Here is a 72,089-nt window from a genome sequence, read left to right as displayed (position 1 = left end):
ATTTAGTTGTGTTGATGGAAGCTACCTAATGGTTCGAATCCAGTTCCTATGTGTGGACCTAAAGTATTGTTTCCTTAATGGGAAGGAAACCCTAGTTTCTTTGCAGGGTTGGTCCCTATCCTCACCACTATAAATAGTTGTCATTAACCCATTAAGTGACTAACTTGAGAAAACTAAAGTCTTGTGGAAGAGGGTAGACCAGACCAACGCAGTTCATGTGCGACAGAGATTGTCAAATATTCGACTTCCTAACCATGGATCCAAGTACACCCATCACACCTCCATATTTATATTTGTATGCTCATTGATCTCCATAAATGTTCCGCATAGATTATTCTATCAATGGTATCAAAGAAAATCAGTCTTGCCTGTAGGAAAAACTGCACCAACCCAACAATTCAGATATTGCTCGACGAGGAACACAAAAATAAAAACGATTTCGTATCCAGTAAAAGAAGTAAAAGAACACTACTCGGTCACAGAAAAAATTCTCCTAGTAAGAGAACCTGATTTTTTCTTCTCACTGGCTCTTATCGCAAAATTCAAGAGCGGCCACAACATTGTGGCCACTGGCTTTAATGCAGAGGGTGATTCAAAGGGTAATAATATACTTTATTTTCAACTTTAAATTTGATGTAAGTTAAAACTTTACTAATTAACTATTTATTTTTTCATTCTAGAAATTCTGCACATGAAGTATGGCGCTGCACCAAAAAAAAATATTAAACAGTTAGAGTTTTGGGGTGCCAACGTACTGCATCATATTGACGCCACAAGACTGAAAAAATATGACGAGTTTAGAAACCAAATATTCGACAAAATAGTATTCAATTTTTCGTTAGTTGAAGGCAGAAGGACACCTCGAGAAGAATTTAAAAGGTCTGTTTATTTTCATGAATTATTTTTTGTTTAAATATTTTTATGAAAATTAATGGGGTCTTTTTTTTTAATGATGGTTTAAACAGTATAAACATCAATATGATGAAGGCGTTTTTTCAAAGCGCGAGGGGTTTCCTTTCGAAGGAGGGAGAGGTGCACATAACTTCGAAAGATGAACCATTTTACAACTGGCATTTGAAAAAACTGGCCAGTGACTGTGGGCTTCGCTTCATCGACGATGTATCATTCTATAAGCAAGATTATAAAGGTTATGTAAACAGACAGGCTTATGGAAGATACACAAGGGTACCATTCGCTCAAAAAAATGCACCACATTCAAGTTCGGACTGGGAGTAACAGCAAGTTGATGCAGGACAATTTCGATGGATTGACCCGAACCCGTTTGTGAACCCAAACCAAGATGAACCGGGTCGAGTTTGAGTGTTTGGATCTAGTAGGATTTTATTTTCGGTTTCTTTGTTAGTAAGTTTTCATATAGTTTGGATTTTACTTTGCTTGATCCAATGGCTGGCTGGTTGGTGTTGACAGTAAACGTCTTTCAAGATCCTTATCGTTTATTGTGATAAAGAGGGATATTTATAATTGTATTCTCATCTTTACAACAGCTAGTTTAGTTATACTAGATAGGAGTTTTCTCATATCCTTTCCTATCTTGTAGGAGAGATCAAATCTTAAGGAGTAGGTGTAAGATTTTCATAACGTGTGCTAGCATAGTCCCACTTTTATTTTAATAAAATCGATTTAGTTGTGTTGATGGAAGCTACCTTAATGGTATGAGTCATGTTCCTATGTGTGGACCTAAAGTATTGTTTCCTTTATGGGAAAGAAACTCTAGTTTCTTTACAAGGTTGGTCCCTATCCTCACCACTATAAATAGTTGTTACTGACCCATTAAGTGACTAACTTATGAAAACTAAAGTCTTGTGGAAGATGGTAGACCAAACCAAAGCAGTTCATGTGCGATAGAGATTGTCAAAATTTTGGCTTCCACAACCATGGATCCAGGTATGCCCATCACACATCCATATTCATGTTTGTATGTTCATTGATCTCCATAAATGTTCCACATAGATTATTCTATCAATGGTATCAGAGAAAGTCAATCTTGTCTGTAGGAAGAACTACACCAACCCAATAATTTAGATATTGCTCGACGAGGAGCACAAAAATAAAAATGACTTCGTATCCAGTAAAAGAACCCCTACTCGATCACAGAAAAAATTCTCCTAGTAGGAGAAGCTGATTTTCCTTCTCACTGGCTCTTACCGCAAAATTCAAGAGTGGCTACAACATTGTGGCGACTGGCTTTAAAGCAGAGGGTGATTCAAAGGGTAAAAGTATGCTTTATTTTCAACTGTAAATTTGATGTAAGTTAAAACTTTACTAATTAACTATTTCTTTTTTCATTCTAGAAATTCTGCACATGAAGTATGGCGCTGCATAACAAAAAAATATTAAACAGTTAGAGTTTTGGGATGCCACCGTACTGCATCATATTGATGCCACAAAACTGAAAAAGTATGAAGAGCTTAGAAACCAAGTATTCGACAAAATAGTATTCAATTTTTTGTTAGTTGAAGGTAAAAGGGCACCTCGAGAAGAATTTAAAAGGTCTATTTTTTTTCATAAATTATTTTTTGTTTAAATATTTTTATGAAAATTAATGGGATTTTTTTTTTTAAATGATGGTTTAAACAGTATGAACATCAACATGATAAAGGCGTTTTTTCAAAGCGCGAGGGGTTTTCTTTCGAAGAAGGGAGAGGTGTGTATAACTTTGAAAGATGAACCATTTTACAACTGGCATTTGAAAGAACTGGTCAGTGACTGTGGACTTCGCTTCATCGACGATGTATCATTCTATAAGTAAGATTATAAAGGTTATGTAAACAGACGGGCTTATGGAAGATACACAAGGGTATCGTTCGCTCAAAAAAATGCACCACATTCAAGTTCGGACTGGGAGTGACAACAGGTTGATGCAGGACAATTTCGATGGATTGACCTGAACCCATTTGTGAGCCCAAACCAAGATGAACCGGATCGAGTTTGAGTGTTTGGATCTAGTAGGATTTTATTTTCGGTTTCTTTGTTAGTAAGTTTCCATATAGTTAGGATTTTACTTTGCTTGATCCAATGGTTGGCTAGTTGGTTGTTGACAGTAAACGTCTTTCAAGATCCTTATCGTTTATTGTGATAAAGAGTGATATTTATAATTGTATTCTCATCTTTACAACAGCTAGTTTAGTTACAATAGATAGGAGTTTTCTCATATCCTTTCCTATCTTGTAGAAGAGATCAAATCCTGAGGAGTAGGTATAAGATTTTCATAAGGTAGGCTGGCATAGTCCCACTTTTATTTTAATAAAATTGATTTAGTTGTGTTGATGGAAGCTACCTTAATGGTATGAGTCCAGTTCTTATGTGTGGACCTAAAGTATTGTTTCCTTAATTGGAAGAAAACCCTAATTTCTTTACAGGGTTGGTCCCTACTTTCACCACTATAAATAGTTGTCACTGACCCATTAAGTGATTAACTTGAGAAAACTAAAGTCTTGTGGAAGAGGGTAGACCAGACCAACACAGTTCATGTGCGACAGAGATTGTCAAAAATTTGACTTCCATAACCATGGATCCAGGTACGCCCATCACACTTCCATATTCATGTTTGTATGTTCATTGATCTCCATGAATGTTTCGCATAGATTATTCTATCATTGGTATCAGAGAAAGTCAATCTTGCCTGTAGGAAGAACTGCACCAACCTAACAATTCAAATATTACTCGACGAGGAGCACAAAAATAAAAACGACTTCGTATCCAGTAAAATAACCCTTCTCGGTCACAGAAAAAATTCTCTTAGTAGGAGAAGCCGATTTTTCCTTCTCACTGACTCTTGCCGCAAACTTCAAGAGTGGCCACAACATTGTGGCAACTGGCTTTAATGCAGAGGGTGCTTTAAAGGATAATAGTATGTTTTATTTTCAACTGTAAATTTGATGTAAGTTAAAATTTACTAACTAACTATTTCTTTTTTTATTCTAAAAATTCTGCACATGAAGTATGGCGCTGCACCAAAAAAATTAATTAAACAGTTAAAATTTTGGGGTGCCACCGTACTACATCATATTGATGCCACAAGACTAAAAAAGTATGAAGAACTTAGAAACCAAGTATTCGACAAAATAGTATTCAATTTTTCGTTAGTTGATGGCAGAATGGCACCTCGAGAAGAATTTAAAAGGTTTGTTTTTTTTCATGAATTATTTTTTGTTTAAATATTTTTACGAAAATTAATGGGATTTTTTTTTTTAATAATGGTTTAAACAGTATGAACATCAACATGATGAAGGCGTTTTGTCAAAGGGCACAGAGTTTCCTTTCGAAGGAGGGAGAGGTGCACATAACTTTGAAAGATGAACCATTTTACAACTAGCATTTGAAAGAATTGGCCAGTGATTGTGGGCTTCGCTACATCGACGATGTATCATTCTATAAACAAGATTATAAAGGTTATGTAAACAGACGGGCTTATGGAAGATACATCGGATACCATTCGCTCAAAAAAATGCACCACATTCAAGTTCGGACTGGGAGTGGCAGTAAATTATTGCAGGACAATTTCGATGGATTGACCCAAACCCGTTTGTGTCCAAACCAAGATGAACCGGGTCGAGTTTGAGTGTTTGGATCTAGTAGGATTTTATTTTCGATTTCTTTGTTAGTAAGTTTTCATATAGTTAGGATTTTACTTCGCTTGATCCAATGGCTGGCTGATTGGTTGTTGATATTAAACATCTTTCAAGATCCTTATCATTTATTGTGATAAAGGGGGATATTTATAATTGTATTCTCATCTTTACAACAGCTAGTTTAGTTACAATAGATAGGAGTTTTCTCATATCCTTTCCTATCTTGTAGGAGAGATCAAATCCTGAGTAGGTATAAGATTTCCATAAGGTGGGCTGGCATAGTCCCACTTTTATTTTAATAAAATCGATTTAATTGTGTTGATGGAAGCTACCTTAATGGTATGAGTCCAGTTCCTATGTGTGGACCTAAAGTATTGTTTCTTTAATGGAAAGGAAACCCTAGTTTCTTTGCAGGGTTGGTCCCTACCCTCACCAATATAAATAGTTGTCACTGACCCATTAAGTGACTAACTTAAGAAAACTAAAGTCTTGTGGAAGAGGGTAGACCAGACCAACGCAGTTCATGTGCGACAGAGATTGTCAAAAATTCAGTTTCCACAACCATGGATCCAGGTACGCCCATCACACATCCATATCTATGTTTGTATGCTCATTGATCTCCATGAATGTTCCGCATAGATTATTCTATCAATGGTATCAGAGAAAACCAATCTTGCCTGTAGGAAGAACTGCACCAACCCAACAATTCAGATATTGCTCGATGAGGAGCATAAAAATAAAAACGACTTCGTATCCGGTAAAAGAAGTAAAAGAACCTTACTCAATCACAGAAAAAATTCTCCTAGGAGGAGAAGCTGATTTTTACTTCTCACTAGCTCTTGCCTCAAAATTCAGGAGCGGCCACAACATTGTGGCTACTGGCTTTAATGCAGATGGTGATTCAAAGGGTAATAGTATGTTTTATTTTCAACTGTAAATTTGATGTAAGCTAAAACTTTACTAATTAACTATTTCTTTTTTCATTCTAGAAATTCTGCACGTAAAGTATGGCGCTGCACCAAAAAAAAAATCTTAAACAGTTAGAGTTTTGGGGTGCCACCATACTGTATCATATTGATGCCACAAGACTGAAAAAGTATGAAGAGCTTAGAAACCAAGTATTCGACAAAATAGTATTCAATTTTTCGTTAGTTGAAGGCAGAAGGGCACCTCGAGAAGAATTTAAAAGGTCTGTTTCTTTTCATGAATTATTTTTTGTTTAAATATTTTTATGAAAATTAATGGGGGTTTTTTTTTTTTTTTAATGATGGTTTAAATAGTATGAACATCAACATGATGAAGGCGTTTTTTCAAAACGCGAGGGGTTTCCTTTCGAAGGAGGGAGAGGTGCACATAATTTTGAAAGATGAACCATTTTACAACTGGAATTTGAAAGAACTGGCCAGTGATTGTGGGCTTCGCTTCATCGACGATATATCATTCTATAAGCAAGATTATAAAGGTTATGTAAACAGACGGGCTTATGAAAGATACACAAAGGTACCGTTCGCTCTAAAAAAATGCACCACATTCAAGTCATCGATCAGGCTTCGAGATTACACCACATACTGTTCCACTCGGTTTCCTATACAGGATTATTTGGGATATGATAACATCTCATCCGGTTTTAGGGCATTCCTATCTGCCTTTGATACTCACAAAGAGCCCGCAAATTTCCTTGAAGCCAAGAAATCTCCTGTTTGGCAGAAAGCTATGAATCAGGAGCTAGAAGGACTCAGTAGAAACAACACTTGGAGTGTTACTACCTTACCTGAAGGGAAGCACGCAATAGGTTGCCGTTGGGTGTATAAAATCAAATATAAAAATGACGGGTCTATTGAGCGTCACAAAGCAAGATTAGTTGCGAAAGGATACACCCAAATGTTTGGGGAAGACTACAAAGAGACTTTCGCACCAGTTGCGAAGATGAATACAGTGAGAGTCTTGATGTCTATTGCTGTTAACAATGATTGGCCTATCTTCCAAATGGACGTCAAGAATGCATTCTTGCAAGGAGATTTGGAGGAAGTAGTTTATATGGATGTCCCTCCTGGGCATTTGATGTACGTGGAAGCTGAAATTGGACTCTGGTATATGGATTTAACAAATGAATCGATAAGCTTTCATCCGCCATTACCAACCAGCCTTTAGAAGATCCAACGCAACGCTTTGCATGAGCTTCGGGCAACTTTAACTCAAAAACATCTCTTCTAGATAAAATGTAGAAGCCACGGATTATGCTATTGTCTTCCCTCTCAGGAAGCACCAACCATGGATCCTAGAAAGTTAAATGGTGGTGCATGTTCACCATAGTGGAGGCCCATGGCCAGCAACATAGTGCACCAAATAATTAAATGGAACATAATCAAGGAAACAAGTAAGCCGCCCTGAAATAATCTCAAGGAGTTCCCCTAGAAGGTTATCCATTTATATTTTTCATTCATTCATGTGTTTTCATATATGGTCCCTAGATGTTTATTATCCTCTCCAATTCCTAAAATGTGGCAGTGCGGCAGTGCTAGGTGGAGATGATGACACCTAGCAGCTGTCACATCCAATGGTCTGAATTCATTGATATGGATAGTTGGATGCGACAGCTGCCAGGTGTCTACATCTCCACCTAGCACTACCGCACTGCCACACTTTAAGGAATTGGAGAGGATAATTTTCCGATGTTCAAAGCATTATTTTTTTCAAGTTGTCAAATTTTGTTAGGGCTGAAACTTGCCGTGTATGCACTAGGCAAAGGAGCTCAAGATCTACTTGTTTTGAGCCCCATTTGCCCCCCCCCCCCCCCCAAAAAAAAAAATAGAGAATCTATCAAACAAGTAACCTTCAGTTCCATAACCAAAAAGGCCAAAAACTCTGAATTAAAATCCGTAGTAAATATTTATGGACTTGCAACCAACCTTTCCTACTTCTGTTGTTCCACTACGACATTGTTTTTACCTAGCGGCTAGTTCTCATGGGTTTTAGAAATTGGTATCGGGATTGGTATTGGTCTCGGCCGATCCCTACGATATTGATCCGGGTTGGCCCGTATTGGATGGTTTTACCCCTAAATTTTAAGAACAAATAATTTTATTTATATTTTTACCCTTAATCAATACCCTTGGATTGTTATCCTATGGATCAGAAATCGATATCAGTATCGATATGAATTGGCTAATACGGCCGATCCGATACCGATTCCTTGAACCATGACTGTGACCGAAATTACACTCTATTAACTCCCATGAGTGCTAAACAGATTAAAGGCAATCCTCATCACAAGCCTAATGTAGTCCCAGTAACAGCAGAACCAGCGAGCTCAGGCCAAAATCAGGGAAACCAGATAGTGAAATCTAGGTCTTTGTTTAGAATGGTGATTTTCTATGAGAGCTCCTCTGGTACTGATTCCGACCGGAGAAATCAGGGAAGACACACACACACACAGAGAGAGAGAGAGAGAGAGAGAGAGGTGTAGATACCGGAGGAAGACCAGCCGACCGCTTTTGGGGAAGACCGAAGATGTGCTCCTTCTTCAATAGTGAGTCGGGGAAGAATCTGGCGGCTCTATCGATTAGAGAGAATCGTGTAGTTTGAAGAATTTATAGGCTGTGAGAGTCTTTTGGGCACCTTCAGCTGAGCCGGCTCAACCCAGCCCATCCCAGCCCAAGTTTCTTTGGGAATTGATATGAAACTCGGAGAAGTGTTACCATAACCAAAGTTGGGTTGGGTCCTAAAAATAGTCCATTATAGAACTTGGTCTTTTATTATTTTTATTAAGGTACTGGAGTTATTTATCACTAATAACGTTCTGCACATCCCAATTGAATCATAATTTCCTAATTATGATTCAAAGTTTATTTTGTTGACTGATGAAATTTGTATTCTATCAAATTTAAAGGTTTATTTTATTGTTATAGGCTAGAATTAGAGTGTTTATATTAAATTAAACTGAGAAACCATCCTGAACCCACCTGGGAATATCCATGCCGGGCTATGGGCTCCCAATCTACAATCCCAAACATGAGGTTGGGTTGAGGTCAGTCCACTCCTTCAAGCCTTCCTAACCCACCTGATGCTCACCCATAAAAATTAGATAAATACCCTAGCCCGACACAACCTGACCTTGAGTTTTCTCGCTAGCCCAAACAAACCTTGAGCTTGAGGCCCAAAAAACTAGCCCAACTTGGCAGATGATTGACACCTTCAGCTTGGCTTTCCAGGTTTTAGTTTGTTATTTACTTGATCTCTTAGAACCTTCAACATGCCTAAAACATGAGCAGAAGATCCCATTTATAGGCAAATTAGATGGGCCAGAAATTTTTTGAACAGGTAAATCTCAAACTTCCCTACTCACAAGTAAAATTTGGCAAAATAAAGCATTGTAAAATTTGGGACTACTAACAAGGTGCACGTACCATCGAGGGGTTGCCGGGATATATATATATATATATATATATATATGAATAAAAATAGGGATTTCTCGATTCCTTTCTTTATTTATGAATTCTCTTACGAATTTATCTATTCAACACATTTACATTTAACCATAACCACGAATACATTTAACTATGATAAAAATAACACAAGAAATTTCTTTCAAATTCTAAAATATATATATATATATATATATATATCGTCATTAAACAGAAACGAAAGAGAGGGATTCAACCCCTTGGTACAAAGTCCACTATGTGTGAGATATAAGTGGGTTGTGCTGCCAAGCTTTGAGACATGGTCTTCTCATAGGATTATTATCTTCTCCAATTCCTTAAAGTGTGGCAGTGCAGTAGTGCTAGGTGTAGATGGCGACACCTAGCAGCTACTGCATCCAACAGTCCACATCAATAATTGGACCGTTGGATGCAGTAGCTGCCAGATGTCGACATCTACACCTAGCAGTGCCACACCTTAAGGAATTGGAGAGGATAATTTTCCCTCATTTTGCTCACTCAACAACAAAATTTGTTAATTGTAGAGATAGAAAGGATGAAAGTTTGACCCTCTCATAAACCATGTTAATAAAGTTAAGCAGAGGGTTCCACACGATGCCACTTTGGGCCGAGGGGGAAATTTACATGCCACACTTATGATGATGCAAAGAATGGTATTATCCACATGATCAAAGCAAGAGAGAGAATGTCAGTGTAAACTCCATGGATAAATTTTCAATGTGTGTCATTCATCCTTTGCTTCTTAGTCATTTTAATTTTTATAATATTGAGTAGAGTATAAGTTAAATTATGAATGGGTGATTTTTTAACTTTGTGGTAACGGATGTCATGATTAAGATAAGGGTAACTTACACGTCACCCCCTGGTTTTCAATAGAAACTCAGATCACCCCCTGATTTCTGAAAAAACTCAAATCACATCCTCTACAATAATGATGTTAGTCTGCTGTTAATTATTAGTATGAAAGGACTATTTTACCTTTGTACTAAAATATTAGAATTAAATTTACAATACTATCCTTCATTCATCTTCAAAATTGGTCATTGGTAGTTTAGGGATTTACATTTATTTAGTTGGCTGACATCATCACTTAACAACATAAAACTAACAGTAGGGACTAATTTGTCATATTGGGGTCTAAACCAAGAGATGATTTGAGTTTTTAAAAAAACCAGGAGATAATCTGAGTTTCGTTTGAAATCAGGAAATGACGTGTAATTTACCCGTAAGATAACCATAGGCCTTAATGTCTGATACGAAGATAACCATAGGCCTTACATTAGGATCTAAATCATCTAATGATGACTAGTGTGTTTTGGTCCCAACATGTAAGAAGAAGGCAACATGGTTTAACCCCATCAAAAAAAAACAAAAAATTTGAATTCCAAACTCTAAAGTCAAAGGTCAAGGATCAAAGGAGGAATACTAAAATGGAATTGTTAGGGTTGTCGGGGTCAGGTGGTGTCCCCCTAACCCCCTCCTTCTCTTTTCTGTTCCAATTCCTTATTGGGAGAAGCCCAAGCAAGTGGCAGTCGAGCATTAGCGATTCAGAAGAGTATATAATTAGCATGGGATGCCCTTTTAAGACAATGCCCCCTACTTGGGTTAGGGCACTGCCCTACGTCTACACATGGCGTAGAGCACTTGCATAACCATAATCCAAAGCAGAGCAGACTAGAGATACGATATGATTGGTCGACCGAAAGATTATGATTGACTACTCGACTACACAAGAGGCGTATGTCCCAAGCAATCTCTCACAAAAACAAAACAATAAAAAAAACATCTCCCACCAAAATCAAATTGAAACCGATTTCAGAACTGAAACCAGATGAAAAAACTGAATCGAAATTGAAACCAAACCGATAAGAATCCGATATCTGTACATATATAAGTCAAATTGAATCAAAACGAACTGAAAATGAAACAGATCGACACCAAAGTTTCCCTTAATGGTTGGTTTTGAATTCACCACTATCAAACTGAAACAGATTTAGCCCGAACTGAAACCAGCGACCACTTTTATGTTTATTTATACTGATTGGGTTCCCTTTTTGGCTGCATAGTGTATACTAGCGCCTCCATGTGTCTCTCTCTCCTCTCTCACAATAAGAACAGATATCTTATTTCATAAGAGGGAGAAAAGAGATAGACACACAACCTAATATCCTATTTTCTTTTTCTTTTTTTTTTCAGGTAGCCCGTTTAAACCTTTTTATGACCCTTCTATAGCTCGAGTAATCGATTAATTTGCTTAAAGCCCGATTATAATTTGATTACCTTGAGCCTAATTATGGACCGATAATCAATCGACTAGTACAAAACCATGCCCTGACCTATAAGACCCAATTACCTAAATGAATGGAATTGATGCGATACCTTAAATTGGGGGTTACTGATTAGACCTAATCAAAACCGACCAATTGACACCCCTTATTCAAGATACCATTGAAAATATACACACCCTAAATATGACATAACACAACCCAATGCCAAACCCTTTTCTTTATTAATATTTTTGGCGTAGGAATGTCCAAAATAACTTCTCAAAGCTGGTGGGGTCACAAGATCTAAACTGTGCCTATTTATTGTCATCATGAAACTATGAAGAAACACTTGAATCTCTTCCCTATTTATTGCCATCATCAACCAAATAGACCTTAGTATCTCTTCCTCCACTCCACATCAATGAAGGGGGAGTAAGAAATAAATTCTTTTCAGGGGTTTGAGAGAAAAGATAGCAAAAGAGAGTCAGTCACTCACTGAGTTGGGCAATGAATGATGGATCCGATTCCTCTTCAAGCACTCAAGAAGTGCCCGAAAGACATCCAAGGGTTGGACTGTACCGCACATATCTCAGTGCATGCCTAGAAACTTAAGCCATGTTAACCACCACCACCTCCCATGGTTTAAGGTACTGGAATGTAAAAAGGTTAGTTCTGTAATTTAATTGGTTCTGACACAATCATTATATTCGTAATAATTACTTGATTCATTTTTCTCATCTCATCTCATGGAGTCATGTTCTGATGTTCCATTCATATTTGTCTCCTCCTATTCTGTCTCCTCTTTCTCACCATCATCATTCATTATTATTGTCTTATGCTTGTTTTTTTTATAGTTATTCTTATTTTGTATGAAATGAAACTAGTCATAAATTCATTATATTTAAATTTTTTTTTTATGATCTTATTTTTGAAAGAGGATTTTCCTGGAATATTCCAGCATAAGAAGAAATCTCCATGTCACACCAATGATGATGGAGATAATGATATTATTCACTTGCGTGATTTTAGGTATTAGGATCAATCGGTTGTGCAAGTCGATCCATGCCAATATTGAATCATGTTCGATATCGTAGCGGTGGTATCAATAAGGGAAATAGTAAAAAAAAAACACCTTTATTTTGTGGGGATAAAAGTGTTTGATTTGGTTGGATACGATTGATCTGTATCAGTATTAGTATCAATATCGACGGCAATTGATACTGATCTTGATACCGTGCACTAAAACACTACCCACATGAGTCACAACAAGAGATACAATGCGTCAATTATGTAAGACCAGCTATTGAAATCCAAAAATTAGGATTAGTCTGCATCAGCCTTGAAAACGGTATATTCTAGGCATTTAGGGTTTTTTCCGCATAAGATGAATTCGAACCAATTCAGGGGGAATCAGGTTACCCACTCACATGAGGTAGTGAAATGATCACCCCGCCCCTCATCTTGGATGCATCCCCGTGGTTGTGCAGCCCACGGAGCCCGGCAACAAATCTCTTCCTTAATTTTAATTTAAAAAAAATTGAAGGGAGTGAATGATGAGAAGGATGATGATAACAATGATGATGGGGTGCATGATAAATGCCTAATCATGGTGTCTTTTTGCCTTTGTTCTCATCTTTCTTTACAACTTTTGCAGTTTTGAATTGAATTATTGTGCATTGTATTCAATAATAATTGGGCTTTTATCCTTTTGTCTCTTTTACCAAAAAAATATATATTTTCCTTTTTTGTCTCCACTTTTCTATACTTTCCCTTATTTAAAATACTCATTTGCAATCATAAGAATGATAGGAAGGAAGAGGACTGTAGACGACAACAACCAGTGATAGTGAAATAGTTGATGATGATGATGATGTCAGCAAATTATAACACCTGTCAGTGCCTTGTTGGCAGTTATTATGGACCTCACATCTGGTCTGATCTTTATTTTTGGGTCTGGTCCTTAGTACTCTTATCCTCTTCGCTTGCACTAAACCTAACATAATGGACTCTTATCAGTCCCCACAAAAGCCCAAAAGAATAAAATAAAATAAATTCACCATCCAATGCTCCCACTTTTTTTGACTTTATTTTTAGGTACTTTCTGATAAAGTGAAAATTGAAGATCCCACCTTAACATTCTAAGTTTATGTTTGGTTCTATAATGGTGATATTTTTTTTTTTCGTTTTGGAAGAAAATTCTGCGGAGGAGTGTTAGTTGTGCATCCAAAGATAATGGGATTGAAATGACTGTCCCATCCCCATGAAAAACGATAATTACCACCTTATTGATACCAGCATGCCTACTATCATTTGCCCCCGCACATGCGCTGCGGTCACGCTCCCACATATAGAATTCTTGTCCTTTTTTATCTTTGATTAGGGGTGTAAATTTGGCCCTGTCGGCCCAAGCCCACCCTGAGCCCGAACATGGCCTAGGTTGACTTTTTCAACCATGAGGGCGGGTTAGGGTTGAGAATTTCATACCTTGTATTAGGTTCGGGCTTGGCCAGGGTTGAGGCCTCGAACTAAGCCCAACCCAATCCGAACCTATGTTAGGTTATGCTCTACAATTTATTGTTAATATTTTACAATTTTCATTTAATATCTAATTATCTATTGAAAGAAAATATGTATAATTTTAGGATTGGACTAAGTTTTTTAACCCATCGAAAGGTCTAATAATAAATTAAGTAAGAAATAAACCAATACCCAATTACATGTGTCTCATTTTTCTAACGATGTAAATAACAAAGGGCAAATGTGTCTTTTCATATAAGGAGGAGAAAGATAGAATCATGAGAGTATACTAGCATAAGCCACACCCCCAGACAAAGAGTTTTTTTTTCCCTATAAGTGTTATAAAGAGAATAGGGAAGAGGTTCTTTGATCCAACTAGGCAGCCAAAAAACAGCATAAGTAGATAGATGATTTCTATAACATGCTCTTTTCAAAAATTAAAATATGTTATTCAAAAACTAAAGGTTGATCATACATTTAAGCAATCTTAATTATGAGGTAATTTACCTAAAAGGATATCAAATGAGGTATATTCGTAAGCAGTTATGTCATCTCTCTCTAAACATTGGAGTCTCATACACATGAAATGATGTAACACCCATACTCTTATCGAAAGATATCATCCTCAGTTCATGGCATGGAGATATAAAAGCATTTAGAAAAAGAAATGATAATAAATATGAGATGGGCTTTATGGCACAATTATATGATACTTTTACTCCAAATTTAACCTTAAAAATATGAAAATTCCATGAGCCACAGCCGCCAAGGTGTGGAACATGAGTTGAAGTGGGTAGAGAACTTTAGGGCCTACTTGTATGATGAGGTCCACCTACCTACTTGCATCAAGATGACAAATATATTCTCTAATTATTTTAAAGATTCTTTGTTAGGTACTTGAGCGATACGTCAAAAGTTTCGAAACTGATTAAACGCGTTAAATCAAATCTTTTAACTTATTTTATACTAGGCTGGCCAAAACATGTCTATTGATTATAGTTGACTTGAAGAGTAAAGAAGATTTAAAAAATAAATAACATATTTTTTCTGAAATCATTTATATTATTTATGCCTTCTATTTTCATAACAATTTCTACCATGGCATATTTTTATTATTTTTAAGTGTCAACAAAATAAGATTTGATTAATTATCTAATATTGCTTACCCAAAAAAAAATTAATTATCTAATATTTAGCAAACCATTTTCAAAATAAACCATGCTGCTTTCAGATTCAACTATGGCAACAAAGTAATTGATCTGTTAAAAACCATCACAAATCAAATCATTGAGACCCTTAATCATTTGGCCACTCCACATATTATTAGATATAAAAAAATTGTCTATTTTAAAGGGAAAAAAATATATTGATTACTTTTGTGATATATTCACTCAAGTCAAGGGCTCTACAAACTTAGATACATAGTGACGGGAGCCACGTATGGCTCGATGAATGGTTTATCAACAAGTCCTACTCTTCATATCATTTTCTGTCCTCTAGAAGCCCATGAAAGTTTGTTATTGAGTCTTTATGTTAGGGGGAGGATACAAGGACAAAAATACAAGATGTTTATAGTATTGTGCAGATTTTCTTTTTGTAATTGATGCTTAATAGTTTATATGTAGAGGTTAAATTTTGATTTTCAATAAATAAATTGGTAGTAATAGTTAGATACACCACATAATATGAAAAATAAATGATGTTATAAAACTTAATACCCCATATAACAATTCTCTTGGATAAAAGCACAATCCAATACACCCTTTTTATAGAAAATTTTCATTTTCCGAGGGTTGAAAATAGACAAAAATGTACACAAATTGTAAAGTATGTATCATTTTCTCCAAATTTTTATGACAAAATCTATTGTTTTATTTTTGAAATTAGTAATGATAGTTAGATATACACAATATAGTATGAAAATAGATGATATCATACACGTCTGTTGATGTTTTATAGTACTTTTCTTAGGTAAAAGCAATCCTATACACTCCATTCTATAGATAATGACATTTTGAGGGGGTAGAATAACAATGTACACCAATTTTAGAATTATTTGTCATTTTTCCAAAATTAGTAGGACAAAATCTTTTGCAGTGCAATATAATATTGCTAATTTACCAAAAAAAAATTATATCATATTGCTAATCCACTAGTCTTTGTTTCATGTTGTTTATTTTTATTTATTTTGGATAAAGTTTTCCTTCATGCGGTGAAGGTTCAGCTATCATCCTAGGGTTCAATAAACCTCTATAGGGTTTTAGTATGTTACCAAAATACTATGCAATATAAATCTAATTTTTTTCTTTGGGCAATGTTCTTTGTAGGGAGCGTGGCCTTGTGCATCAACGGGCCAATGAGAGCACACTTGATGGAACCATGGGGACAAGGTGGTCATTTCACCCCTTGTGTCTGGACGTGGACGATACATTCCCTCACAAAAAACTTTCTTTTTTTTTTTCAAAATAATATGCCAAAAGTGTGGTGCCACATTACTTCCATTGTTTGAGGAATTAGAATCAAGTTGCCGATGTTGGTCGAATAAACTTGAAATGGGCTAGATCCAACTCTCAATTAAAAAATAATTGATTTCTACAGTTTAAGTCGATTCTATCTGAATAGGAATTGAAATTGGAATTTGTGGATTTTGATCCGGTTGTCGATTCCAGTTCTTCGAACCTAATGTACTTGAGGTTTGTTATGTGCCTAATGGGGTTCGATCTAGTGTATGATTGTTAGATTGGACTAGCCGAGTATGAAATAAATTAAAAGGGTTTGATTCAATGCGTTTCATCAGCTTTAGAGCTTTCAGAGTATCAATTAACTATCTACATTTGGTATCATAGTCAATAACCACGTCACAGGTTTGAGTCATAGGAAGGGTTATTTGGAATAAAATGAGAGTCATAAAAAAAGGGGTACCTATCACTAGATAAAAACCCTAGAGTAAAGTAGAATCATCTATCAAAGGCGATGGTTGCAGAAGTATGATAGTCTATTATATGCTTAATAAAACTTGATTTAGTGCATAAGTGCTACATTGAGTAAACCTGGTACGAGATAGGTCAGAAGAATTGATTTAACGCATTTCATTAACTCTGGACTTTCATCCAACGATTGATAAAATTTATCTGGCTGAGAGAGAGAGAAAGAGAGAACCACTCAATCAAAGCCACAATAATTGTGAAGCTTCTCTGCAGAGGAGGAGTGGGCCCACTGCCAAACAGTAATAAGTGGTGTATGTAAGGGGAGTAGGGGAAAAGCTCGGCCTACTAATGATTACTCCTGCTGTCAGGGCTGTGTTGTCCCCTTCTGCACGGGCATCTGTGCCTGCCCTCACTCCTCTACTAATCCAACCCCCTCCTTCCAATCTCCAATTATAACCCACACCACTTTACTTTCCCATACCTACCCATCCCCAAGTACTCAACCTTTCACACTCTCACACACACACACACCCACCTACACCTTTCTCTCTCCCCCCCCTACGCCGCAACCGCTATCATGATTTTGGGGCTTCCTCCCGCCCCTCGCCCCAATTATAACCCCATATTCAGTACCCGAGTTTACGGCCCCCACACCCACCTCGCTCTGTCACACTGTATATGGATCGTGCAGGGGCCCACCTAAATATCCTCTACACCTTACGGCTTATGCTCCGCCAATGGGAATAATACTCCGTCGGTCCGTCCCACGCTCTTATCACGTGACTACGTTTAATATCTGCACACTGCGCACCTGGCGCATGCCACCCCTCACCCCACAACACAAAACCAAAATAAAAAGGGAGAGAGAGCGACCCCAAAGGTACACTTGACTTTGACGCTTCTCTTCAGGGTTCAGACTCCGCCCTCTCATTTTACGTATACTTTCAGGTCTCTCTTCTTCTCTTCAGAAACCAAATCAAATCCGAATCCACCCCCCCCCCCCCGGCGAGATTCTGTCTCTGCCTCGCCTGTCCCGACTCTAAAAGGCATCCTCTCTTTTTATCTATTTAAGAGAGGGGTCTACACTCTACACTCTACACTCTACACCATGGTATTTAGTATCAGTTTCGTATCAAACGTATTAGTTAATATCGTATTAATGTGTCAGGTCGATACATGTCAAATGGACTTTTACCTAAAGTTGAGGGCTAAATGATTCAATCCGGTCCGTATTGGCTTTTTTTGTTATGGTGAAAAAAGAAAATATATTAATTAGATAAATTTTACATTGGAGTTTTTTTATATAAAATGATTCTTTTCCCAGGAGAGTGTATAATGCCAAGTACTCCATGACTAAAAGTACGGATTATTAGGATAATGTAACATATTTAACCGAAAAAAGTTAAGTAAGTATTGATTAACACCAATTGGTACAGTATTGATATTTGGCACATGTTTTATGTATCGTACCAGTTGACACCTTTATGCAAGCCCAACACCTAAGGAGTGTCATTGAGGCATCTAATGGCATTGGACTACTGCGTGTGTTAGAAAAACAAATCCACTACAGTGCCCTAATCTTACGATGCACTGTAATGCCTTATATCGAGCTCACACTTTTGAATGAAGTTTCTTCCAAGTGTCGAACTCTCCAACCCGCACTATAGTGCACCACATAATGTCTGCATTGTAGAGCATTTTAATTCATTAAAATACATGTTGGATCCCACACACACGCCATTGAATACCTCACTGGACATGGGCGCTGGGCTCCCTGGAGAGGGGCGGAATCAAAGGGGGTTTTTTGAAGAATGAAGTGGGGTGTTGGTCCAACCTTAGAATTCATGCTCCTCTCTCACTCACTTATGCTACGTTTCCAAAACTATCATTATTAATTCCATCAAAAAAAAAAAAAAACAAAAAAAACTATCATTATTAAAGTAGTTTCCCTAGATAAGTTCAATAATTGCAATGATCCTAAAAGCGTGACATCTGTGACGTCCTCACATTCCTGGTTCTCTCACTGGCTAACCCCAGCCACCACCATGCATCACCGCATATTCTCACTTGTAATGTAATTTTGAAAGCAAAAGTGAGGGTATTTCTGGGTCCAAAACGCGTGCCAATCCAAATCTCTCCCTAGACCATCCTTTTCCTCAAAATATAGAAAGGGAGGAAGTTTTCCTGTGGGGAGCGTGACTCCTATCCGCATGCAAGCCAATAGGATTGTACACAGAAGCATCAAGTGAAATAGTCATTTCATATTTTATGGGGGAGCAGGGTGGTCATTTTGCCTCCTCCTCTATGTCTGGGATATGCGCAAAACTCCCTCAAAGAAATCATTTCTCCTTATGAAAAAACATACTATTTGATAACGCTCTTGCTATTTCTGTGTTGAGAAGCAACAAAAACAATTTTTGAGGCGTTTGGTAAAATTGTTCTGAAAATGTTTCCAAGGGTTCATGACTCTGGTTGTCAAGATTGTGATTGACCTAGAAGAAAGCCCACACTGTAAACTTAATAACAGTCCTTCCAGCAATTGAAGTTTCAATTTAATCATAAATTCTTATTTATTTTCCAATAGACAACAGTAACAGAAATTTTCGGTATTTTCTCAATCCCTTTTTTCTTCTTGTTCTTCGATTACACCATGAAAGTGAGGAAAAAAAAAGAGAAGATTGGAAATTGTTACTTGATCTATCTTCCATAGAGAATCAGGGGATCTGCAGTTTGGGAGATTCACATGAATTGTATCTCTTAGCTTCTTCTCCAAGAAGTCTAGTTTAGGAGAATGTTACAAAAAATACCCTATCCTTGAAGTAACCTAGAGATGACAATCAACAGAATTTGAGCTCCTCGTACAAAATTTTATAGTTCTAGATATGTAATTTCAAATATTCAGAACGAATTAATTAAGAAAATAAGAATAAGATTAATTAAACAAATAGGAAGAAGTTATTAGCAGATTTCCATGCTATTCACTATCCTCTTTAGATTAATGTCCAACAGAATCAAAATCTGAAAAGCAAATCCCAACGACCTTCTGAAAATTTCTCTGGCTAAAAGTGGTCTTACCGCTCTCGCCAATCCCATGAACCCCAATGATCCTTAAGTCCTCTCTATCGATAATCATCTCCTTCACCCTCTTCTTCCCCATAGTCATTCCAATCCCCAAGTCTACACCAAGTAACCCAAATATTTCCTCCTCCTTCAACCTGTTTCTTGGTCTATAAATTTTGATTTCTATTTCAAGCAATGATAGAAACAAAACAAATTTATCAAAGATTTTTTGAAGTGTTTTTTCATTTCTCAGACTAGAAAAACACAAAAACATGTTTCTTGGAATGTTATCAAACGGTATCTTACTTTTCATTGCTTCCTTTTTTCTTTCTGCTGATAACAATTTTATTTATCTGTATTCATTTTAATATATTCGATTTATCTTTGTTTAAAAATAATGAGTAGAGTATGAAGTAATTATGAATATGTGATTTTTATTTTTATGGTAATGATTGAGATTAACTATAAAGCCTTACAATAGGATCTGAATCACCTGCTCTTAAGATGTAAGCAGGAGAAGTCACAGCTTAGGGGCGATATATGTATTTTTTTTGGCAAGGTCAAAGGTCAAGGGTGGCTACAGAGGAGGAGTACAGAATTGGAATTTGTGAGGGTTGATGGCGGGTCAGGTGGTGTCCGTCTCTCTCTCTCTCTCTCTCTCTCCCTCTCTCCCTCTCCACCTCTTTCTCTTTCCTGTCTCAATTTCCCTTTTATTAGGAGAAGCACATAGCACGGGATGCCCTTTAACACAACGCCCTACATGGCTTAGCCGCTTAGGGCATTGCCCTACATCTACACATGGCTTAGGGCACTTGTCCAGAGAGAGAGAGAGAAAAAGTTATCTGAATTCTGGTGCCTACAACGACTACATTATCTGAATCTCTCGCGACATGATTGCTCGACCCCAAAGTGTATGATTGACTGCACGAGAGGCGTATCTGCCAAGCCATTTCTAAACAAAAAATCCGAAACAAAACAAAACAAAAATCTTCTCTTTAACCAAAAAATCCAAAACAAAACAAAAATCTTCTCCTTAATAATCTTACCTCCCCCATATACCACCCCTTTTACCATTTTTTTGTTTTGGGGGAAGTACCGTTTCCTTTTTTTCGATTTTTAGAGTAGTTTTAATGGATGTTGATTCGTATAGAAAAAAATTTATTTCCATCGTCTCAAAGCATGGAATTGAAGATTGAGTGGGTCTCTAAATCAAATTGGAATCCGTTCTTAAGATCCGGAAATTGACACTTAATGGCTGATTTGAAAACTTAATGATTCTAGGATTTCTTGGCAGTAATCGATTGTAATAAATCAAGTAAAATTGGGATCAATCACGGATAATTTCGTTCCGAATTGATCAACTCCCGATTTTTTGAAACTGTGCTTATGTCTCTAAATGAGGAGAAAGGGTGCATTGTTGCATAGTCATCTTTCTCCCTTAAAATAAAGCTTATGAAGGTTTTTTTTTTTTTTTTTTGAACGTGCTTTTTTGTTTGGAAGTGTGGCCGGTGTGTTAGCATGAGGTCAATGGGAGTGTTCATGAAAACATCAATAAAGGTGAAATTTTCACCTTTCATTGGTGTGGAACGATCATTTCATACTATTTTGTGTCTGGACTCAAAATCCACACACCGAGACAGATTCTTTTCCCCCTTCTACAAGAAAAAGAAATTTTTTTTTATAAATTATCAAAACCCAATTGAAGAACTCCCCAATAGGAAAAAGGTACATCAATATAAATAAAAGGTGGAGAGTGGAGACATAGGCTATCAAACAAACACCGATAAACTAGAAAGAGCTCTAGTAGTTAAACTATCAGCCTCGCAATTAAGGCAATGTGGGAAAAGGAAAACTAGAAACTAAGCACAAATGTTTGCAACTAAAAGATGAGTAGTCGAATCAAGGGAAACCATACCACCATTAAGGTCTTGCAATTATCGCTTGGCAATCAAAAGAAATAACTGAGGGAGATTGTTCTCTTTGCAAGGGGCTGCGCCCAGGCACATGGGGGTGGATGCAATGACCACCCTGCCCCCTTGAGTGGTAGGCCCATGTATTTGGACGCAGCCTGCGCTGCGACACAGAGAACATGAGCCCAATAACTAAATACTGGAAGTTTAGGCACCTCACAAGGAGAAGCCTAGGAAGTGGGTGTACACCAAGAAATGAATGGCTAACTGATACAAGGATGCATAGACACAAATGGGGAGGTATCGTTATGAGATTAAATTTGACTTTAAAATTTTGAAACATGATCAATCGAGACCATTCCCTTGATATCCAACATGAAATTGTTAGATCACCCCTCCATATGATATGAATACTTAGAAAACCCCAACAAGTAAACTTAGAAAAACTTACTTCATAATGTAAAGATTTTTTGATCTCTCTTCACCACTACTCTATTTAATTATATTTTGAGTTAAATTATATGAAAATACAAGCCCTTTGACTAGAAAGATGGGTTTGTGGATTGCGTGAATCAAAATTAGTAAATATAAATAACCCAATTGACTCACTCTTTAGTCTCCACCAAAGTAAATTGTCAATCAAATTGGTGGTTTGATTTTTATGTCCATCATCTCAAAGCTTGGTGGTCAAATCTTCACTCTTCTTATTGACGGTTTGTAAAGAAATTTTATGTTAAATTTCACCAAACACAATACGGGATAACCTTGTAATTGGTCCAACTGGTCTTGGACTTCAACCAGTCACTAGTGCGTACCAATTTTTGATCAATTACTAAATGTGACTAGTTTAAGCACCAGTTGATTAATGATTGGGCATTTTCGGTGCAAAGTAGTGGCCCGATGGTCGATCGCCTGGATAGGATCAATCAAATTATTGTGATTGATAGATAACCAATCGTTTATAAACTGATTCAATTAATCAATTAACTTGTTTAAAACCCAATTATAACCTAATTGTTTACCTTGAGCTCAATTATGAACTGATCATCAATGGAACGAATAAAAACCAATACATTACCCTACGAGGCTTGATTACCTAAACAAACGAAATGGTGCGAAACTTTAATTGGAGGGGAATCGATTAAACCCGACCGAAACCAACCGGACATGCGATTGAAAACCCTAACACAAGATACGGTTTAAATTTTACACATCTGGAAAATGACATAACACTACGTACCCCTTCTCTTAATCTCTCTCACAGGAATGTCCAAAATAAGTTCTCAAATCTGGTGGGGTCACAAGATCTAAACTCAGCCTATTCATTGTCATCATGAACACAATGAAGAAACACTTGAATGTCTTCTCTATTTATTAGCATCATCAACCAAATAGACCTTACATCTCTTCCTCCACTCCACATTAATGGAGGGGGAGTGAGAAATAAATTCTTTTCAGGGATTTGAGAAAAGATAGCAAAACAGAGTCAGTCACTCACTGAGTTGGGCAATGAATGATGAACCATGATTCATGTTTGATAGCCTTGTCTTTGGATGATTTGGGCCCATGCTCAAATTATAAGGTTAAGAAAATAAAAATAAATAAACCAAAAAAAAGATTATATAATTATACAATCATGGTTTTAGTGCACGGTGTACAGTATCGGAATGGGTATCGATGAACTTGGATCGATACGATATTGGCACAGATCGATCGTATTGCACAAATATGCCCCTGATTCTCCTTTAAAAATGAATTTTTAAAACTATTTTACCCCTTTTCGTACCATGTCATCGATACAGTATCGACACGATATCAGGATCAATCAATTGTAAAACTGATACATATCCAAGCAATACGATACCAATACTTCAATCCATGGATCCAATATTCTAAAGTTCAAATGAGATATAACACTCCAGTTTTGTAAGTATTATAGGGTGTCAGGTTGGATCAACTGCTCCAAGGATCGATAAGATACTAAAGCCGATCCACTATATTGGGACCAATGTAAAACGTTTTTTAGGCTATGTTTGGATGTCAAGAAGAGAAAAAAAAAATTTTGAATTTGTGAAGTTAAATAGACACAGAAATAAATTATTGCATTATCATCATGATTTTTCTCATTGTTCTTTTCTTGACATCCAAACATAGCCAAAATCATGGCCGGACGTCATCTCAACCGCCACGGCCATGCCCCCTGCCACCACCACCACCACCATCACGGCGGCGACCGCATAGGGTGTGGGTTGAGTACTTGACCAAAGGCTGTAACACCAAACATATGGACGCTGTCAGCATCAAATCATGGCAAGAAATTGGGCGTGAAATGTGCAGAAAAGCATGATCTCTATAACTCTCTATGCTTCCCCCACCCACCACCTTGGGTCCCACCCTATATTGATGTCTGCTTTTGACCTTTTCTTTCTTCATCAACTCATCTGATCATACTTAAACCGCGTTTTCTTTTACTTTGTAGCTAACCGACTTGTCAACTGTCACTCTAATAGGTTACTCAAAACTTCTAACCGTAAAAGGGTCAGTTCTGTAATTTTGACTGATTCTGACACAATCATTACGTTTGTAATAACTACTTGATCTCATCTCATCGCATCTCATCTCTTCTCATCTCATCTCATCTCATCTCATCTCATCTTACCTTTCACATTTGCTTCTTCTTCTTGTCTCCTTCTTCTTCTCTTGTCTCCTTCTCTACTTCTCAACATCATTGTTGTCTTGTGGTCCTCCTTATAATTAATCATCACTGTTAGCCCTTCAAGTCCCTCTATATACCAAATTTTCTTCTTTTTTTTTTATTTTTATTTTTTATAATTTCATTATTTGATGACATTCACATTCCGAGTAAATCTTAAATAAAAAAAATTTTAAAGGAGGATTTCCCATGCCAATGTGAGAAAAAAATCTGCATGACACACCAATAAGAGAATGATAACATCCTCACATGCATGATTTTAATTATCGGTATCAAGTAAGTCGTATCATTCGATTCTTATCTGCCCGATACTATTTCAATGGTATCGAAATAGGGGAAGCCAAAATAGTAGGAAAAGAAATCCATTTCATTATCTTGAGAGAAAAAAAGTGTCCAATCTAGCCCAATACGGTCAATCTATATCGATGGCGATTGATATTGGTCCTGACGCCGTGCAATGAAATCCTATCCACATGGATCAAAACAGAGAGATAGTGTCAGTGGGTCCTATAATTTATTATGTGAGAGAGTAAGGTTTGAAAACCCAAAATTAGAATTTGGATCGATCTAGATCAACGGCGCAATCGATATATTCTAGGTATCTAGGGTTTTCTCGAATATGCTCAGCCCCTATCAGATCAAGGAGAATCGGGATTGGCCTCAATTGTTTCCAATTTGGATCGAAATCTTGTGTGAGAGAGGACCGATGTCGTGTATATTAATTTTTTTTTAAATAATTAAAATAAAAAAACAAGTGGAAGTGAATAAATGATGAGGAAGATGATGATGACAATGATGGAAAGGTTGCATGACAAGTGCCTAATCATGCTGTCCATAGAGCGTGTGTGTGTGTGTGTGTTTTTGCGTTTGTTCTCATCTTTCTTTATAACTTTTGCAGTTTTAGATTGAATTATTGTGGCATTTGCATTCAATAATAATGGGCTGTACCCTTTGATGTCTCCACTTTTCTATACTTTCTCTTTTATTAAAAAAAAAAAAAATACTCAATTGCAATCATAAAAATGATAGGGAAAGAAAAGAATTGTAAACGAGACAACCCACGACAGTGAAATCCATTTAGGATGATGACATCAGCAAACTGCAACACCTGTCAATGTTCTGTTGGCAGTTAATATGGACCTATCATTTGGTCAGGTCCATATTACTCTCTTCCATTATGTGTGGACTCTATCATTCCCCACAAAAGCCCATAGAAAAAATAAAAATAAAATCACCATCCTGTACTTGCTCCTTTCCTTCCTCAGCTTCCCTTTTGACTTTCATTTTAGGTTTTTTCTAATAAAGTAAAAATTGAAGACCTTACCTAATATTCTAGGGTTGTGTTTGGTTCTTACATGGAGGAGGTTTTTTTTTTTTTCATTTTCTTGGTAAGTTGGTTGGATATTGTCTTTATCAAAATAAATTAAAACGAGTACGGAGAGGTTATTTGGTCATCAGGTTATAAAATATAATCATAATGTCTTTTGGACGAGAATAAGAGACATTTCGATAACTTTGTTCAATAGGAGAATTTTAATATATTCTCTATTGTGGATGACTCTAAACTAGAAAAAGTTTCTTTATAAAAATATATCATATATTTCCTTAAATAAAACAAATTAAATACTTTATTTCATGCAAATCTAGATATATGTGTACAAATGTTATAAGAATTCAAAAAAAAAATAAAATTCATTCATTCAATTACGCAACTGAACACATCACAAATAAATAGATGATTTCTACCACATGTTCTTTTGAAAGATAAAAAAAATGTTATTCAAACATTATAATCTAATACACATGGAATGATGTAACAACCATAATTTTATTGTAAGATATCATCCCTAGTTCATGGCTTAGAGACATAGATTGCCAATTTTGACAACATGCCTACTTTGAATGCCCCAAGATGATCAAGGTCATCTATATAACCCAAATCCATCATCATTCACCTAATGGTCTATTCTTTCTTAAGTGAACTGTCTAGGGGAGGTAAAAAGGGGGGGGGGGACCGGGGGGGAGTAATATGATGACAGGAGATCACAAAATTAACATCCCACCCCTCTTGGAATAAAAAAATTCCATCTATATTAATGCTCCTGCAGACACTCTCATTGGCCCCCCATATTAGTGCAAAGGCCACACGACCAGGCAGCGATTTATTGTCATACATATTATATGGACCTTATGGTATAGTTGTATGATACTTCTAGTCCAAATCAAACCTTTAATAGTATGAAATTCGAGGAGCCATAGCCGCCTAGGTGTGAAACATGACTTTTAACAATTGTCTCTTCTTGTTGAAGTAGTTAGAGAACCTTAGGGTCTGTTGTAATGATGAGGTCCATCTATCTACTTGCACCAAGATGACAAACATATCCTCTAAGTTATGTCAAACATTCTTCGATGACTGTGGCTCCCCTCTAGTCACTTGAAAGTTCTTAGTAGAACAAAAGACCTTAAACCTCAACCATCCCTTGTTTCATCGGTTCTTTCAAGTGATTGGAGAGGATCCATGGTCTTCTTCAATATCTATTGGTGACTTTCTACACATGATAAATCATATAATTGATGTGGAAATAGAATTGTGAGACCAATTTAATGCAAAAGTGTTTTCTATTGAATGGGTCTGGTTCAAATAAATTAGTTAGATAATCCTTCCTTATGGGTTCAACCAAAAAAAAAAAAAAAACAAAACCTTACTTATGGATGAAATGTGATGGATCATTCTTCTCAACTCTCTACACAATTATAATTTTCTTTCTTTTAAAATGTGTTTGGTGGTTCTTCGGGGTGCTGGCATCTTCCTTGTTACTTAATTACCAAAGAATTTGACCTTGGTTGGTGAGGTATGAATTAGTTTTTAGAATGTAACAACAAATATTATTTGGAACATGCATTGTACTCGATTGGTTGTTGTTGACTAACAGAGTAAATAACTTTTACGAATTTAAATAATTAATAGATTTCTTTTGACATTTGTATATTTTTTATGCTTATTAGTTATGCTTATTATTAACATAACGTTTTTTTTTTTCGAAATGGCAAAATTTTCTTTTTCTTAAATGTCAACAAAACAATGTTTGATTAATTATCTAATATTTAGCAGGCAATTTTCAAAATAAATCATGCTGCTTTTAGATTGAACTATGGCAACAGAGTAATTCATCTAATGAAAACCATCATAAATCAAATAAAAGATGACCCTTAATCATTGAAGATTGTGACACAGTAGAAGATAGGTGTGTTAGATATCATTCTAGTACAAACGAACCTTGAGAACAAGATTAAAAATGCAAAATTGGGTATGGGATCAGTTTCCATTGATTTTGATTTGATCCCAATTTACTTTGAATATATTGAAATCGATCGGATTCAATATAATCAGTAATAAATTTAAGGGTAGAATATCACTGCCAAGCTGTGTAGCCCTTGCACAAGCGCGGGGCCGCCAATGAGAGTGTATGCGAGGACAGCAACAGGGGTGGGTTTTTTTCATTTCAAGGACAGGACAGTTATTTCACGAGGCCTTGTGTCTAGGTGCAAGCTGCACGTAGTTTGACAGAGATATTTTTCCCTAAATACATTTTTGAAGTAAAAGTCAACAAAACATATCATTGGTTAGTCAACCAGCCAAGAACTTTTTACTTTTGTTATATTATATCTCTTACATGATTATATTATTCAAATGATGGGTTTGTTGGATTTGCTATGAGACAACAATTATCTTCCTAATGCAAACGAATTTGCTAAAAAGAAAAGAAAGGTGGTCTATAATTTTTTTCTAGTTAGTTCTAGATTTCTTTTTCCTGTCTAAGCACTTCATGTTTATGTTCGTAATCCATCATGATTTTTTTTTTTAGACTTTTGCTTATTCTAACACTTGCATACAGAAAAATTTTTAAAGATATATAAAAAAAAAACAAGTGATTGGATAAGAAACATATCTTAACATGCATATTTGTGTGCCTATGTTGATCATGAATCTAGCTTATATGTATAGAACATTCTTATAACTAATATATTTGAACAAATTCTTAGGAGATTATAAATTTGATGATATAATAAACCTAACTTTAGTAGGAATCAAGGTCTCTCCACATATTATTAGATATAAGAAACTGTTTGTTTTGGGGAAAAAAAATATTGATTACTTTTGTGATATTTATACTCAAGTCAAGGTCTAACCAAACTTGAATACGTAATGACCAAAGCCACGTATCGTTGCGTAGATCAACCTATCAATAAGACCTACTCTTCTTGTCATTTCCTTTGCTCTAGAAGCCCATGGAAATTTGTTATTGAGTCTCTCTATGTTAGAGAGGACATGAGGACAAAAATACAAGATGTTTATCGTATTGTGTAGATTCTCTTTTTTTTTTTTTTTCTTTTTAATTGATGATTATTTGTTTGTATTTTGAGGTACAATTTTGATTTTTCAACAAATAAATTACTAGTAATAGTTAGATACACCACCTAAAATGAAAAATAAATGATCTTATAAACCTTAATTTGTGCTCCTTATAACAATTCTCTTGGATAAAAGCAATCTTATACACTTCTTATTTATAGAAAATTTCCATTTTCTGAGGGTAGAATATAGACAATGATGTACACAAAATATTTTGCTTTGTTTTTAAATTACAAATAATTGTTAGATACAAAATTTATTATGAAAATAGGTGATATCGAACACGTGTGTACTCCTTGTATATATAATAATTCTCTTAGATAAAAGCAATCCTACCTATACACGCTTTTTTATAGATAATGATATTTTTAGATTCGAGGGGTAGAACATAGATAATAATATATACAAATTTTAGAGCTATGTCATTTTCCCAAAAATTAGTAAGACAAACTTTTGTTTTTTTTATTATTTGCACTGGAGATATGGTCTCTACCTAATTGCTACACAACACCTGATTTTACATGTTTTTTATAGAGTTGTTCGATGCATTGTGGAACAATGCTATTAATCAAATAGTCTTTGTTTCATGTTGTTTAGTGTTAGTTTCTTCCAAAAAAAAAAAACTTGATTTTACATGAGATATTTTAAACACAAACAAACAGGTCTTGAAGGAAAGAAACCACTTCAAAACAAGGGGATAGACACCAATAGGAAAGGCTATTATGTTTAACTCAAAGGTTTTGTTAGTTTTGACTTTTGAATATCTTTCATGGGAAAATGTTCTCTACACGGAGGCATAGGATGCACATAGACACATGGGCCTGAAGGACCTAAATGACAGTCTAATCCTGCATCATGTGTCTGGGTATAGTTTGCGCCCCTGTGCGCTCCCAGGCAGAGAACATCACCCCATCTTTTATCTATGTTCATATAACCTAGTATTTTCTTCACCTGCGATAAAACATCTCTTCACCCATGGGTTCTGAGGGTTGATAGGGATTGTAATCCTCTCCAATTCCTAAAAGTGTGTAGCGTGGCAATGCTAGATGGAGATGTTGACACTTTGTAGCTCGGACATCCAATGATGGATGTCAATGAACTCAGATTGTTGAATGTCTGAATTGTCAAGTATCGACATATCCATCTAGCATTGTCGCATTACATACTTTTAGGAATTGCATAGTATTACTTTTCTAGAGGAGATAATTTTCAATTATAGAATCAATAACTTAAATGGGTTTTTTTTTTTTTTTTTTTTTGGGTCAAACGAATTTCATTACCGAGAGTTCCACAAAGATCAGCATACAATGTCATTAACTTAGATTGGGTATTTAACCCCCAAGAGTTATTATACGAGGATCTTTTCTTGGAACTCCATCATCATTGCTCTTGAGAAACAATAATTGGCTTTGGATAAGAAGAAGCTAAGACCAAAGAAAAACGCCTACTCCAATCTGGTTGGTTAGGTAGAGGGGGGGGGGGGGGCACGATAGAGTAGTTCTTCCATGATTTTGCAAACCCATTTTCACAAGATGGGTGGCAGCTGAAAATGATTCCACTTATTAGGATCGTGATGAGTGCTAGGTAGTCAAACCATTGGATGCCTCATTCGACGTTTATTGGACGATGACCTCATTGGAGAAGACCCAGATCTTTCATTTAGTTCCTTCTTTTTATTGTCATTGATTGATCTTCGATTTAAAAACTCTGTTGGTTTATAGCCTACTACAGGGATTAGGTTAATTCTAATCAAATCGTAATCAAAATGGAATGCAACCGGATGGGCGAACCTTGGCACAAAGATTAAGTTGTGGTATAGCAACCTGTTCGTTGTTGGATCAAAACTTGGAAACAACCTCTTTTGCTTGTAGACCACGCAATAGCGGGAGCCCTTGTGCATTGAGAATCTGGGATGCTCCATCCTTCGATCAAGAACTGATTTTACTTGATTCTTGATTGAAAAAATTGGTTGATTTCTAGGGTTAAGGCTATATCAAGGGGATCCGTACTAGTATTAGTCAACTCCGATATCAATACGGGTGTCAATCGGTTCGGTTCCATGCCTTGATGGTGTGATCTAAAACTGAATCGAAAACCGACTTAGTTTTTGGAATTGGAAACCAAATCTGAACTTGCTTGGTTCGGTTTCAATTATGATTCTAATTTGGTTATCCAATACGGTTTTATTTTGCTAGGTAGTCAATTGTTGTTGCCTTTTTGTGTTCTCAAAAAACTCCATTTGTATAAAAAAATGCTCACAAAATCTTAAAGGAATCAAAAATACTTATAACTAGATAAGAAGCCCAAGTGAATTCTTCACTTTCAGATCTTATCTTTTAATTTACCCATCAATAAAATAAGTTAAACACATCAAAATTATAGTTGCAAAAGGAAAGACAACACCGTAATAAAAAAAGTTATAGGGTTTTGGATTTAAGTGTGATATTCGATTCGATTTCGATTCAAAATGACGATTTTTTAAGGGAAACCGAAACTGACCCGAATCAAATGAAATACTCATATATGAGAATCGAAACAAACCAAATTTATTCAGCTCGGCTCAAGTTTGGATTCGGTTTCGATTGAGTTTTAGAAAGGTTTTGACACTCTTAGAGCAAGGTTCTAAAACTCGGGTTTCGACTAGGTTTCGATTAGCCAAAAAACGAATTCGTCTCGGTTTCGACCATATCTCGGTCAAAACCTGAGACTTTCTCAAAACGAACTCAAACCTTGATTCTGAGGCCCAGAAGTTGTTCCTTTGTCCTGATTCTTATTTTGTTGCCTATTCTTGACATTTTAAACTCAATCCATGCATTAGTTTCACATAGAGAACGCTAAAAATATTATTTGTGGTTTTAATCCAAGTTTAATACTGTATATTGTTCTTGGACATGGTATCCAATAAGATTTGATCGGAACATAACTCCTTCAATATAAATGAGTTTTAAGCAATCTTGGATTTGTTAGAAAGCTTTGTTTTGATAGCTTTCCAACAAGTCCAAGATTGTTTAGATCTGATTTATATTGATGGAGTTATATACCAGTCAAACTTAATTTGATGTGCATGAATGCTATCAAAATCGCTCTGAATGAAAATATTTTTTATGGACATTAAAACAAATGAATATTTTATCATAGTTTTGGTTTTTAGTAATGTTTTACCATATTAAGATTTATGGAATTTTTAAATTTGAGAAAAACCCCAGCATTAGAAAGCTAAAAATTGCACCTATTATCGAAAATCCAGTTTTTATTCTTGATCTGTGGGATTGATTTTTTTTCCTTTTGGAATTTTATTTTTTAACTATTTTTATTGGATTCAAATAGGGGTTATTTGCTTATTTATTAATAATATCTTAAGTAAATGAAAAATATTTACTTAAATGATATTAGGCATAAATAAGTGTCTGTCCTGATTTCTGGCCTGGTAACTGGCATACTTAAGTATCTGTACTGGTTTCGAGCTAGGTTTTTCCAAGTTTCGATTGACACAAGTGTCGAAACTCGCAAAATTACCAACATCTCGATCAAAATTAATCGAAACCATCGAATTTCGATCGAAACCCTGAATTTTTTAAAATCACCTTTCAACTTATCTTGAAAACCTATGAAACCGATTTAACTCGATGATTTCAACAGTTTCGATCGAATTTTTCTTCCATATCTTAGAATACTCATATCAATACTTAACTACTCCCCGCATGGTACCGAGGGTAAACTAATAAAAATAAAGGTACATAAATGCTCAAATCACGCTACCGTGCACGATCGGACGGTTATTAAATTTTGTCTTATTAATAATGAGTGGTTTCAAAATAAAGAATTGAGAAAGCGTATGAGAGAGAGAGAGAGAAGGAATCAGTAGAACCACTCAATCAAGCTCACAATAATTGCGAAGCTTTGTTCGTTCGCAGGAGGGGCAGTGAAGGGTGGAGGATGTAAAAGAACAGTAGTAGTAGCAAGGGAGAGAGAGAGAGAGAGAGTTTTTGAACGTAGGGCCCACATAATAAGAGGTGTTTTGTAAGGCGCGTCCTTACTAATGATTACTGCTGCGGTGTTGTCCCCTTCTCCACAGCCACCTGTCCCCTCCTTCCCCCCCCCCCCCCCATCTCTATCCTCCCTCTTATTAATTATTATTTTTTAACCCAATAACCACAATACACATTCATAAATCATACCCCCTTTTACTACGTACCTACCTACCCACCCAAGGGATACCCCCGAAAACACACACACTCACTCTCTCTCTCTCCTGCGCCGCAACCGCTATCATTTTGAGTCTTCCTCGCGCCCCTCGCCCTAACGGCCCCCACCCGCCAACATCATCTCTCTCTCTATCTATGGGGATATTACGGGGAGAGGGCCCACCTAATCTCCTTAATGCCTCAGTATCGTCCAATGGAATACTCCGTCCCACGCTCCTGTCATGTGACTATGCTTAACTTCTCCACACTGCGCACCTGGGGCACGCCACCTCACACACAAAACCAAAAAAACACAAAAAAAAATAAATAAATAAAAGAAATGATAAGAGCCTAACCTCTAGGGGCCTACCCTTGACTTTGACTTATCTCCACATTCCACCCTCTCTCTCTCTCTCTCTCTCTCTCATTTAATGATTTAACACTTTCGGATGTGGGCATTTAAAAATCAAATCAAATCCTAAAGATTCTCTCTCTCTCTCTCCTCCGCCTGTCAAACTCCAAAAAAAGTAACGCATGCCTGTTCACATCTCTCTCGCATTTACTACTTAAAATTCACGAGATTACCCCCCACCTCCTCCCCACATTTGTATTGTATGTAAGGTTGTAGGTATTAGGGATCCGACCGGCTCCGGCTCCCCTACAGGGAACTCAGTGCCCCGGGAATGTCCAGGGGCATCCAAGGGTTAGAGTGCGTCATACATATTTCGATGCATCCCTAGAGATGTATCTGACACAGTCCAATGGTTGATGCACCCTGGACATGTTGGGCTCCCTAGAGTGGAACTCAATTCAGGTATTGATATAGTTTATGGTCTAATCTGATCCGATACAACTAATCCATTTTGGTATCCCTATATCCACCGAGAATAATACGGGTACCTATACCTATGACCATGGACCATGGTAAGTAAACTAGCTAGAGCTTCATCTTCATCCTCATCTTCAGTTTGATTTATGATTTAAGAGTAAGAGATGATTATGTGGTCATGTAGCACCTACACCATTATGGATCCCAGTGAGAGAGCACACGCAAAGATATCAACATAGATGTGATTTTTAATTTCATGGAAGAAAGACAATACTGTTGGCACATTCTCATTATTGGCAACAGAAGCCACACAACAAGATAACATTTCTTTTCTCATGATTTATTTATCGATATGAGGCCATTGCCTTTTTGGGTTTTTATTTCCTTCAATAGAGGGCAAAGATGCTATTTCATTGGTGGGGAAGAGAGAAATATAAACAAGTGAACAATAGCATACATTATGCTCCCAGCAAAACATTTTCTCTTTATTTATTTAGGATAGGGTTCCTTACAATGCTAGTGTGAGAGGAGGAACCTATACAACAATATTAAGTATCAATATTCCATATCGTATTAGTATCACCAAAGATCAATGCCAATATGAATCAATGGTATTTGTCTCTATTAAAGGTAATATGTTACAAAACTCGGGTTTTATCCAAATTTGAGGATTAAATGGTCCAATCCAACTTGATGCGGCAGATCAAGATCTATATCAATATTGGTCTCGACTAATATCATGATTTAAAAGTTTGATTTAAATGTCACATCAATGGTGGACATAGAATGGTATCATCCACATGAAACTCATATGGATAAATAAACGTGTTAGTCTGTATCCACCATGGTTCTAATAATTGGTATCGGATTGCTCCATCTTTAGCCGAGGATTGCGATCAACACATAGATTGGATATCGATTCAGATTCTCTGATTCAACCTGATTCAAATTAAATCATCTGATTCAACCTGATTCAAATTAAATCATCAAAAACCTTGAAGATCAATCTAGCTCGATATGGGCCAATCCATATCGATGCCGGTGAATACTGGCCAAATTCAGTGTCCGATCTTAAAATGTAACATTTTCAAGCCTAAACCGATCAAGACCTACACAGGCTCATCTGAATCAATATCGTATCGTTACCGATAGAGACTGATATCGTCCCCAATAAAACCATAGGCTCCACAACTCATTATGTACGGAAAAGAAACCTTTTTTCGTTTTGTTTTTGGTAAACACTGCTCATCATTAGAACTCTCAGTAGCTCCTCCTCCTCCTCCTCCTCCTCCTCCTCCAATCCTCCAATCCTCCACTGTTAATTTTTCAATAATGATTTACTGCCTTGTTTCTTTATCAAAAAATAAATAAAAATTACTGCCTTGTTTTGTTTAATTTTAACTACCAACCTTATCTCTTAGCCCCTTTTAAATCAATCCAAGTAGGAATGTGAGGTTCCCAATAATCAAGTAAAGATCTTCTTCCGTGGTTTATGGTCACATGTCGGGTCGGTGTTACTTACTTAAAAGGCAATATGAATGCATATTAGATGCCAGGAATTATTACCTTGAAATCATCTGCCCCATAATTATCTTATTTCACCCTAAAATAGAAGAGAAAAAGTTACTCTTATTGATTGGTAGGATGGTTATCCATATTATCAAGAGATGCCTCTCTATGCAAGTCCACACACAATTTCTATTTTTATTAATAATAGGCAAAACTATTAGAAATGCTCATTATTCAACCATTATTGGTTTCATGGTTAATTATAAACTCTTGATTGTTCACATGTCAAATTTCACTGTTATATAATCATATGATTCAATTTGTATTAGATTTTCTTCATATATTTTTACGTTACTTCCTAAGATGCGAAGTTTTGATAAAAAAATATTAAAAGTAAAATCAATGATGAGTCGACATCTATAATGCTTTAACTACTGCCCGTCTTAAGTAGTTCCTCTTTCCTCTTACTTTTAATGTCTCACTTTCTATTTTTGCATTTCTTCGCCGTCTTATTTTTAATCAATTTTTTTGATTTTATTTTACAAGGATCCATGTGACCGACCCTCTTTTAATTGAGATAAGACTGAGGTTGTTGTTGTTGTTGTTTTTATATTGATATGATATAATAGTATCGTATCAATATCATTTGAGACTAATATACCGATAAGTATAATCTTGAATGGTATACACTGTGTAATTGAAGATACTTTTAACTCTTACTTAGATGTGATTATATATATTTTATTTTAATTTTTTTTTTAAAATAGAATACAATTATAGTTAAGATAACCATGGAAGGAGAAGAATCGGGGTGATTGGACTTTAGAGGTAGGAAGGAGAAGAGGAGAGAAAACGTCATCTTTGTCAAAAGGGCGTGATAAGGGGGGGTGTGAGTGTGAAGTGGTGGGTTTTGGTCACTTTCCACCCCACCTCAGATTTCACGCTTTTCTCTCTCTCTCTCTCTGCTTTTGCTACAGTTTCAAAACTATCATTAAAGTTCTCTAGATGAGTTCAATAATTGCAATGATCCTAAAAGCGTGACATGTGTGACCTCATCATCTCCACAGCACATTCCCGGTTCTCTCACCGGCTATCTCCAGTCACCCACTCATTTTCTCCCTTGTAGGGCGTAATAATTTGAAAGGAAAAGTTGGGACATCACATTTCTGGGTCAAAACTCGTGCTATGCTAATAATCCAATCTCTCCTTATTGCTCCTTTTTTCTTCTTCTTTTTTAATTTCCAACGCCCTTCCCTGAAAACTTCAAAGCTCTTTCCAATTTGATCAGTTCTTTACAACACGTGTCAAAAATCGACTTGAGCCAAGTCACGGTTGGGATAGTTGTTGGTGACTCTACGGTCTCACATACACAACACAAACAATCAAACAGCCCCATGTGTAATAAGCTAGCAGGCAGCATCAATGGGGAATAGGATGGAGCATTTTACAAGGGACTCGATGGGATCATTTCAAAGAAAGGAAGAAAGGGATAGACACAGAGGGTGCTAGCCTATTGTACACCAGCAATATGCACAACATTTCCTTTTACCTATTTAATATTAATTAATAATTAATAATTATTACCATGTGATTCCTGCCCAGATGCAGAGTGCACATAATTATCAACCAACCTCTCCTATTAAAAATCTCATCTATGTTGAAGTTCCTAAAAGTTCTCTCATTGGCTCCTATGCTAGTGCAAGGGCTACACGATCAAATAGTGAGATGATTTTGAGAGTTGATTTTGGGATAGTCGTGCTTGGTGCGTTGGTCAAGTGCTCATTTACTGAAGGTTTAGTCACAAGTTCAAGTTCTGAAAACAGCATCTCTAGAAATAGGGTAAGGCTGCGTAAAGAGTGGTGAAAAATAAAAATAGAAGACCAACATGAAATCAGTTAGAATTGAAACAGTCAAGATTAGTCTAAGATGCATATTTATTTATTTATTTTTTTGGGTAACAATGGGAGATTACTTGTTTAAGATTAATTAATTATTACTTGTTATCGTCTTTGAAAGGGATGATTAGGACCGTCCGATCAACCAAAAATGTATATGGAAATCCCGAAAACCTGAATTCTGGAAAAATAAAGATCTACGCAATAAATCTTCATCGTTAACAAGATCTAATTGGGGATATCATATCTGTACGGTGCAGTGTAGAGTCACCACTCACCACCTGTGACTAGTGTGAGTGAGTAACTGAAAGAAGTGTCCAGAGTACACACTACACGATACTAGTATAGGCCATAGCAGCATGGGAAAAAGAATGCTGACGTGGCCGATGAAGACCAAGAAAAGCTCTTAAAATAAATAATAAATATCTTTATTGCACCTTTTCAGTGGAGTTCAGGGTTTAAAAAACCCAGAATAAGATCCGGGCCGGAATTAATCTGGATCCCGATTCTAAGGTTTTTTGTTTTTGGATAGAACCGTAGAAATCCCGATTATAAGTATTGGTATTCAAAAATCAATGGTAAAATCGTTTCCATTACAAGAATAAAATCCTTTCCAATTCCCTCATCCTTGTGAGTTTATTCTTTTTAATTTTCTTCTCAAACTCGGTACTGTTAGATATTGCATCAACCAAATGTCAATATCTCTATCTTGAATTACATCGCATTGTATTTTTAGGAAATTAGAAAGAATTCTTTTTTCTCAATTAGATCCGATATAGTCAATTTGGATTACTATTGATTTTGGAATCGACTGAGATCAATTCCGGCCCCATTACTGATTCGGTAATTTAAAATCTTTGTTTGATGGATCATAACCCTACAATGATTATTAGTCCATGCGGATCTGAATAGACCCGATCCGATTTTTAAATTCCTGTCCCCTTCTCTTCTTTTTCTTCTTATTATTATTATTTTTTTAATTTCATATTAATAATTATTTTTTTCTTTTTCATGTTTTATAATAAAAAAAAGTTTTCCTTTTTTAATATTTTTAAAAAAAATATTTAGAAAGAGGATTTCACGTGTGATTGTCAACCTGGGTTTGTCGGTCAAACTTGTTTCGCACAAAGGGCAAAAGCAAAGATTGTGAATTAATATTATATTTAAAAAATATAATATATAATATTAAAAGATTGGATAGAATCTCTATAAAGACTCTTTTAAGTCCTTTTTATCAAATCCAAAATCTTTCTCCTTTGAGAGCTGTTTAAGAGAGAGAGAGACAGAGGGAGATATGGAGTTGGGTCTGAGCTTAGGTGAAGCTTCAAAGCCATTTCCGTTTGTGGAGAAGGTAGCTCCAAGGATGAACACCAGTCAAGGTTTAGGGTTTTGCATGGGCTTAGGAGTTGTTAGGGTTAATGGAAGGGAAGGAAACACTGAAGGTGATGGAAGAGAAGGAGTTAGAGATGAGGGAGAAAAAGAAAGAGAAAGAGTGAGAGAAGAGAGGAGGGTTTCTGCAGATCCACCCTTTCAGCTTGATCTTCTCCCTCCTGGTCCTGTTCCTCGTAACCCACCTTTGTCTACTGAGTTGGTGGTGTTTTCATGGCCAACTGAAAACGGTATGGTATGAGAGAGAGAAGCATTCATTGATCCTTTAATAAAGGGAAAAAATAATCGATTTGGGCTTTCTTTAATGGAGATTTCCGGACATGGGTTTTGATGGGTTTGGCTCTGTTGCAGGGAATTCTGAAGCGGGTTCTTCTGGTTATTTGGGCGTGCCGCCGGCGAGAGGGTTTGATGTGAATCTTTTGCCGTCGGCGGATGAAGCCGATGATGGGGCTGCAGTTTCTTCTCCCAACAGCACTGTTTCGTCTTTCCAGATGGATTTTTCCGTGTTCAGAGGAGGTAGCAGCAGCAGCAAAAGAGACAACCCAGAAACCGCACTGGCTTGCATGAACGATGTTGATGCGAATGAAAGAGCTTCGTCGAGAGCAAGCGACGACGAAGAGAACGGCCTTACTCGGAAGAAACTCAGACTCTCTAAGGAACAGTCAGCCTTCCTGGAAGAAAGCTTCAAAGAACACAATACTCTCAACCCTGTAAGTAATGAGTACTGAACAAAAACAGATCAAAGAAATGAGGGGCAAAAAATCTGATTTTTCTTATTGTCTGACATTTTCTTTAAGTCTCAAATGCTGCAGAAACAAAAGCTTGCTCTTGCAAAACAACTTAATCTTCGACCTCGTCAAGTAGAAGTTTGGTTTCAGAACAGAAGAGCCAGGTAACTATTCCTCTGTTCAATATCTTCGGACCTTTTGGTTTAATTTTTTTTTGAGTTTTCTTTTAAGAAAAATAAAATTGGGAAACGCAGGACAAAGCTTAAGCAAACGGAAGTAGATTGTGAGTATCTCAAGAGGTACTGTGAGACACTGACGGAAGAGAACAGGCGACTACAGAAGGAGCTGCAAGAACTGAGAGCCTTGAAGACTTCTCATCCCTTTTACATGCAACTTCCGGCGACTACCCTGACCATGTGCCCATCATGCGAACGAGTGGCCACTACTTCCACAACCCCCCATTCCTCCGCCGCCGCTTCTGCCATCACAACCACTACCACCACCACCAAAACCAACAGTACCACCACTACCACCACCGACGCAACTGCTACACATACCATCCCTTCTCCCCTGACCCCAACTCCCAAAACTACCTCTGCCTTATCCCTCACAAAACCCAGGTTCTATCCCTTCTCTCACGCTCATGCCCACCCCTCCCCTGCTTCATGAGCCCCCACCAATCCTCCATCCATTCAACCATACATACATATAGGCAGTTTGATGATGTGGGTTTTTAGCCTCTTGGGTCTGATGTGTAAATACTTCGAAGTGGATTTTTTTTTCTGAATAGTTTTAGTTAATGGGTTTGTCTTATTCAGGAGATAGATGATGAAGCTGGGTATTTTTGATACCTTCTTAGTTTTCGGTTTTTTTGGGGGAAAGATTAGGTTTCAGTAACAGACGGACAGAGAGAAGAACTAGATCAACATATACAACAGAGCCCTCTTTATTTATTTTTTTTCGATTTTAATCTTTCCTGCGTTTTGTATTACAAGTTTGAACAGGAAAAATTACAGGAAATTCTTATTAATTTGTTTTCAGTCTTTGATGTTTCTCTCACCTGCTTCAGTTCATGTTCATGAGAAGGGGAAAATCGTTGGATTAGGAAACTGTCTTGCAGTAAGCTGCAGAGGGGGACCAAATGCTTGTCTTGTTCTGAGAGTCCAAAGACTCCAAATCCAAAGGTTCTCCCTTGCAAAGATTGATTACTTGATATGATCATTTGGATGGCCTTTGATTTCAAGAATCTAAGCCCTCAGTTTTTTGACATTTCCAAAGAATTAAGGTCATTGCTCATGTCACAGTTCTTTAATTTTTATTCAAATAAATCACATAATCATGTATGAAGAAGACATGATTGATGACGAAACATAGATATATACGAGTTTGTGCTGATGGGGTTATAATAATGCCGACCATGGGAGGACTTGTTGATGCTTCTTTGCCTAACTTAATGGTCTGAGTGGGGGAATAAAAAGAGAAAAGATATGGTTTTGATATAAGTATGTCATCCAATGATTTGACCTTTTAAGGTTTAATACACAGGATACGATGGGTCTTTACATATTCAAAGTAAAACATGTCTATCTTTGTTGATGCAAGTATGCATCTCTCCTTTCTTTATCAATCAATCTGAATGGAGAAAATGGATAATTACCAAAACCCAATTGCTTTTCCATCAATCTAGATGTTTGGATATGGACCATTCCATCTTTTAAGGATTGTTTGTTTGTTCATTTTCTCTCTCTTCTCCTTCTAACAATTTTGTCAAAGATTGTGATTGATCAAGATTCAAATGGCTTTAGCTAAATCCACATGTTAACCTAGTCTTAATCTAGTGAATTTGGTGCCTCCCCACAAAGTGAGTTCTTCATCCCCCACTCATCAACTTGCACAACTTATTTGGTTATGTGACTGATCTAGACCAGATGCTTTGAGCTAAACCAAGGGATTAGAAAAATATATGGGAACCAACCTACCTAGTGGAGTTTATAATTTTGGGGAAAGGATGACAGCACGAAGCCAATCAAATACAAGTTGAAAGTAGAATGTAATACTTAGAATATTTCATAGCAATCATCTCTTAGGTGAGTTGATACCTTTACTATTATGTCAAAAGGGAAGTTTCACCTTCTATATAGTATCAAGATGTGCTCCAAGTCATGTTTGAAACATTAACCTTCCATAGAATCATCCAGAATCCGATTACCCGATTCTCTCGGCAAGAATCAGAATTAGAATCAGAATCAGAATCAATTTAGGGGGATGTGGTTGCTGCCATGGTTTTAGGTATTGGTATCGGTTTGATCATATCAGTACTGATTTCGATATCTATGTCACTGATACCATGGACTAAATCCGTAGTTGCTCCTTCCTGGAACTTGCTTATACAACAAAATCCGGATAACATCCCCCTCTCAACCCCCTATCCCCCACCAAAAGAAAACCCAAAAAGTAAATTTTTTTTGTCTAATTCTAGGGAAGATTATTGATAAACTAGTCCATATCAGCGACATGGGTTCTGTTTGTTTTGGTTGTTTAAGTTCAGTCTTTTGGGGGGGGGGGGGGTTGCCTCTAGATAGGAAATATTGCAGATTTGTTTTTAAATTTTATTTATTTTTTAAATGTAGTGCTTTTTCTAAAGAGACTTTAGTTTGGAATTTGACATTATGGTGGAATTCCACAGATAGGAAGAAGATGTTGATGGTAACAGGGGACCCGAGGGGTTAACTATTAACTAAAGAAGGAAAAAAAAATTGGTGATGATGAGAGAGAAGCGTGCCATGGAAAGTGTGTGTCTGAAATGAATGAAAAGGTCACTTAGGGAGGAGGGGAAGCTAAAGGGTGCCATCTTCTACACGCAATAGACAATGATTGGGGTTGAAAGGTAAAACGGCATAATAGGAGGAAATAGAAGGAGATGATGATGATGATGATGGAGAAGAAGAGGAGAACAGAAGACCAAGTGAAAGAAGTTGAAATCTTGAAACTGATTAGGCTTTTTTGACTTTGTTTATGAAGTATTTTTCCTTCATACTTCTTCTCCAAGGAATCAAACCCAAACCCAAAAAAATATGAATGAAAAGGAAAGGAAAAGAAAAGTAAAAGAAACGAACCCTATGATATAGTTTTTAAGCTTCTTTTAAAGAAAAGATTAAAAGGGAGGAAGAGGTTAAATTTAGTAGTTGGGTGTTTGATCATTGATGGAGTAGTACTTATTATTGTGATTAGGATATTATAATGTTGACTGGAGGTGGAGATATAGTTGGTTGTTTACATTCTCAGGAGGACCCCTACTGTAATTATATGATGAAACATGCTCCCTTTTTTTTTAATTTCTGTGGCTAAGTCTTCACGTCTCTGCCTTCCTTTATCACTGCATTTCCATTGACTTATACCACCCCACTACTCTTTCCTCCTCATTTCTTCTTTCAGACTTTCATGCATGCTTTGCCCCTATACCCCTTTTGTGTGTATGTGTGTGTGTGTGTGTGTGTGAGAGAGAGAGAGAGAGAGAGAGAGAGAAAACCCTCTTGTTTTGACTTTAGAAACAATTCTTGTGATAACATTGAACAAGAGAGAGAGAGAGAGAGAGAGGAACATACCCTCTCCTCCTGTCTGACCTTAAGCCAGACTTTAGAAACAATTATTGTCAAAACATTGAACCAAAGAAACAGAGAGAATGCTCAGTTTGACCATGAGTCAGATTTTAGAAACAATTCATGTCAAAACATTGAACCAAAGAGAGAGAAAGAGAGAGAGACAATATACCCTCTTGGCCTCTTGGTATGATCTTCTTCAGCCAGATATGAAACAATTATTGTCAAAACATTGAACCAAAGAAACAGAACACTCCAATTATATTGTCAAGGTATTGAATTATTACAGAACTTTCAAAGATTTAAAGTGCCAAAGGGGCCCTAGACAGTAGACACTGTTGCATATACTCTGACAAACACTGAAAGACTACCAATGTATAACACTAGAACAACAGGAAACTAATAATAGGATCCCAGTTACTACTACAAAGTCTTAAGCTTCAAACAAACATATCAGGGATTGAAACTAACTGATACTAAAACTAGTTTGATCTTACTCATGGACATCTCAATTCGTCGTAACCTGGCCCTCCAAAGTAGAATTCAGGATCAGTTACATCGTATCTCCGGTAATAGATGTCGTAACAGGTATATTCATCTGTGTAAGGGTAATTTATAGGGGGGAACTTCAAAGTAAGTGAGTTATCCAGAATCCTTATATTTCTAATGAAGCAATCATAGCCCCATCCCGAGCCTATGAACCTTCCACTCCCCATGTCTGTGGCTGTATGAGGATGAGTCTGCCCTATATGTGAGCTCTTCACTTCACCTCCCCACTCAACTGAAGCAGCCATAGAGCTTAATCCCACAAATAATTTCTTGGGCCAATATCCTACTTCGATGTTTCCATATTTCAACCACCAATTTCCAGTGAATACATCCTATAAACATCAGTAAACAATAGAAATTAAAAGTAGGATTCATCCATATAAGATCTCACTTATAAGACAACATTCTTGATTTCTTACCAAATGAATGTAAATAGATATCTCAAATTGAGCTCCATTTAAGGCTGAAACAGGATCAAGAACAGAACCAAGGGCTACTGATTTGCTAGTTTGAACAAATCCAGGACAGGTGAGGTCGAAACAACCCGTCTTCATTGATGCATCAGCCTAAAATTCCTCCACACACACATAGATTTTAGTCTCATATTGTAAAAGGATTTCCTTATTGACACCACACCTTAATGTGTCAAATAATTTGTAACCTTACATTTTCATACTTTTAGTACACATTTTTCTCCAAGGAGGGAAAATGTTGTCCTTTTCTAAATGCATTCTTGAAAAATATTTTTGAAAACTCTTTTATACCCCTAATTTAAAGAACTTCTGGGAATAAGACAAGAGGCAATTAAATGAATATGTCAAGTTCTAAATACACTTATAGAGGAATTCATATTGAAGAAGCTTACAGTCCAATATGCAAAAAACCGTGTACTTCTATCCCCATAAACCTTCGGGTTCACCTAGAAACATTTTCACAATGACATAGTTAGTATCCTTGAGCATTACTTAGAATCATGAATTAGTTGCTGCCAAGATAAGAAGTAGAAAGGTGTGCTTAAATTGCTGTTATTCTCCTTAGTTTAAACTCAATTTGGAAAAGGCTTTAGAGAAACAAAGAATCAATCAAATACTAACCACCCATCCAGATTCAACACTTTCAAAATCATAGTAAGGTCCATTAGTAAGCGCGATCTCAGCAGCGCTAAATTCGTCGTCTGATGCAACACTAGGATTCCAGACATTTATTTTTCCTGCAGCTCCTAAGTATGCAATACCTTGGGCAAACAGTATTGCCACCTGATTCCAAGCATGGATATAAACATTTTAGGTATAAAATTGAAGGAACACTACAATAAGTATGGAAGAAACTCTGCATAGTATAGGGGCAAACCGAATGATTGGCTCCCTTATTATAAGATTTTATTGAATTGCCACCATTTTGGTGAGTGTCTCTAGCTATAGTAGAAAAACTTGGTTTCTTCCTTCCAAATTCTTCAAGAGAAGTTGCTCTGAGAAGGTCTTGCTTGCGGATTCTGCGAATAGGGATTGTTCCTTCTGGGCAACTTCCACTCTTAAGCCATAGCTGTGATGCCTCTAATGCTCCATGAACCTCATCTTTCTTCACATTTGTCTCAAAGGCTGGATAAGAACTGGGTCTCATCTGCATTGTGTTACATTGCATCATCAATAAATTAAAGTTCTGTACCTCACCAATGTATCAAGGAAAATTGATTTCATTCATCTTATTAGCTACAACACCCCCCCCCCCACCCAAAAAAGGCCCAGTCCAGGACCAACCCAAGATTAGATGTGGATAGTTGATAGGCTAAGCATCAGATGGGCCGGGCCGGGCTGGGCCGGGTATGATGGAGAGATATGTCCCCAACCCAAGGACTATGAGAGAAACCCTGGGCCAAGCTTGGGCTCGGGTTTGAGATTATCCATCTCATACCAAATATAAGGTTTTAAAATAAAAATAAAATTTTGTAATCAGTACCTAACATGATTGTGTAGTCTACTTAAAACTCTTATCATATTTAGTAATCAGTAAAAAAAAATAAACCCAAGTCCAATAGTGTGGGATGCTTTCCTATGCCTCTCACATTTTGTTTTATAAGTGGTATACTTTCTTCTCCCTAATCATGTGGGTCCTGATAAAACTATTATTCACATCTCAATTAACGTGATGTCAGGGTTTAAAACTCGTAATCAAGAACTAGAGCAGTCCCGGCTGAATTGGTCTGAATCTACCTAGAAATGATGATGTGAACTACACAATTTTTTTTGGATTAAATATTTTTTTTTTTTTTTTTTTTTCTCTACCTACTAGAGGTGGTCGGAGCAATCGTGCACCAAAGTCTCCATCTCTATTACAAAAGTTACCAAAAAGCCCCAGTCAACTCCATTATAAGTCTATTCCTACTAGAGTTGGGATAGTGCACGATAATAGTTAGAATACTAGTACATGTATGGACATACAAAAAATGCATGTAAATACATGAGAATGTCTTTGATTGAATTTGACTCTAAAGTTTAACATATAGCGAATCTATATCATGTTCTCTCTATTAAACAATCGAAAATTGTACACATCATTTGTCCACTTAACAGAAGTATCTTGATAGGTTTTGAAAAGTAACACACCTTTGTGAAGATAATATTTTGTAAAAAAATAAAATAAAAGAAATTCGAATATGTTATCACTGGTTTCAAAGACTGGTAGTCCATGCATGATAGAATTTTACCATTCAAAATCCACTACTTTCTAAAGTTTGAGGTCCATCTCATACTCTGTTGGTTGTCAAGTGTTGAACATAATTTTATCCTTTTTAGCAATTAAGTTTAGTTTCGAGTTTTCCTTCAGCCACGGTGAAAGGAAATACATTCGTTGAGAATTGAAAGAAGACCCAAGTGAGTATCCGAAGGGTACTTTGAGAATTATACTAAAACCCTATAGTAGGTTTGTGAACCCTAGGATGGATTAGTGAACCTTCAACTTTCTCGTTAAATTTAACTATTCTTAACTTCTTTTAAGATTAAAAAAAAAGGAAAAGAGAAACCTGAATAGTGTGATTCCTTAGTGCAGGATGATCAAAAGCAGGTTGCTTGTAGATATCAACACAATCAATAATATCTCCATCTTCACTCTACAAAGATCATACAAGACTTTTCATTAAATCCAAAAGTTAAAGAAAATTCCTCTCTCTCTCTCTCTCATATTCAAGGAATGGGTTCATGACAAACCTGAATGCTCTTCACTGCAGATCGATTGATTTGCTTTAACTTCTTATCAATTTCCAACAAGTTCTTTCTATGCACAAACCTTCCATCAACTATTCCATGAATAAGAATGAGAAAAACCATTCCCCATAAAATATTTTTCTCTTTCAATCTCAACCCATGCACCATAAACTTGTCCCCCATGATTCTACTCTCTCTCTCTTTCTCTTTCTCTTTCTCTCCTCCTTCACTGCAATGGAACTCAAATGTAACACTTGCGACTAGAGGAAATATAGTAAACAGAAAAATAATGAAAATAATATTTGATAAACTATAATTCAAATAAAAGAAATTCTGATATTCCAAAGAAAACTGAATTATAAAAGGAAATAGATCTCCATGACATTGGATGGACCGTTTCAAATCGTTTCCTCTCTCTCTCTCTCTTGCAAATCTTTCCAAGTCCGCAGTCAACGTATCATAAAGGAAATTAACCGACTTGAAACGGTTGGAGGGCACAATGACACATTGCCATCGGGTGTATTTGGGGAGGGGTTTCTAAATGGGCACTGAAAAAAGGAAACTACACGTCACACTAATGAGGCCATGAGGGGTTGGAAACGGTATCACCTACATGAATCGTTATCCCCTCCAATTCGCTGTCTTCTTCAATTCCTTCAATTCCTATCATGGGGCAGAAATGATCACCCTACCCCTGACCAAAACACTGCCCAAGGTGGGATCCACTCCCCCCTATTAGAGGAATTGGAGGAATTGAAGATGCCCGCAAATTGGAGGTGATAATTATTCCATTTCTTCTACATGGGGTCTCACATGATTATCATATAAGTCTCACATTGTTATAATTAGGTTCTACCAAAAAAAAAAAAAAAAACATTGTTATAATTAGGGATGTAATCAGATGGGATTTTGCTCGGATTTACTACTATCTGAATTCAAATCTGTTAAACGAATGACATATCCGTATGACCAAATTTTAAAAACTAATATCATATTCAAATTTGGGAGTTTATTGGATATCTGGATATCATCCTATCTGATAAACTATCCGATTAGTTAAAAAATCTGACTTATATCGATTACAGATTACAGATTACCAACTCTGATTACCAAAATATCCTTATAAAAGTGTTTTATAATAAGGGTAATATAGTAATATATCATATATTTTTATAAAAATATTAAACTAATCGCATCTTACAATCGGATAGTAAATTATCTGGATATTATCCGATCCGAAAGGAAACTATCGGAATCCAAATATCTTTCGGATAATTTTCAGAAACCAAAATTCCGAATTCGAAAACCCCTAAATGGATTCGAACACGAATTTTTGGCTATCCATTTACATTCCTAGTTATAATAGGAGAGAGTGTTAGTAGGACCCATTGTTTATCATGTGTGAAGGATATAAAGGAATCTGTATGAGGGTAACGCATGCTTAATTTTCACTTGCATTTTAACCCTCATATAATCTCTCTCTCATTAATAGAGTTTGATCTAGTGTCTGGGCGCTAGATTGGACCAGCCTCCAACCTAGTATGAGATATGTTAAAGGACTTAGATTGAAGATTATCTAAGATCCAAACATATCAAATGTAGTCTCAATTTCAAAGCCCAAAATCGATGCCGATCCATTGAGGTGAGTTTCAGTTTCATTAAAGCCCGATTTGGTTCCGGGTTCTATCTAGTTAACTAAACAGACAATTATAAGTTTAGTTTCGCATTTTTTTTTTTTTTAATTTTATGTATCATATATAAAAATAATAAAAAAGGGAAGGGGCTCGCTAATAGGCTGACACCGCGGACCATGGGGATTTGGGGGCATGGAAGGTAGGGAAAACAAAAGGGAAGGGTATTTTCCATCCTTCATCAAAAGGTGAAGTTATCTGGTCAGCTAGGGGTGTCAATTTGGCCCGGTTAACCTGAGCACGTCCTAAGGCAGGACAGGGTTTCAGCCTGCATGTCGGGATTGGGTTTAAATTTTTCCTAGCCTTGGCAGGGTCGGGATGGGCCGAGGTTGAGCCTAAGAGTGTCAAACGGTGCGGTTTTGATTATACGGTGCGGTTCCGGTTTGGTGCACATTTTGCAAGGTAGAAATCAAAACCGCATCGGATAAGAATCACCCAAAATCAAAATCGTTTTATATACAGTGCGGTTTTCGCGGTTTCTATTCGGTTTTTATTATACTGCTAACAACCGGTTTACATGCGGTTTGTCATACCAGTTCACATCTGGTTTCAACTTTGTACCCTTTAATTCTATCATCCATTTCCTTGTTATGTGGGAGAAATTGTATATTTCATAAACAAATTAGAATATAACTAACAAATCAGAATATCACTAACAAAACCTTATAATTAATACTCAACCTTCCTCCTTTGTACCCTTTAATTCAATTAACCCATTTCATAAACAAATCAGAATATAAGCAATCAACATAGAACCCTATAAAAAATTAACACCAAGCATTAAATAAAAGATCTTGATCTTGTTCAAAAGATGATTCCATAAGGTTTCCAACACCACCAAAATCAAGCAAACAAAAGTTCTAATCATCAAAATTATCCCCAAGGAAAAATGAGTGAATAATCTAATATTCTGTAATGTTATGCTTCCAAGCTCCAATCTCAATCCAATAGTCCATAATTAACCATAGACATTCTACAAAGATGCATCCACGTCACTTTAATTTGCATTCTTTAGCTTCTTCTAAGAGTTCCAACGCAACAAAGATGAGCTTAGATGTTCCCGTCTCCACCCATTAGAATTTTCTGCTCCGGAGATTCCAACACCTCCCTGTTATGCAAAGTGAATGTAAATTTTTCTTGTTAATTTCTTAAGTGTAATAAAAGATAAATGAAGAATCGTAAGTTGGTACCTATACTGAACAAGCTAACCCTCCACGGGTATTATACATTAGTTATGGACTCTTGGATTCTATCCGGTTCTATTCGGTTCAAAATTGGCGGTTAACCAACGGTTATCCGGTTCTGAACCAAACCGAACCGGATAGAGAACATGTGAAATCAAAACCGCACCATTTTTTTGCGGTCCGATTCGGTTCGATCGTAAACGGTCGGTTCCGATTTCGGTATTCGGTTTCGGTTTCATTTTGACACCCTTAGTTGAGGCCTCATGCTAAGCCCAACCGTACTCTATATATAGGATAAGAAGGGTTCTGTGCGTCGAAAGGATCGAGGCATCTTCCCTTCCTCACTTCGATTTATTGATACGAAGAGAGATTTTTCTTTAAAGGGGGTCACTCCTTTTTCTTCCTCTCCATTACTTCTTCCTTTCTCGATTAGGGCTCGCAACCACATTCTCCTCATTTCTTTTCTCTCACCCTGAACCCATTTTCTTGAACCCTGGCCATCGACCTCCTCTCCTTCTTCATTTTGGGAGGGTTTTGGCTTCTTCGATTTTTTAGGGTTTTGATGGTTATATGTTAAATTATAAGAGAAGGGTTCTACACGTCGGATGGATTGAGGCATCTTCCTCTTCCTCACTTTGATTTATCGAGACAAAGGGAGATTTTTCTTTAAAGGGGGGTCACTCCTTTTTCTTCCCCTCCATTACTTCTTCCTTCCCCAATTAGGGCTCGCAACCACCTTCTCCTTGTTTTCTTTTCTCTCACCTGGAACCCATCTTCTTGAACCCTAGCCATCGGCCTCCTCTCCTTCTTCTTCATTTTGGGAGGGTTTTGGCTTCTTCAATTTTTAAGGGTTTTGATGGTTATATATAAAATTATAGGAGAAGGGTTCTGCGCGTCGGAGGGATCGAGGCATCTTCCTCTTCCTCACTTTGATTTATCGAGACGAAGGGAGATTTTTCTTTAAAGGGGGTCACTCCTTTTTCTTCCTCACCATTACTTCTTCCTTCCCCGATTAGGGCTCGCAATCACCCTCTCCTTATTTTCTTTTCTCTCACCTTGAACCCTTACCATCGACCTCCTCTCCTTCTTCTTTATTTTGGGAGGTTTTTGGCTTCGATTTTTTAAGGGTTTTGATGGTTTCTTTGTTTCTAGTTTTTGAGGAGGGGGAAGAAATCCCAAGGCGACCATGGGAAGAGCACCTGAAGATCCCTTTTTCCTTCTTCACTTCGAGCCCAAGCGAAATCTGAATGGTGGTTGAACCCTAGCCGTGATCTTGCTCTGTTTTCTCTCCTTCTCTACTCACTGAACTGTAGTTCATCTGCAGATCTTTGGTAGATACCGATGATTGGAGTTAATACTGAGGATCAAATGGAATTTCATTCATAAAAAAGATCTTGATCGCCTTTGGACCCTCTATCCGCCATGGTACAAGATCTATGGTTCTTGATTTTGGCAGAGATTCATTGCGAAGTACCTCTAGTACTTCTAAATCCATGAATATTGAAGATTTTGATTGTGTGAGAGGAATTTGATTTCACCCAAAAACCTCCGGATTTGATCTTATCAAGGTTTTTTCCCCACCCTCAGGTATGTATGTTCTTCAAATCTTCATTTAGTTAAATAAATTCTCATATCTCCATTTTCCATTTTGATTCTAAAATAGTTGAGTGTTTTTAAGTCTTGTTTCCATTTTTATTTAGCTTCATTTGTATCCATTTCTTGTGAACGCTTGATTTGCATATGCATTCATATGATGGATCTCTGTAATGATTTGAAATCCTCCATTTTGAGGAGTTCTGATAGAATGGAGACGCCTGTCTCTACAACATGCAATTTAGGTTCAATTAGGGCCAATCTGTTAGAAAAGGAAACCCAATGGAGAGAATATTCATATTCACTCAAGATTGGATTTTCCTACTAATCCATGTCTTTCCTAATTTAGAGAAAGATTGCTTGGGAGATAATTGAGTCACTTATAGTAACTCAATATATCTATCCCATGTGAGCTTGCAATATGGGGATTTTGTGAGAGAAATATAAATATTCATGAGATCACAAAATCACACAAGACAAAGAAACCCAAAGCAAAATCGCAGAGCTCTCTCTCCCTCCTAGAAAAATCGTCTTCTCCCTCTCTTGTTCTCTTGGTGTTCGATCCTAGAGGTGGTCCAAGCTATTGTGTTCTTGGAACTGTGGAGGAGTAAGCTTGACCGTGGTAGGAACGCAAAGCTTGCGTGGTGCGTGGAATGATTGAGAAAGGGCTATCATCGGTTGGAGGTCTTGCACTTGTGAGGCTTAGGTAATAATCGATCCCTGTTTTGTTCTATTTTGAATGATTTCTCCATCGATACTGTGATCCTATTTATGCTTCCGTTGCGATCGCACTAGCGATGCCTTCAGTGGCATCAGAGCCTCTTTATCGATGGGGTTGTTTTCAATTTTATTTGTTCATTATTTTATGATGCTCATAATTTTTATTCTATTTATAATAAAAACAAAAAATTTGGAGGTGAGATGCATGTGCGCATAGGGGCCGCGGGCTGGCTACCTGCGCGCGCCCCTAGCCGCATGCACCCCACCCCTTGGATAGCCCATACCCCCTGGCCTTGTGCACCCTACAGCCTGTGGCATGCGTGTAGGGCTGCCAACCGCATGCGTGCGCAGACAACCTTGCCGCATGTGATGCTATTGTATGAATGTGCACTTGTTTTTCCCTCTTGTTTTGCTTCACTTTGTGTTGCGGGTTTTTATAAATTAAAAAAAAAAAAAATTTGGTTTCATTAATGAAAGGGATTTTCATTGGAGAAGATGGGTGGAGAGATTCTTCCCTTCACCCACCTTCCCCAATTTGGCATAATGGCTTACTATAATTGTTAGTTTTATTTTAAGCATGTATGTGATGGCTTTGTGGGGTTTGTATCATGACCATTATGACATAAGTTGTCATGGTAATGGTTGCATGATGGATGCATTGGATGCACTTAATCATAATAGCTTGAATTGTCATGGTAATGATGTTTTATGTGTTTTTGGGCAATTTTCACATAAATGTTGGAATATTATTTTTGAGCATCATGTAAATAATGTGGACCATGGTTATGGGATGAATAAAATTACATGCATTAGATGTATGTGTGTGCTAGGCATGGCATGGTTGTGATTTTATATGTAATTTTCTTTATTATTCTCCAGGCAGTCCAATTTTGGTGGACTGGTTTCTTGTTATGTAATTTTATTTATTTGGAAAGGGTTGTAATATTTTAGCTTAGTTTGAAAATATTCATTGTAACCTCGTGGATCATGGATCATGGATCATGGATCTTGAGTCAAGGATTATAGATCATGGATTATGGATCATGGATCGTGGATAGCAGACCGTGGATCATGGATCAGGGATCTTGCCGGTTCATTGGAGACAAGAATGAAGGAAGGACTTGCTCACTTGAAGTGTCCTTAATTATTACAGATTTAGAATTTTCCTGTAATAGATAGTTGCATATGCATTATCACACTATAATTGTCGTGAGTGGGAGTGACATATGAGGCTATGATTACTCCCATCCATTTTTAGTCAAATTGAGTTTGTCTTGGTTATGAACTCACATTGATTAAAGATGCTGTCCCATAACCATTGGTATTTATGTGTTTATAGTTTTCCTTGGATGGATGTGCTATTTTGGTTTATACATTGGATGTATGCTTGTGGTTTAATATGCGTTCTCGTTTTCCCTCATTATAATACAAGTGTGATATGGGAAGCCCTGGTTGGTGGGATTCTCATGGCCTCCCTTAGTTGGTGAGTGTAGAAATGTCATTGATCCACCCTTGTAGATGCCGATAGGATAATATTATGGTGAATTGGTGAAATTGTCTGCACTCATCTCACATGTGATAGGTAGAGAATATGGTCAGTGGTATGTGTTCTATGATAATAGGCATTAACCCATAAACACTATAGTTTCCTCCGAAATTAAGGGTAAATACTTGACTTGAGTGTGTGTCAACCGATAGGAATGGGCATGACACTCAGGTGGCCAAATACATTGGAAGTCTAAGTGACGGGCAGAATAATCCACCCAACCAAGATGTGAATGATAAACTCCGATAGGCTAAGTCAGGAGCATGAGGGTTGGTCGTTTCTAATTCATGCCTTACAAGCTAGAGGGAAGCTTGGGGTGTGACTGGCCATTGATTGTTCTTACCCCAGTTATTTCAATGGTTGTAGATCATGCTGTAGATACTGAATTTTGTCACTCTCCGGCGATGATGACAACAGGACACGGACAGACATCGGTTTCTCTCTCAAGAAGGACTCTTGTCCCTACATATAAACCAAATCACCCTAACATCCCTAAAATAACTTATAAGACCCTTTTATCAAATGCTGAAGGAGGTACTGCTCACCCTCCCCCACCACGGCGCCGTGGACTCTTCCCACAGCGCCGTGGATGCCTTCCCACGGCACCGTGGGCGCCTTCCCATGGCACTGTGGGGATGTGTACCGGATTTCCACGGCGCCATGAGGGGGTGTGACATCAGCCTGCTGACGTCACCCACGGCGTCGTGGAAAAGTCCCCCACGGCGCCGTGGAGGACTTATCTACCCAGGAGAGAGAGGGGACCCCTCCCTATAAATAGGAGGGTCTCCCCCCCTCATTTCTCAAGCTTTTCTCGGGTAAGGAGACCCTCCAGAGCTTGTTTTGCCCCCCTTTTCACCCTCTTTTCCTCCGTCTTTCTCTCTTGAGTATGTGAGTGAGTGAGTGGAGTTCTTTGACTTGGGTAGATCCTTCGGTTACCCATCCAAGCATAGAGCTATTCTGCTCTCGGGTATTGTTATCCCGTCAGTGTACGGATAACGAAAAATCCCCTTTACAGCCGTTATTCTGTCTGTATACAGATAACGAAAATCTCTTATATAGCCGTTACTCTGCCCGAAGTCTGAGTGACAAAACTCATCTCGTATAGCCTCATTCTGTCCTACAAGAGAGAGACAAGCCGATCGTCCGTTTCCACCTGAGCCGTGGGACATCACATATTTCGCCCTCGGTGCGCTTTCATTCATTTCTTGCATTTCTAGACAGGTATCTGTCTCTTTCCCTTTCATTATTTTTGGCATAATGTAGACAATTAAAGCAACTCGTTTAGTGTACATAATAGATGATTTTCTCTTTCTTTGTCAAGATCAGTGTATCATAATTTAGCCTTACATGTTAGTATAAGATATATTATCAAGGGAGAATATTCAAAAACCACCATCTAGTAGAAAGACCAGTTTATCCGGGCGAGATGGGTGCCTAACACCTTCCCACCCTCGTAACCTGACTACTTACCTTGAATCTCTGACCAGACCATATGAAATCAAATAGCCATTTCCGCTAACCCCGGATGGGGCTACACCCATTGGGTCCTAGGCCCTAATCCTAGGTGGCGACTCCATTTCTTTATAAAGCAGGATCCCAATCCCCATGATGATATATCGGAATGATAAACCGTTATTCATCGAAGCCAATCCTTGTAGCCATAAGGCTGAGGAACCCTCGTCCCGAGGACCACGGTACTTACACATGCTAATTAGTAATTTTTGTACATCATGTAGATTTTAAAAATGTCAACCCAAATGAACTATGCCGCCCTTATCAAAGACCATTGTAAGTACCGCGGTCCTCCGGGACGAAGGTTTCCTCAGCCCCCTTCTTTCTGGTGTCTTGGTAACATAGGGTTTTGGGAGATACATGTGTGTGTGTGTATGGATGTGGATAACATTATCAATATATGATAAATAGGGGATTGGGATCATGCATTAAAATATGTTAACCTAATGAGAAGTCGCCACCTAGGGTTAGGGCCTAGGACCCATTAAGTGTAGCCCTACCCGTGGTGAGCGGAATCGGGCTACGTGACTCCATATGGTCCAACCAAAGATTCGGGTAAGGGGTCAGGTTACGAGTGTGGGAAGGTGTTAGGCACCCACCTCGCCCGGCCGAAGCCGGTCTCTCTGTGTTAGATGCTACGTAAGGACGAATGTTGTTTCTCTCTTATTACGGGGATGGGGGATATTATGAACTACATTCAGGTGCTATGAATTAAACTAAAGTACAATAAACTACATTATATATGTAAAAAGTGCAGATTAAAGCGGTAAAACATGAAAGGACTACATTGGATCGACAAAATGCAATAATTATACCTGTATGGTTGTATGCCCCTGGCTCAGGGGAGATGGACGAATGGACTGACGCTGCTTCTTTCTCGGCGGAGTAACGGCTCTTTCGAGTGATTTGGAAAAGAGTAAACAGACAGAATAACGTCTGTAATAAGGGAGTTTTGATGGTTATCCGTGCACAGATGGGATACCAAAGCTAAGGAGCCAAAGCGCTCTATGCTCAGAGGGACAATCGAAGGATCTGTCCACCCCAGGGAAACCTCACATACTCACACACTCATGAGAGAAGGAGGAGAAATGAGGGTGAAAAGGGGGAAAAGATGCAAGGAATCACTTGGGGAGGGTCTCTCTACCCAAAATTCCTTGGGAAATGTGGGAGGGGACCCTCCTATTTATAGGGAGGGACCTTTTCTCTCTCCTGGCCGAAAAGTCCTCTACGGCGCCGTGGAGATGTCCACGGCGCCGTGGGTGACGTCAGCAGGCTGATGTCACACCCCCTCATGGCACCGTGGAAATCCGGTACACCTCCCCACAGTGCCGTGGGAAGGCGTCCACGGCGCCGTGGGAATAGTCCACGGCGCCGTGGGCGCGCAGCGCCATTTTTCCTTTTTTTGGGCCTAAAATGGGCCATTTTGTGCTCAGATGGTTCTTGGTCCTATGGGCCGGTATCTTTGGGTCCGAAAAGAGGGGGTGCGTCGTCCATCGTCCATGTCCCGTTGTCATCATCGCCAATTAGGGGTGACAAAAATCGGTGTCTACGCTTTGCCCCTCTTTGGCCGAGGCTGTGCCAACAACCAAGGGTAAAGACAAAAGACCAACTAATTTTGTCACCAAGAGCATGTATCCGACGCTTTGCTCAAAGGCGCAGAGTTGCTAAAAACAAGGTTAATCGCGATGAAATCTTTCGATAATCCTCAAAAGAAAAACTCGGAAGAACCAAATCTTTATTGCTCAAACAATTTTTGAGGGTGATAAGGCACCGCTCGACCAAAGACCTAGGTAAGGCACCACTCGGCTTACCGGATCGAATATGAGGGACTCCACTGGGATAGAATTTTGAGGGTGATAAGGCACCACTCAACCGACGATCTAAATAAGGCACCACTCGACCCGAAGATCCAATTTGAGGGTGATAAGGCACCACTCGACCGAAGATCTAGATAAGGCACCACTCGGCCCGAAGATCCAATTTGAGGGTGATAAGGCACCACTCAACCAAAAGTCAAACTTGGATGGTTATAAGGTTCCACTCGACCGAAACCATCAAGTTTGGAGGGTGATAAGGCACCACTCGACCGAAAATCTGGATAAGGCACCACTCGGCCCGAAGATCCAATTTGAGGGTGATAAGGCACCACTCGACCAAAAGTCAAACTTGGATGGTTATAAGGTTCCACTCGACCGAAACCATCAAGTCTAGAGGGTGATAAGGCACCACTCGACCGAAAATCTAGATAAGGCACCACTCGGCCCGAAGATCCAATTTGAGGGTGATAAGGCACCACTCGACCAAAAGTCAAACTTGGATGGTTATAAGGTTCCACTCGACCGAAACCATCAAGTTTGGAGGGTGATAAGGCACCACTCGATCGAAAGTTAGTATTGAGGGATTTCACTGGGGATATTTTATATATATATATATATATATATATATATTTTTTTTTTTTTCTTTTTTTTATTATTTTATTTTATTTTATATATATATATATATTTATTTATTTATTTGTTTTTTTTTTTTTTTTTGGGTCCATGGCGCCGTGTGGGGGTCCGCACGGCCCCGTGTATGGGCGGCACCGTGCTTGCACGACCCCGTGTGCACGACACCGTGCCAGACTTCACGGCTCCGTGGGCAATCCTCCACGGCGTCGTGGGCTGCTGTTCCACGGGACCGTGGAGAATTCCACGGCGCCGTGGGTGCGATAGAGAATTTATAGATAGAGGGTTCCCTCCCTCATTCCTTCACTCCCATTTCTGCTGCGAAGCTCTGCTGTTTTTTATTTTCGACTTCAAACCCTGTTTATTTGCTCACACCATGTCTTTCCGCCGATGAGGACGCCAGTCTCACCGGGAGCCACTACTCGGTACCACTGATCGCGATGCACGGGCTGTATAGTATCTTTCAGGGGTCACCCTGGCTGACACGGCCCGCCATGGTTGTCGCTCCATATGGGGCCAGGTCAATATTCTTACTCTTTCCCTTTCAATTTATGCATTTATTTATATTAGCTTCATACTTCATCGCATAGATTAGAGGTAATGCCCCTAGATTCTGCCCCAATGCTCCTAATGGCACGCAAATGTAGGTAATGCCCCCAGATATCATCTTAGGCACCTAGCAGCACACAAACTTAAGCGAGGCCATCAGACAAATATTCTAAGTGTCTTTTGGCATGCAAATCTAGGTAATGCCTCTAGATACCCTCCTAGGCACCTAGTGGCACACAAATCCAAGCGAGGCCATCAGACACCACCTTAAGTGTTATTTGGCACGCAAATCAAGGTAATGCCTCTAGATACCCTCCTGGGCACCTAGTGGCTCACAAATTAAAGCGAGGCCATCAGACACTACCCTAAGTGTCCTTTGGTACGCAAATCTGGGTGACGCCCCCTTTTACAGCCTCTCCCTCTTTCTCTCTTTTTTCTCTTTTTATTTTTTATTTTTTTATTTATTATTTAATTGTTTAATTGTTGTCCTCACTATCTCTGCTAACCATTTGCCTTATTTTTCTTTGCAGGGCAGCTCCCTTCCTTCGCCCAAGAAATATTGTGGGCTGGAGGCTGTTTCAGAGTGGTACCACACACTTTGCCCAACGGTACAGTTGCGGGTTGTTCGGACCGGGCTGGGGCACATCGCCTCGTCCTTGGCTCGCGAGTTGGACAGTCCGACTGTGAGAGCTCTGATAGAGAGGTGGTGGCCGAGCACCCATACATTTCACCTTCCCTTTGGTGAGGCGACGGTCACCCCCTTAGATTTCTACATGATCACGGGACTCCCCTTTGGTGGATTACCCGTGACACTGACTCCGGAGGAGAGGATTATAGCCTCGGTAGAGCCATCAGAGAGCCTGGAGTACTACAGGCAGCAGTTGGGGATTGCCGTTACAGGGAGAGAGATCCCCGCATCGGTCCTGAGGGGTAGCTGGGATGAGAGGGTTGTTACAGACCAGTCGCCGTCCGTCCTTCAGGATCAGCAGGCTCGATGCTTCCTCCTATTCTTGCTGGCGGAGGTGATCTTCAGCGATATGACGGGTACGGTGACAGCCGACGCCGCATATGTTCACTTCTTTGAGCATTTTGACGTGGCCGCGGGCTACGATTGGGGGGGCTCGGCATACGCCTACTTCCTGGATATGTTAGATTATCTGGTTGTGGGGTCACTGAACCTGATCGGATGCTGCTATGTCTTATGGGTGAGTTCTCTCAACTTTGCCTTTTCTTCTCCTTTTTTGTTTTCATTTTATTCTTACTTTTTTGAGCTCATTTATGATTGCCTATTGCAGACGTGGAGCTATGAGATCCTTCGGTTTCGGGTCCCTACTTTCAGACCTGGGGATGACCCCGGAACCACCTTTCCTCGGACTACGCGATGGCGTAAGTCCCACTTGCTCAGGAGCGGTCGCCATAAGGACCTTGGGTCCATTCGCGGCCTCCTGAACGAGCTACAGCCGACCGAGGTAAATTTAAAGTGATTGTTTATCTTATTTTCTCTTTTCTCCTTTTCCTTTTTATTTTTGCATTGATCTGATGTCTCTCTTGACAGGCTTCTCTCCGTCCTTATTTGGGGGAGGTGATTTTAGAGCCGGACATGTTTGACAGGGCCTCAGCTCTCTCCACTCGCAGGGTCCTTTTTGAGGGCCCATGGGGGTTTGCTTTTTACTTGGGAGAGCGAGTGTCCCTGCAGTGGTCTGAGGCTCGCTTGGTGCCCTGCCCTCCTCCTGCTCGGGTCCATCAGCCAGCCTTGATGGATCGAGATGAGATCGACCGGAGGGTTGGTGAGCCCGCGATTGGGTTGGTGCTAGCCGAGACGGACTACACCGACTTCCTTCTTCGAGAGACAGTCTGCGTCCCCCTCACCCGCGAGGGTCCTCAGGTAAGATCTTCTCCATTTTCCCCTCTTCTTCTCAGATTGTTAATCTATCTTTTATTCTGATGTGTTTTCTCCTCTTGACAGTTTCCAGGTCTCCCCATGATTCCAGGGGTCTATGGTGGTGGGAGTTCTTCTCGTGCCTCCCTAGTAGGGGAGGTGGAGTCAGGTGTTGGGCCTTCTAGAGAGGTTCCAGCCCTGCGGATTGCTGGTCCAGACGACCACATTCCAGGGTATCGTTCGTGGTTCATTCGCCACCACGAGCCTGGGATGGTTGAGGTCATCTTACCACCCCCTCGGGTTGCGGATACGGACCTAGGCCTCCCTCTTCCTTATGACGGGGTAAGCACATCCGACTTTCCTAACTTCATCCATTATTTTTCAAACTCTTGACATCTTGGGTGGTTATCATGTTTAGGTGGATGCGAGCCGACACGCCGATATGAGGCGCATGATGGCGAGCATGGATGAGATGATCATCTCGCGTGTGGACGCAGGCCATAGTATGGTAATACTTTGTCTCTCCCCCCCCCCTTTCTTCTTTTCTTTTTTTTTTTCTTTCTTTTTTTTTTCTTTCAATTTTTATTATTGTTATTTCTTGCTTATCTTTTGATTTTCCTCTCTCTCTCTCTCTTTCTCTCTCCTTTTTTAGAGGGTTGAGCTCGACCATTGTCGGGGAGAGATTGAGAGACTCAGGCTTGCAAATGATCAGCTGCAGTTCAACCTTACGCGGGCTGAGGTCGAGAGGGATGCCTTGATAGCGTCCCAAAGCGGAGAGGGGGGAGGCTTGGACGTTGACGATTATTCCCCTGAGTCATGACTGCTCTTCTCTTTTTTTTTTTTTTTTCTTTTATATTTTTTTTATTTGGAGATATTGTTACACTTATGTACATTTATTTTCCTTCCCTTCTCTTTTTTGTTTATACACTTTGGTATGGATACTGGTGTAATTTTTATGTATACTTTTCTTCTCTTTTTTTTTTTGTACACAAACGAATTGTCTATGAATTCATTGGATATTTCTTTCTTTGAAATGCACATGAGACTCCATCCCTTTCCTTAGAAGCACAAATTCCATTGGTAAATGGTTCCATTACATGAGCATGGACAGAGAAATTGAGAAAAGAAAGACAGACAAGTAAAGATAGGAACATCCAATTGATATCACTTATTTGTAACATTTTTCGGATAATAGCATCACCACTTCTTGTGTCACATCTCTGAGGTTCTGAAATTTTCCATCTTAGGTTGTTCCTGCCTTGGAGATACTAAGGAAGTGATATAAAAACTGATGTGAGTTAAACCCATGAATCTCACATAATTGTTCCCTGATGTTTCTGATTTTCTCTCTCGGCCTTCATCCAAGGGCAGTTCCACTGGATTTCTTGGACATCTCTCTCCTCCAGATATTTCTTCCAGTCTTGGACCTTGTGGAATTCGGACTTTTCCCTTTGTATTTGATAATGCATAGGCCGGAGATGAGGACACGGAATTGGTGCGACCAATTTTAGTTTTTCCATCAACCACATTTGGAATACCGCCGGAGATCCATAAAGGAAATCTGTACCGTATTTCTGAGACTGACTCATGGTATCAAACCCTTTGAATGTTTTTGCTAAAACGGTAGGAGCGATGTCGCATCCTTCTTCAATTTGCCTCACCACTTCTGCAATTATTGATGGCATGCCTTTTCCTGGAGATGCTAACAAGTACCTCCCAATCATACAGAATAAGTATGCCCACTTTCTGCGTCGGATCTGTCTTTCTTCTTCAAACCCATTGTTGTTGAAGATCTTCACAACTTTCAACGCATCCACCTTGTCATAATTGAGAACTTGCTTTAACTCCTTCTTATTCATGGCAAAGAAATCTCCCAAATTTTTGAAGAGCTGCTCTTTCTTCATAGTTGGGAGGAACGACTTTTCTCGAGGGGGTGACATCATGCAAGCCCGAAATTCTTCAATGGTCGAAGCCAGCCAGACTTTTCCGAAGTGAAACGCGTGCAATTGGGGGTTCCAGCACTTCGACACTTCCCTTAGTAAATCATGATGGAGCTTGAAACAACCGATCCTTCCCAATACTATCAGATGGTGATCCTCTAGGAGTGTAGGCTCGTCCACATTCATCCGGAGAGTCCACTGATGCAACCGTTCGTCGAGTCCTTCTTTCTTTGATCCTCTCATGCTACCTGTATCAAGGATGGGGTTAGCATTTTGCGACACAGAATGAATAAATTCTTTGTTAATAACCAGCTCTAGATGACTTTTACTTCTAAGCTAGGTCAAGGAATGGAAGGCCAAATGGCAAGATTTACCCATATGTGCAAGGGACGCCGGCTGGCGGAATTTATGGGAGGAAACCGATACAATGCCTTCTTTTTTTTTTCTTTTTTTTTTGAGACCGTACCCGAATACATCGAGTTGCCTACATATCCCTTCGGAGGAATCAGGTCTAACGTAGTTCAAATTGCTTCACATATCTCAGACAAAATACTTCTTTAGTTGGTCCATATTGACCAGACCCCGAAGATCTTCTCCATCAAGATCAGAGAGTTGGACCGCCTGTCCTGGCAATATGGTCTTGACTTTGTAGGGTCCACTCCAATTGGGTCGAAATTTTCCTCTTGGGTCATGGATCGGAGCTCGCTGCTCTCTAAGGACCAAATCTCCTTCCTCAATGCTCCGAGTGCGGACACCTTTATTGAATGCCCTAGCCATTCTTTGCTGATATTTCTTGAGATTATCCATGGCCTTCATCCTTTTCTCATCCAGGAGATTGAGCTCTTCGTACCTGGCCCTTACCCATTCTCCTTCTAGCAATTGACTATCGAGTAAGACTCGAAGAGAAGGGACCTGAATTTCCACCGGTAATACGGCTTCCATCCCATATACCAGAGAATACGGGGTAGCTTCGGTAGAGGTTCGGATAGATGTCCGATATGCCCATAAAGCTAGTGAAAGTTTCTCTGCCCAGTCATTGTGTGTATCTACCATCTTTTGCAATATGACCTTCATATTCTTGTTGGCTGCTTCTACTGCTCCATTAGTCTGTGGTCGGTAAGTAGTAGACTTATGCCTCTTAATGCCAAATTGGTTGCAGAGTTCTTCCACTTTTCCCCTGAAATGTAGGCCTTAATCTGAAATCAACTGTTGCGGCACCCCGTATCTGCAGATGAGATTCTCTTTTATGAACTTTGCCACCTTGGCAGAAGTTAGGACTGCATAAGATTGAGCCTCTACCCATTTTGTGAAATAGTCGATGACGACTAACACGAATTGATGTCCATTTGAAGCCTTTGGAGTTATTTTTCCAACCACATCAATTCCCCAAGTAGAAAATGGCCAAGGGGCATTTAATGAGTGCAACTCTGTCGGAGGAATATGAATGATGTTGGCAAATATCTGGCATTTATGACATCACCTTACGAAGGTAGCACATTCAACTTCCATAGTGGCCCAATAGTATCCCATCCTGAGAATTTTCTTGGCCAGCATCCTTGCATTCATGTGTGGTCCACATATTCCTTGATGGATTTCTTCCATGATGATTTGAGCCTGATCCTCATCCACACATAATAGTTGGATACCATCATAAGACCTCTTATACAACAAGTTTCCTTGGAGGATGAACTGAGTGGCATATTTTCGTAAATGCCTCTTCTCTCTTTCTGAAAACTCTTCAGGATATCTCCTTTCCTTGATGTAGTCGACCACTGGAGCATACCAAGGTCTTCCATCCTCGGTGAGCGTGTTGACTGGTTCTCCATATGCTGGGCAAGTCCTTCTTTCTATTAGGAAGGGCTGGACCTTGTCTTGAGTATCACATTCTACCATAGACGCTAAAGTGGCTAGAGCATCGGCGAACCGATTGCTATCCCTGGGCAGATACTCAAAAGAAACTTCCTTGAATTATTGCATCAGTTGTTCCAGATAGACTTGGTAGGGCTTCAACTTCTCATCCTTAGTCTTCCACTTTCCTTGTGTTTAACAGATCACTACAGTGGAATCCCCGTAAACTTTAATTTTGTCAACTCCTACAGACAGAGCCATTTCTAACCCAATAGCACAAGCTTCATACTCTGCTATGTTATTGGTACAACTAAATTCCAATCTGAAGGCCATCGGCAAGTAAAAGTCTTCTGGGGTTATCAATAACACCCCTGCGCCAAATCCTTTTTGATTGGCGGCTCCATCAAAGTACAGTTGCCACCCCTTACTTGGTCCGGCTTCCACGGAGTACAAATCTTCATCTGGGAAGAGGTCCTCTGTTGCTCGGGAATCATGCTCTGAGGGAAATGCTGCTAGATGGTCAGAGATTGCTCGCCCTTTCACAGACTTTTGACTGACATAGGTTATGTTGAATTTTGATAATAGCAACAACCACCTAGCCATTCTTCCTGTCAATGCTGGTTTCTCGAAGAGGTACTTAATGGGATCCATACGAGAGATCAACCTGACGGGATGTGACACCATATAGTGCCTCAGGCGCTTAGTTACCCAAACCAGAGATGTACATGTCTTTTCTCTACTGGGGCATATCGAGTTTCATACTCGATGAATTTCCTGCTCACATAGTAGATTGCATGCTCTTCTCCATCTGCCTTGCCAACTTGGGCCATCATTGATCCAACCGCTGTTTCTCCTACTGACAAATATAGGAGCAAAGGTTCACCGAACACTGGAGGGACAAGTATAGGAGGAGAAAGTAGATACTCTTTGATTTTCATAAAGGCATCTTGACAATTCTCGTTCCATTCTTTCGGCTCTTTCTTCCTTAGGAGTTTGAAGATAGGTTCACAAGTGGATGTCAACCGAGATATGAATCTGCTGATGTACTGGATGCGGCCCAAAAACCCTCGTACCTCTTTTTCTGTCCGGGGTGGTGGCATTTCCGTGATGGCTTTTATCTTGTCAGGGTCCACTTCTATCCCTCTTTCACTGACAAGAAATCCCAGTAATTTTCCTGCTTTGGCCCCAAACACACACTTCTGAGGGTTCAGCCTCAGCTTGTATTCTTTGATTCTTTCAAAGAACTTTCTGAGAGCTGCAACATTGCCTTGTCGGTCAATAGATTTGACTATCATATCATCGACATATACCTCTACTTCTTTGTGTATCATGTCGTGTAGGATAGCCGTGGCCGCTCTTTGATATGTTGCCCTCGCATTTTTCAACCCAAAAGGCATTACTTTGTAACAAAACGTGCCCCAGGGTGTGGTGAAGGCAGTTTTCTCCCTGTCCTCCGGGCACATACTAATTTGGTTATATCCTGAGAAACCATCCATGAAGGACAGTAGAGCATGGCCTGCAGTGTTGTCTACCAAAATGTCAATGTGGGGTAGCGGAAAATCATCCTTCGGGCTGACCCTGTTTAGGTCACGAAAATCCACACACATTCTGACCTTCCCATTTTTCTTCGGGACTGGGACAATATTGGACAACCATTGAGGGTACTGAGTTACTTGAAGAAATCCTGCATTCCATTGTTTGATTACTTCTTCCCTGATCTTCTCACTCCATTCCGGCCGCATCCTTCTTAACTTCTGCTTGACTGGGCGAGCCTCCGGATATGTTGGTAATTCGTGTTGCACAATCTTTGGATCGATGCCAGGCATATCCTTATAGGACCAGGCGAAGACTTCCTCAAATTCCTTGAGGAGAGAGATCATTTGGGATGTTTCGTTATTGTTGAGAGAAGCACCAATTTTGATTATTCGAGGGCATTGATCGGTCCCTATATTTACGGGGTGGGTATCCTCTCGGACGGGTTGAGCTCTTCTTTGCTCCAATTGTTCTAACAGATTACGATGTTCTAAGACATTATCATCATCAGAAGAATAGGAAGAAGAAGAAGAAACATACTCAGAATCAGTAATTTCATTCATGATAAAGGGAAGAGTACAGACTGGACATTTCCACCGGACTCAGATACAGACTTAGACAGGACTATACTAGAGCTGGTTACAACTTCAGATTCATTAATATGGAAATCTTCCATCATTCTGGCCCAATTCGCTATGGATCCTTGGAGAGGTTGTATGAGAAGATGCGGTGCCGGTCCTTCTTCTTCTTCTTCAATGATCACTGCTACTTCGAACAGTTTGCCGATCCCTTGATCCCCTGTGACTTCCTTCTTGCTGGCTTGATCCAATTCCATGGCTATCCAGTCTACTTCGTTCTTAAAGAATATTTCAAGTCCTGGTAGACGTTCGCCCTGTTCTTGATTGAACCATGGTTCTGGATTTCCACAGTAAGGGAAGTCTTCTCCCTCTTTCACGAAGTACCCGTTCAGAGTCTTGAAATATGGCTCACCATTTGCCGTACTATTCTTTTATCCTGTGGTTTTCTTCCTTGGGTTCTTCGGGTTAAACCCTAATCCACAACGGTTGGCATTGGCTGGTATCTCCGAGAACGTCGGTACCCCTTGTTGGTTTTTACCCAATCCCAATCTAGGGAAATATTTCATCTTTCTCATAATCTTTACAGAGGCCTCGCTCCACATTGTCAAGATTTTCCCTAGACTCTGGTCTTCTTCTCTTGCAGAGATAGTACAAATGTGGCCGATTTCAAACCCACCCAGCTGCACTTCTTGCGAGGATGAACCACCTACTTCAATGTTGGCCAAAGTGTGTACCATTTCTGGGTCTCCAAAAATGGTAATCACTTTCTGATCATATATGAACTTCAGCTTTTGATGAAGACTTGATGCTAGGGCTCCAGTTGAATGTAATCATGGTCTTCCAAGCAACATATTGAAGGATGCTTGAATGTCGATGACTTGGAAGTCTATGGTAAAGCAGGCTGGTCCAATCTTGACACTGGTGGTAAGAATCCCAATCACCTCCCTTCTGGAATTGTCGTATGCCCTGATGGTTTGACTGGACGACTTCATTTTGTCTAGAGATAAACCCATGCATCTGGCTGCTTTGAGGGGCATCACATTGAGGGCGGACCCATTGTCTATCAGAACCTGGGGGACCTGATTCTTGTTACATTCCACCGTAATGTAAAGTGCCCGGTTGTGATTCTTTCCTCCTGGGGGTAAATCTTCTTCTGAGAAAAAGAGTGACTGAATGGCATAAGTGGCTCCCACTATGTGAGATAACTCTTCAGGCCCCATTTCTATGGGCACTTGAACCTTGGTAAGAGCTTTCAGAACAGCTTCTCGGTGGGTTGGTGACACCATTAATAAACCCCAGATTGAGATGTTGGCTTGGGCTTTCTTCAATTGGTCTAGTACTCGGTTTTCTGGCTCAACAACTGCCATGGATTAGCTAGACCGATATTTTTCCACTGTCAACTCTTTATTCTTGAAGTTTCGGCCACTCCTGGTTTCCGCCACCTCTGACTCTCTTTCTTTAGTGACCAACCGGACTGGGCAAAAGTCCCCATCTTCTTCGTCACTATTACTGATGATAAGAGGACCCTTGGGACAAATTCGGGTTTTACCTCCTTCGTCAGACAAGGCCACGATAGACTTCCGGGCTTGATTTAGGATTCCTGACAGGGTTTCTCGCTTTTAAACTCTTTGGACTGTATGGGGTTCTTCTGGTATCAATTAGCCAATGGCATGAAAGGCTTCCGAAGCCGCTTGGTACATCTTCCTTGCTTCCGCCAATGACTTATAGAAGCTGTGATCCTTCTTTTCTCCTTGAGAAACTAAAATTTCGGACCTCTTTGTTGAAATAACTGGGTGGATATTCCCTATTGGGTCATTTACCGCTTCTCCCTCATTGACATGACACATATAGAAATCATCATGTGCTCTTGCCCATGCGCGGTATTCTCTGTTACCCTGATATGGAGACGAGGGAGGAGTCCCACACAGGTCTTGTGTCAAGGCCAAAGTTAACTTTACAGAGTTTTCCAAATGGCGAATTGCTTGAGGGAGCGCCCACTGTTCTCTAACAGATTCCAGCTGTTGAAGCTCCTCCTGGTACTTATCATCCAAGACGACCGTCCTCATGAGTGTTTCCTGGATTTTATCTACATCCCGGTGGATCTTGTTCACCCGGAATGATAATTCCCATGGTGCGGGTCCACAAGTGTTCTCATACTTCTCCAGACGTGTCCTTGGTTGCCAAGGTTCCTCATCCTCCGTTTCTTCTTCCCCTTCGGACACTTCATCATTGGATTCCTCTGATGCGGATTCTTGCTCACTTTCATCTTCTTCAGATGATTGTTCTTCTTCCAACGGTTCTTCCCCTTCATCATCGATGTCCATAGGAAAGATACCTCTGGTGGGGTCATTCTGAAATTTCCCGAGGCTGATATCATTGATCCATGCGTCCCAGGTTTCACTTCTTCGGGGTGGATCGGGATAGGAAAATGAATCTGAATACAAGACCAGGTCTTCTGGAGGAGTTCCGAACAGATCACAGGCCAAAGCATTGACTAACCAAGTCATATTTTTTAGCTCATGGAGGGTGCGAGCGAGTTCATCGCTCTCATTTGGCATCACCAAGCTCTCACAACGTGCTGCGAAGTTACTACACACCAGATCTGGAAATAGAGAAGTAGCCTTATACAGGATCTCTTGAGTATGGGTGGAAACGTAGAGTATATTTGCGACCTGATAGAAGGCGCTCATGTTCCAACGCTCGAAATCTTCTCTGGACACCGTCCAATCGCCTCTGGGAACCTCTGGAGATGATATCTCCTCATCATCTCTGCTTTCATACTCATCTGATGATACAGGTTGAATAAGGCCGGTAGGGTCATTATTATCATCGTTTCCGATGTTATTTACCCAATCCATCTCTTCTACTCCTTCGTCCTCCATCGTCGGACTTTGCTCGGCATACTCTATCCATCCCTCGTGGATATCTTGGTCGTCTTCCTCATCTGAGCTGTTGTCAATATCTCCCCTTATATGGGCAAGAGAGACTTCTTTGGTCAGAGCTTGTCCAATAGCTAATGCTGAGACTGCTTTAAGGAGCTGAGATGTGACTCTGGTGATTTTAGTCCCTTCTTCTTCTTCAGGAACCAGGTGAGATATTTCGGATGAGGAGAAACCATACTTGCACAATGGTGTCATCATCTCGAGACCCTCTAATCCATACTCCAAGAAATCCAACTTTCGAAGCCGGTTGATGGATGCTATACCTCTACCTTGGTCACATGGTTGCCCGCCTGTTCGGATATTCCCGTCACAGTTGGTTCGGGCGCAATAAACGCAAATCTGCATCCTTTCTGCCCGTGCTTGTCGTGATCGCTTGTCTCTTCCTGAATACCACGGGATGGGCTGGATTGATGTGGTAGGATCTTGGAATGGTGTCTCTTCTGCGGCATGTTCACTCGATCCCGTAGACGACTCGGGAATAGGTCCCTTTCACCAATGGTTGTGAGATTTTCCATGCGTATCCGGTATTCTACCCATGTGGCACCTTCGACTTTGGATGATAGAAAGGGGAATCGGGCCGATCCACTTCCTGAGACACCTCTTGTCGAATCTGTGGTTCTTTTTCCTCCTTGAGTTTCTTGGTCAACATTGCTATATAGACGTGTGCTTTCATTAGCTTCCTCTTCCCGACTGGATGAATCAAGGTAGTAGGATCTGCTTGCTCGGCACCCTCTTGAAGCATATTTACTCCATGGTTAGGTAGAGGATTTGTGGTGACATTTGGCGGCTGCTTCTTCTGAAGTTCAATTTTACCCTCGTCAATCAAGTCCTGGATCACATGCTTAAGAGCTAGGCATCTATCCGTATGATGGCCTTGTTGGTCGTGGTAATGACAGTACAGATTGGGCTTATACCAGGTAGGTGGATTGTTCAAATCCACAGGCTTAGGAGGGACGGAATTGATCATTCCCTGTTTCTTGAGCTTGGTGAATAACAACAAGGGCATCATTCCTTCAAAGTTGAAATTCCTCCTGGGTGCTTCATATTCAGTTTGGATCACGAGAGGGGTGGATCCTGTGGCTACCACCTGGACTTCTACTGCCTGGCTGCTTGTCCCTACAGCATTTCCTCCTTTGGCTCTTGGGCTTTTCCTTGCCGAATAGCTTCCTGATGCTTCACGGGTCATACCCTGATTCTGTCTTTCTTTAAAGATCTTATCTTCAATCTTCTTCCCGATTGTCATAAGAGCATCAAATGTTTTGATGTGCTGGTAGTATATCTTCTCACGGTACTCCCCATACAGATTTTCTAACAATATCTCGACCTGCTCCTCCTCAGTAGGGCGGTTCCACATTTTCGCGGCCTTCTCCCTGAACCGCATGATGTAGTTTGAGAACTCTTCACTTGGTTCTTGCCTCAAGGTTTCCAATTCTCTTCGAGTAATGTCCATCTCAGTGTTGTATGAATATTGCTTAGTGAAGGCTTTAACCACAGAGGCCCATGGTAGGTTTGGGTGTGATCAAGTCAGGTTAACCATCTCAAAGCGATCCGGCCAAAGAATATAAGAACGCCTGTCCCATTTGGTTTTCGAAAGTCCCTATGATCCGGCAATGGTGGCAAAAATCTTGAGATGAGCCCTAGGATCTCCGATCCGTCGAACTTATCCAATTTCCATTTGAAATCTTTGGGGATTTTCCCTTCGGGAAAGAACACCAGGTCTTCTTCATCTTTTTCTTTGACTTTGCCCTTGACAACCACTTCCAATTCAGCTACTTTTTCTCTCATTTTCTTCTCCCTTTCAGTCTCAGGAGGGTCCATAGGGTAGCTATCTTCCCCTTCTTCCACTGGTATGATGATTGGAGTCTTGAGGGTTGCGGGGTTAGTTTTCCGAACTTCTTGCTCTGCAGGTCCAGCTATGGATCCGCCCCTAGATAGTTCATTGACCGACTGAACTAGTCGTGCCATGAGTTGCCGCATTTCGACCATGTCTACTTGCAGCCTATCCACTCGATCTTCGACGTGACTTTCAGACAAATGATCCTCCGGAGGATTCATGTTACTCACAAGTGATATCTCAGAAGATGAACTAGAAGAATGAGAAGGAATTAGGGATCTTGAGGAGAATGGTGGGTTGGCTCGAGTCAACCTTCCGTCGCGTCGGACCCAGATGGATAAGGACGGAATCGTGCTTCTACGAAAGAGAGAAGAATACCTAGTTTAGACCCTAAGAAGGCTAAAGAAGAATTTTATTTTATTTATCTTTTTTTTTTGTTTGTGATTTTTTTTGTATTTATAACATTTGTTTCATTTTATTATTTTATTCGACTCAAGTAATCGGAGTGGTCATCAGAGTTTCAGCAGACTCCTTCTGAGACCAGACTTCGAATGCCGTCATTGCCCAAGCATTTTCGAACACAACAAAAAACAAACAAAAGAAAGATCCTAGTTACCGGGTCATTGATGATTATGTCTGGAGTCAAGATGAGATGCCTTCTTTTTTTTTTCTCGAGGGACATGTAAGGTTCCATTATATGGAAGTGGATTTCCATTTTTCTTTGAGGGACCATCGTGGGACTATGGAATTCCTTATCTTTGGCGGTATCTCATATCAAAACCAGGTTAATCGTCAAATGACCCTAAACTCGGTCTTTCTTACAGCTAACAAAGGTTAGTTTGTGTCGTACCCTAATCATATGTGGTCTATTTTCCTACATGATGCATGTAATGGGTAGGCTTTCATAGGACAGAACAAGGCCACCCTTGACAGAACCGATATACCTATCGCTCGTGGTCGCGAATTGTAGGCACGTGGTTCTTTTGATATACCTGGAGAATAGGTCACACAAACTCAGAGTAATCGAGCTAGTGCCTTTTTTGAGTGGCAGAGCACTCCACAACACACTAGTGAATACCCTCGCTGGTGATTCTAAACTCGTACAGTAAATATCAAGGGTTGTAGCTTCGCCGCGAATTACCCATGACTACTCATGGGGTCCAACGACTAACTACGAGGGTAAGAGGAGTTCCCATGCAGTGTACGTGTGCAAGAGAGTGGTACAGGAAGCGGCTATCATCCGATCTCAGAGTACTTAGTATGACGTGCCTCACCTCCCCAGGGGTAAAGGCACGACAGGGAGTACCCTCGCCGTTTGATTTCACTTTGAGCACTATGCATGATGCGGTTAGTACACACAAAGGTTAGCCAGACAAATATATTATGGTATTTATTTATTCATTTATTTATTTTTTTGTATTTTGTTTTGCATATTTTTTTTTTTTTTTTTTTTTTTATCATATTTTTTTTTCTTTTTATAAAAGTTTAGAGAGAACATTCTGTCATTTATTGATAGCACCTATTTAGAGAGTTTGACCTCGGGTGGACATTTGCCCACCATTCCCCAGT

At 39.0% G+C, this 72,089-nt stretch overlaps 2 protein-coding genes and 1 long non-coding RNA gene across 4 annotated transcripts; 2 read left to right on the top strand and 1 right to left on the bottom strand.

The window, feature by feature from the left end:
• Nucleotides 1-32,804: 32,804 nt before the first annotated feature.
• LOC122644093 (homeobox-leucine zipper protein HOX11-like) lies at nt 32,805-40,413 on the top strand. 2 transcript variants are annotated; one of them, XM_043837696.1, is made up of 5 exons: nt 32,805-32,825; nt 38,532-38,878; nt 39,000-39,358; nt 39,461-39,540; nt 39,631-40,413. In XM_043837696.1, the coding sequence occupies exons 2-5, from the start codon at nt 38,554-38,556 to the stop codon at nt 40,043-40,045; spliced, it is 1,179 nt and encodes a 392-aa protein (XP_043693631.1). In that variant the 5' UTR covers nt 32,805-32,825; nt 38,532-38,553; the 3' UTR covers nt 40,046-40,413. The 2 variants fall into 2 exon arrangements, with proteins under 2 accessions (XP_043693631.1, XP_043693630.1); XM_043837695.1 differs by having other exon boundaries at nt 39,446-39,540.
• Nucleotides 40,414-40,438: 25 nt separating this feature from the next.
• On the top strand, nt 40,439-51,059 carry LOC122644094. The gene is made up of 3 exons (XR_006330231.1): nt 40,439-40,450; nt 43,342-43,350; nt 50,913-51,059. It is a non-coding gene; the product is annotated as an uncharacterized LOC122644094 (long non-coding RNA).
• Nucleotides 43,371-46,932, bottom strand: LOC122644092. The gene is made up of 7 exons (XM_043837694.1): nt 46,728-46,932; nt 46,544-46,630; nt 44,875-45,144; nt 44,619-44,780; nt 44,390-44,443; nt 43,944-44,090; nt 43,371-43,856 (listed from the first exon to the last, which is right to left on the bottom strand). The coding sequence occupies exons 1-7, from the start codon at nt 46,905-46,907 to the stop codon at nt 43,473-43,475; spliced, it is 1,284 nt and encodes a 427-aa protein (XP_043693629.1). The 5' UTR covers nt 46,908-46,932; the 3' UTR covers nt 43,371-43,472.
• Nucleotides 51,060-72,089: the final 21,030 nt, after the last annotated feature.

Source organism: Telopea speciosissima, chromosome 10 (assembly GCF_018873765.1).
Source record: "Telopea speciosissima isolate NSW1024214 ecotype Mountain lineage chromosome 10, Tspe_v1, whole genome shotgun sequence".
NCBI classification, from domain to species: domain Eukaryota; kingdom Viridiplantae; phylum Streptophyta; class Magnoliopsida; order Proteales; family Proteaceae; genus Telopea; species Telopea speciosissima.
The sequence above is the reverse complement of the archived record's forward strand: the minus strand, read 5'-3'. Positions and strand labels throughout refer to the sequence as shown.

Excerpts from the sequence above, each read along its gene's own strand:
- LOC122644092 (XM_043837694.1), bottom strand. The coding sequence starts at position 46,907 with ATGGGGGACAAGTTTATGGTGCATGGGTTGAGATTGAAAGAGAAAAAT. Across the intron at positions 46,631-46,727 it reads CTGCAGTGAAGAGCATTCAG|AGTGAAGATGGAGATATTAT; the intron begins GTTTGTCATGAA and ends TGATCTTTGTAG. Across the intron at positions 45,145-46,543 it reads TAAGGAATCACACTATTCAG|ATGAGACCCAGTTCTTATCC; the intron begins GTTTCTCTTTTC and ends AACACAATGCAG.
- LOC122644093 (XM_043837695.1), top strand. The coding sequence starts at position 38,554 with ATGGAGTTGGGTCTGAGCTTAGGTGAAGCTTCAAAGCCATTTCCGTTT. Across the intron at positions 38,879-38,999 it reads TTCATGGCCAACTGAAAACG|GGAATTCTGAAGCGGGTTCT; the intron begins GTATGGTATGAG and ends GCTCTGTTGCAG. Across the intron at positions 39,541-39,630 it reads TTTCAGAACAGAAGAGCCAG|GACAAAGCTTAAGCAAACGG; the intron begins GTAACTATTCCT and ends TGGGAAACGCAG.